General features: G+C 44.5%; 1 protein-coding gene and 1 non-coding gene across 5 annotated transcripts; both read right to left on the bottom strand.

Moving 5' to 3' along the window:
* Nucleotides 1–12630: 12630 nt before the first annotated feature.
* On the bottom strand, nt 12631–12756 carry LOC144238967 (U6atac minor spliceosomal RNA). Its single transcript, XR_013337272.1, has one exon. It is a non-coding gene; the product is annotated as a U6atac minor spliceosomal RNA (small nuclear RNA).
* Nucleotides 12757–25473: 12717 nt separating this feature from the next.
* WT1 (WT1 transcription factor) lies at nt 25474–66225 on the bottom strand. Of its 4 annotated transcripts, none has more exons than XM_077772811.1 (8): nt 66168–66225; nt 55735–55812; nt 54648–54698; nt 36267–36363; nt 33472–33622; nt 30000–30089; nt 29306–29398; nt 25474–26854 (listed from the first exon to the last, which is right to left on the bottom strand). In XM_077772811.1, exons 2-8 carry the CDS (start codon nt 55794–55796, stop codon nt 26733–26735), a joined length of 666 nt encoding a protein of 221 aa, XP_077628937.1. In that variant the 5' UTR covers nt 55797–55812; nt 66168–66225; the 3' UTR covers nt 25474–26732. The 4 variants fall into 4 exon arrangements, with proteins under 4 accessions (XP_077628937.1, XP_077628938.1, XP_077628940.1 ...); XM_077772812.1 differs by having other exon boundaries at nt 29315–29398; XM_077772814.1 differs by lacking the exon at nt 30000–30089.
* Nucleotides 66226–72089: the final 5864 nt, after the last annotated feature.

Below are 72089 nucleotides of genomic sequence, written 5' to 3'. Positions count from 1 at the left end.
GAAGCAGGGCTGGAGGTTGCTAGGAGCATTTTTAACGATCATTAACCTGTGTTGTGGTTGGAGAAAGGAAAGAATTAGAAACTGATTTGCAATTTAGACTTTCAATCTTTTTATTATTCCTCTGCTAAAATGGCTACCTGACTATCTGTTGCCTGCTTTCCACTCTCCGTTACGTTTGGACGGGACATCATGCAGCCTTACAGCACAGGGCCCCCATTAATAGTACGGTTGTTACTGCACAGATCTGTCCAGGTCAGATTTTATTGTTTTTGGCTCAAGGCTGCTGCAAAATTTACAGAGCAAAGAGAGGTACAGTGTGGTCTACTGAGCAAGTTACTGAGTTAGAGTGAGTTTCTACGCTTGAAGATACTTCGCGTTTAAACGCAATTTCATAAAAGTCACCGTTAGACTAATATATCACAAAGGCAAGTCAGCAGTGATATATGTTTTAACTGTGAGTTTTGGAGTCCCAGTAGGAAAGAAAGCAGGAAAGAAAGCCTTGAACATAGGATTGGGGTGACTTTTCTTATACACTTTGGGGGTGATGGAACCCTCTGAGACCTGTAGAACACTCTAAACACTGGAAAATGCACACATGTACATTCACATAAAATTTCAGGGTCCGTGAACTCTGGAAGTCCATTCATTGACCTCCCAAGGGATCCATGGACCCTAGCTTCCTGCTCTAAAATTTATATTTATGGAAAGATATCCGGGATATCTTTTAGTAAAAAAAAAAAAAATTACAGACAGTATATATAGTATGATTCCATTTTCCTTTTCAATGTTATATGTAAATGAACATTTGATACCTTAGGGGAGTGGGATCAAGTGAAAGCTTCACTTGTTACCTTTTATTTTACATACTCCACCTTAAATTACGTAGCAAACGTGTTACTTTTGTAATTATAATCTTCTTATAATCAAGCCTTCAAAAAATAGAAATCATGACTATGAGTCAGAGAGTGCACTTACCATTTCTGGGAAACTGATCTTGACTGAGAATGAATACTTCCAGGAGGCTCTAGTGTGGACCAGAATATAAGCGGCCAAACACAAGGTCACGTGGAAGCTCTATTTCAGGGCACTTTAGATGTAGGGTTGCTGGATTTAAAAGCTCAGCTGGGTAGCCATGGAATAATCTAGAAACATCTTTCTGAAAGAATTTGTCTCCAATGAGAAAAGAGCAAATTGGTCTAGAATGGTCTTATCAGATCATTTTAAGTCACCTTGGAGACATCTACCACATAAAGCATTTGGATCAAAGATCTCTGTTCTTAGAAATTGGTGCCAGTCTTCTACTGAGTCTTCATCAGAAAGGAGCAGAGCTGAAACAAGCAAGAGGAATGATAAACCCAACTCCCAGAATTCCATACTGGGGCACAGTTCACAGGGAAGTCTTATGTTTGAGAGTATTCAATCATGCACACATGTATCCTAACAAGGAGGTATAGAAGTTCGGTCTATCATGTTTTAAATCATGACTCCCTTCCCTTCTGTTCTCTCTGGTAAGGTGGTGAGTAAAACATATAAAATTACAAAGTAAAGCACTTTGCATTCAGGAACCATTGACTGCTCTAAAGGTAGATTTTTGCAAAACCAGAGTTTAGCACATCGCACAGTATATTAAAGAGGGATCAGCCATGCAAGGAAGAAAGAGACCAAGTCCTCCTCTGAATTAAGTCCTGGTCTGTGTTTACTGCTTTCCTCCCACTGTGAAACCACAAGTTGTTGAGAACAGGCTTGGACCAGCTTCTGCTCCGTTTCTCCTGGCCTTGAGGAATGGAGGCCAGTTACATTCACTGGAGTCACTCCATCTGCTGTGCACTTGGCCAGTCCTCTTGAGCTTGTGCTGGACAGGGTTAACCACCACACTTCAGAATGGCTCAGCTATGAGACAGGAGAAGCAGTGATTAAGTTAGCTATTATTAACATGATTTATGTGATATAGGCAGAGACTAACCCTGCAAAGACTTATTTGGCATCTACGGGTGAGGGGGACTCTGCTGTCCTGCCTCCAAGGAGTAAAAGCATGTATGGGGTCGGGATCCTTCTGACCCCATTCCCAGTCCCTTCTTGGGACCAAGGCCATCAGAGTGTACTGGGACAGCCCATGACATCAATACCCCACATGACTCCATTATTGGCAACTGTCACTGCCATCATCTCATACTGACAGAGTGCTCTCCAACTGTGCAGCATAGCCACATGAATTAGTTATCTATTTTGATCTTCATGATATATCAGTGAGCCGCGGATAAATGTCCCCACTTGATAGATTAGAAAACTGAGGCTTGTGGCAGATAAGGAATTTTCCCCAAGGCCTGCTCATCTCATTAGCAGAAGAGAAGGTACTTGAAACCAGGTCTTCTGCCCCCACGTCCAATGTTCTTTCCCCTTCCACTAGCTGAGATTAGACAAATAACCACAAAGCTCTGTCCAGTATTGAACCAGTGAGCGTCCCTAGGCATGGCCGGTGTTTTTCTTGGACATAGCAAAGGAAGCAATCCTTTGCCCTCCAAAACAAAGATAATAATAGCTAGCTACACGTTCTTACCTCTCACTCTATGTCAGACGTTTCATAAGTATTATCTCCTGATCCTCACAGCTACTCTACATAGGAGGTACCATTATTCATTTTATTAATGAAGAAACTGAGGTCATGGACATCAGACATTGTCACAGACGAAAAGTAGCAATGCCAAGATTTCATCCAAGCTGCAGCTTGGCGGAGGTCCTGATTCTTAGCCACCATTCTTGTCTCCTTCTCCCAGTGGGCTTGCTCCTCCATGCATTTATCAGGCAACCCACCCCAGGTCCTGACACCCTCAGAACCTTTGCTTGGTAGCAGGTTAGCTGATTGAATCAAGCCGAATACTTCCACCTTGTCTATTAACACCCCTTCAGCAATGGTGCATTAGGGGCCTAAGAGCCCTTAAACCAGCAACACAAAATCCCCTCTTTCTGCAAAATTGCTCTTTCAGATGGCAGTCGAACTCCGTGAGGACACAGAGACAGATTCCTCAAACAGAGTCTCACTCGGCAGCATAATTAATAAATGTCCTGAAGAGGGTCAGGGGGAAAGATTTGCTGCCGTTTTGCTGGGCATCTGGGGAGCGAAACGCAAGCAATTCAAATACATTTTTTATTTCTACTTATTGCCTTTGTCAAGAGCCTCCCTATTCCATAGGCCAGATGCATCAGGGTTGTTGTTTTTTTAAATAGTTTCATGGTAAAGTGAAATAAGACTCCCCTTTCCACCTTCACTGAATAAAAAGGAAAAACTACATACAAAGAAAGGGAAAAGGCAAAAACCGAAGCCTCAGTTGTTGACACAAGCTGTGGAAGAAAACTTTCTTTTTCTCCAATTAACGCTTATTCTCATGTCTCAGCCTTTTTTCCCCCTAAAGCAACTAAGTGCAATGTTAGTAATACAATTTGGTGGAGAGTAATAAACTCGCAACAGATTGTCCCTGAAAAAATGTGCTGATAGTGAAGGCAGGGTTTAAGATCTTGGAGGTTTGTGCCAGAAAGGGAATGCAAGCCCCGTTGCCTGTGACCTGGAAGTCTCAGCCCGTCAAGTCCTGGAGTTCAGCTTCGGGTTTTGCTGTTCTCCTTGGAGACTCCAATTGATAGCTGGTGTCTCTGCGGATACAACTTGAACTAATTCCCAGGATAATGACCCGGCCTCCCATGATTTACTAACCTCACCGCTTTGCAGCCGCCGGACCAAGACTGGTTAATCCTTTAATGGTCCCTGCAGTGTGTCCGAGGCTGCTCTGAAAATTCCACAGCCCTCCCTGGAACACTGAGGGGCATTGAATGCCCTCTCCCCTTCCCTCCCCCTCTCCCCGCCCCCACCCCTTAGCTTATCAGGTGGCTAATTCCCACAAATTATTGTGTGATTCAGACAAAAAAAAAAATGAAATCTCTCTCAAATCATAAATTTGCCACTTTCTGGACAGCTGCTAAGTCAAGAAAATCTTGACCAAGTGGGGCTTAGTCACTGTTCTGAACAATTAAGACCTGTAAATGCATTTGGGCTTCTCTCAAGTGATGTTTATTGATGGGAAGGAAGAAAACAGTTTATGTAGTGATTTAACATGATATCTACTCTTAAGTGGAGTGTAATCCCTCATCGACGGTAATGTGACTCACAACACACTGTCCCAGGCAAAATGGCTCTGTGGCGCACACAGCACCCCATTTCCTGTCGTCATCCCCAGGATCAGTATTTGCTTTAAGATGGACAACACCCAAGCTTCCTAAATCCAGTATTGCTCAGAGCCAAGAGTAATTACAACGGTTACAGGAGATATAGACCACACGGGGTCCCGCAAGCACTGAGTCTCAGAGAGGATATCGAGCCACTTTTCCTTTAAATTGTATATCCAGAATCTGCCTACTTCTCACCCCCTCTACCACTACCAGCCTGTCCAAGCCACCACCATGCCTCAGGTGGATTATTTCAAGAACCGTCTCACTGGTCTTTGTCCCCACCCACTTCAGTCTATTCCCACAGAGCAGCCTGAAGGATCCTCCTATTTATTTCTTTATTGGGGTAAAATTCATATAACATAAAATCAAGTATTTCAAAGCATACACTTGAGTGACTTTTAGTCCATTTAGAGTGTCACGTAACCATCACCTCTATCTAGTTCCAAAACATTTTCATCATCCCAAAGGAAACTGGTACCCATTAAACCATCACTGCCCACTCTCTGCCTTCCCTCACCCCTGGCAACCATGGATCTGCTTTCTGTCTCTATGGATTTTCCCATGCTGGACATGTCATTTAAATGGAATCATACTGGGGCACCTGGGTGGCTCAGTCAGTTAAGAATCCAACTCTTGATGTCAGCTCACGTCATGATCTCACAGTTCATGAGATCAAACCCCATGTCAGGCTCCACACTGACAGTATAGAGCCTGCTTGGGATTCTCTCTGTCTCCCTCTCTCTCTCTCTCTCTGCCCTTCCTCACCTTGCTCTCTCTCTATCAAAATAAATAAATAAACTTTAAATAAAATAGAATAAAATAAAATAAATGGAATCATACCATATGAGACCATTTATGTCTAGTTTCTTTCACTTACCATGTTTTTGTGTCTCATTCATGTTATAGCAGGTATCAATATTTCATTCTTTTTTATGGCTGAATAATATTCCATCGTGTGGATATACCACATTTAGTTTATCCAGTTATCAGTTGATGGACACTTAGCTCATTCCAATTTTTTACTATTATGAACAGTGCTGCTATGAACATTTTCATACAAGTTTTTGTTTAAATATCTGTTAAATACTTGAGGTAATATACTTAGGATTGGAATTGCTAGATCACGATCCTTTTCATCTTCAAGTCAGATCATGTTACTTTTCTGCTCAAAATCCTCCAATAGTTTGCTGCCCCAGAATAAAAACAAAAGTCTTTAGAATTCCCTACGAGGTTGATCTTTCATGGTCTGGTTCCTATAAGCTCTCTGAATTCACCTATTACTCGCCATTGACTCCAACGCACCAGCCTCCTACTGTTCTCTGGTGTACCATGATGGAACACTCCCTCTTCTCTTCTCCCTGACTTCCTTCGGGTCTCTGCCCAAATAATCTCAAATAATGAAGCTATTTCAAATGGAGCTCCTACCCCCTTTATCCCACTTTGTTGTTCTTCACCTGACTAATAAATAAGTATTCATTTGGTTTTGTTGTTACTGTTTTCGCCTATTTCCCCCCAAATGAATATAAGCTCCATGGGAGCAGAATTTTTATCTTATTCATTGACATTCCAGTACCTAGAATAGAATTTGCACTGGCTAATAACAACAGGCACTTACATAGTGCCTGAGCTACCAGAGGGATGATTTTATATGAAGATATCATCTCCATTATCTCCAGTTACAGCAAGGGACATTAGTTCAATCTCTATGCACAGATCAGGTTTAAAAAAAGTTCAACACAAAGTAAATTAGGTATCATACCCAAACAGAAGCATTTACACATATTCACTCAAATAATCTTGACAAGAAGCCCATGTGTTAACCTAATCCATGGGCTTCTTGTAAAGTGGTTAAGTGAGTTGCCCAGGGTTCACAGCTAGCAAGTGACAGAGCAAGGAATTTAAACCCAGCAGGCGCTTGCCCTTAATCAATCACCATACTGTATTATCTTACTATCTGAATTCATTGAATGAATGAAGGACACACATAAGTATGAGCTTTAGAGATCCAAATTTTCATTTCAAAAATGAAGATGGACTTAAAGCCCTTGTTGTGGTATGGGCTATTAAAACATATTTTCTTCCACGGCTAAGAAAGAGTTCTGAGTTGTGGTAGGACAGTTACTAAAGTAACAGAATTGGCTTTTGCAGGTATGGGTACATGTGGTGGGTTTGAACACACATTCAAGAGCATGTGAACTCCTATAACTTTATTTTCCTAGAATGGAACTTAATTCCTATGTCAAACTCCCATGTCACTGGAGTCTAATCTTGGCTAACGTTAAAGGGTCTAATGTACATTTAAGAAGACTTACTGCCAAAGCCTGGAATATTGTCTTTTTACTGTTCTAGTAATCTATGCACACAGGTGTTCCCTGAGACACCTCCCCTGTCAGCCTGTCCCCGTGAGGCCTGGAGGGCACTAGGCCATCTACGGCACCCTACACAAGGTACATCACTCAGCCACCTCCCCCTAGGGTCTTGCCATCTCCTTTCCCAAGACCTTCCTGTGCCTAAAGGAATGTTTTACTGGTCTTCACAAGGAATCCTTTCTTTTAAATTGTGATTTTTTTTTCAGAGTCATTCCCGCCACGATTTTTTTTCATATTGTGGCAAATACAAATACAAAAATACGTAAACACTCACTCAAAGGAGGTACCAGCTGGCCACTTCTTCCTATTATGCCTATTCCCTGAGGAAAGAAACCCAAGGACCAGCTGCTAGAGTAGGGAAAGAGAAAGGAGATGCTAGGAGAAAAATAAAGAGGATAACATTTCCAAAGCGGCTTCACTGGCCAGCATATTACTGAGCACACAAAATGGGCCAGTCACTGTTCTGGGTACTAGGGATACAGAGATGAACAAAATCTACATAGAAGATATGTTAAGTCTCTATTGCTGACATAACAAGTTACCACAAACTTAGAGGCTTAAAGCAACAAAAACGTATTATGTTACAGTTCTGAACATCAGCAGTGCAAAGTGATTCTCACCAGTCTAAAATCAAGGTATATTGTCAGGGCTGCGTTCCGATAGAAGCTCTGGGGAAAAACCTGTTTCCATGCCTTTCCTAGCTTCTAGAGGCCACCCACATTCCCTAGATCATGGCCCTCATCACTCTGAGCTCTACTTCCTTTATTATATCTCCTTCTCTGATTCTAACTCTCCTCTCTCTTTTCCTTATGAGGGCCTCTATTACATTTAAGGTCCACCTCAATAATCCAAGATAATGTCCCCATTTTAAAAGCCTTAATTTAATCACTACAGCAAAGCATCTTTTACTTTGTAAGGTAACGTGCACAGGTGCTAAGGAGTGGGACATCTCCCGAGGAACCATTATTCTGCCCGAAATAAGGGCTTAGAGTCTGGAGTTGCTGTGGCAGGAGCAGTAATAGGAGAAAGGTGGGGTTGTATGAGAGGTCTCAGGAATGGTAGATTCGGAGTCCAGGAAATGCTTCTCTGTTTGGTCTCAGACCTGGAGGATGAGTAAGAGTTAGAGATTTAGAGAAAATGGGACGAAGAGCTACAGAGGAAGGGATTCAGACAAAATTAAAAAAGAGGCTCAAAGATCATAGAGAACGAAGTCGATCTTTGGAGCTGTGAGTTGTTGAGCAAGGCTGCAAGGTAGGAGTCAGGTGTTCAAAGGCCCAGGAACCCCGTGGGAATTTTGGCTTTATTCTAAGGGCAATGGGCAGTGAGGTGAGATGACTTATTTTAGAGAAGTCCCTTGTGGCTACTGTGCCAGTATAGATGGGCGAGAGCAAGACTGGTGGTAGAGAGAACAGTCAAGAGGTTGTTTCAATAATCAAGAAACAGATGATGGGCCTGGAGAAAAGTGGAGGCAGTAGAGAGAGATTTAGATTTAGGATTGCCAGGGTTCCGTGATTGATTGGATGTTGGATGATGGCATAAGGAAGAAGGGGGGAGTCCAGAACGACTCCCAGGTTTCTGGCTGGAGCCGCTGAGGGGCAGAAGGAAGAGCCTTGGGGAAGAAGATGATGGGTTCCATTTTGAACATGTCGACTTATTGGTACCTGTGGGAGATCCCAGTGGAGATGCATGGGAAGTAGTTGGCTACAGCTATGTCACTGGGTTTTTCTGAAGATTAAATGAAATGAAATGTCCATGGAAAGCATTTGGCCCAGCAGTGTGCACTTAGTAAATGTGAGGTATTAATAGTTTTATATTCAGGTCTGGGCTATGCTTCAATAAACCATGCGTTGAGAACCACTGGGATGAGGGGATGGAGACAAAAAGAAGGCAAATAAATGAGGGGAGAGCGAGGAAAAGGGTGATTCCGTAGCTGCATACATGTCAGGACCAGCTCTCATCTGAGTCCATAGATTAACAGAGAAAAGGTGGGAAGCTTGTCTGCTGAAATGAGGGCATCAATTAGCATTAACCAAATACAGAGGAAACAAAACTACTCTGAGTACACAATATTCCCGGGGTCAGTCAGGAGGGAAACAGGTTGATTACTAAGTTTAACTCCAGGCTGGTTTTTTGTTTGTGTTTTAAAGATTTTATTTTTTAAAGTAATCTCTATACCAAACCTGCGACTCAAACTCATGACCCCAAATTCAAGAGTCTCATGCTCTTCTGACTGAGCCAGCCAGGCGCCCCCAGGCTGGTTTGTTTTTAATGGGAAGCTGGGTAGGTGTGAGGAGTGGGGCAGTCTTTCCTCAGCAGTGTCAACAACAGCAGCAATGGGTGGATTCCTCTCTTGGCTCTAATTTCAACCAATTATTGCCATCAAAGAGAGTTCTCTGTCTACACATCTGGGCACACAGTAAAAAGACGAAGGCAATTTCTCCTGGTAGTTTAATATTAATACTTGTCCCTCAGAGAGAGGAATTATTTTTTTCTGGGCAAGGTTACCATTTGGTACGAGGAAAAAAGTTACGATTTATGAGGCACCAGAGGCGATGTATTTCCTTTAAATATTATCATTATGAATGTAGCAGTTTCATAAGAGAAAAATGGAATTCAAGAAACATTAACCTCTAAATAGTTACAGCATTTCAGATTCTGGTCTGTCTTCATTGTCAATAGGATAACTTTGGAAGTAGTGAGCGCGAGGTCAGGCAATGCAATGAGAAATATCCAGAATCCAGTTGGTTGTTGTTTTAATATTTTTTATGTGTTGTTGGACTTCAAGACTGGAAAAGTATTCAAAGAATGAAGGATCCTACCAAGTTTAAAGTTCTTTAAAACTAGATCAGACACATTTAAATATCTCAAGAATCAAAGAAATGCAAGATCCAGTCAAGTGAAGTAGCAGGCTGGGAGGTGTGCATACGTCTTGAGTAGAGGATGTTTAGGAAAATTGACCTATATCCTAGGGAGACTGAGATACAGGATTGCAAATAAGGCTCAGTGGGTCTGATCAGTCTGGTGGACAGTTCTATAGTCAGCATTTAGACTTTATCAACCCTGCCAGAGGCTTATTTATTTTAGAGACAGAGACAGCACAAGTGGGGAAGGGTCAGAGAGAGAGGAAGAGAGAATCCCAGCCAGGCTCCACACTGCCAGTGCAGAGCCTGAAGCGGAGCTCCAATTCACAAAACCATGAGATCATGACCTGAGCCGAAATCAAAAGTCAGACATTCAACCGACTGAGCCACCCAGGTGCCCCAGTAAAAGCTTCTTTAATTCCGAAACCTGGGGGATTTTTTTATATATAAGTGGAGAAATGGTAAGAGAATCAAACAAAATATTAATGTTTTTGTGTTATCAGTACATGTTTGGTACTTTACATATAACATTTAAGAGACCTTGATCTATTAGAGTTGATGGTTTTGCAATTTTGTTTTAAATTGCAATGTGAATAGATCTTGCCAGTGTTTCTAATTCCTGTTAAAAAGAGATTGTAGTGAGAGACATCTTTGTCCACTTTCATTTTCAGGAAGAATTCTTCTATATAGAAGGTTCTTCTATATTAAAGATGCTTCCATTTTTGCATTTAATTTCTTAAAAAGTTTTTGTCATGGAAATTTTCAACATGCACAGAGGTAGAGAGAAAAGTATACTAAACCATCAGATACTCAACACCCAACCTCAACAATTTTTAATATTTCTCCATTCTTGTTTTATTTTCTGACCCTACTACAAACATTCTTTTCCCTTCCTCCTCCTCAAGGATGGTGAGGCAGACTCAAGTATATTTTTTAATTGAGGTAAAATCAATGAGATGTATATATTTTTAAATGAATAATTTGATAACTTTTAATAAATGTATATGACCAAGTAATCAAAACCCCAATCAAGATATAGAACAATTTCCACCCCTCTAGAAAATTCCCTTATTCCCTTTTCCAGTTAATCCTCTCTTTCCATAGGCAACCACTATTCTGGTTTCTAATACTATCCAGTTATTTTGCCTTCTCTTGAACTTGATATAAAAGGAATCATTCAATATGCTCTCTTTTGTGTCTGGCTTCTTTCATTCAAACTGCTTTTGAGATTCATCCAGATTGCTGCATTGATCGGACATTCATTCCTTTTTATTGCTGAATAGTATTCCTTTGTGTGAATTTGCCACAATTTATTTATTCCTCTTCTTGGTGATGGACGTTGAGTTGTTTCCAATTAAAACACTGTGATTGTAGGTGATATAAACATTCTGGTATAGTTCTTATTGGTGATGTATGTTTTCATCTCTTTTGAGTAGATATTAAAAGGTGGAATTGTTGGGTAATAGGGTAGGTGTATATGTGACTTTATAAGGAACTGCCAAAAGGTTTTCCAAAATGACTTTACCATTTTAAACTCTTAATAGCAACATATGAGAATTCCAGATGGTCCACATCTTTGACAGTATTTGGTGTTGTTAGTCTTTTTCATTGTTGTCATTCTAGAAAATGTGAAATTGCATCTCAATTGTTGAGATTAATGTGTGTGTGTGTGTGTGAAGAAACTCTGCCTATCAAATTTTTAAGTTTGATCAAGGAAAATGATAGACTTTTTATTAAGGCACGTGTAGGTATTACAATAAGTATTATTTTTCCTGTTGAACAGGAAACTATTAATAGTTTCTACAAATTACATCTTCCATTCCGAGAATAAATCTCATATTACCATAGTGGACAGTTCTTTTAAAATGTGTTGTTTTATTCTAAACTGATACTATTTGCTACACAGCTTTTGCACTATTTCCCATGTAAAATTAGTTTAAATTATTTGGGAGTAAGGGGAGCAGAGTCAATGTGAGCTGAATGACCTCACACAATCTATTTCACCTTTCTGTGCCTCACCTGGAGAATGTAGTCAGGAGAGACTGGGCCTCTAAGGTCTTTTTTAATTTACCTATTTGCAACACTTGGGGATCCAATGAAGTTGCTTTCATGCAGGGAAATGTGGGAATGAATCATTAGGAAACCATGTGAGAGGCTGAGTGGTGGTATAATTGGCACAAACAGGTGGCGTTGTTGGGGGGCACCTCGGCATCACTAAATCCTGGTGGACAGGGGACAGGGGCGATCCTATTCCAGAGCAGCCCAGGCTGCAGCTCCCCAGAAAGCATCTCTAAAGATGTTGCTTGCTAATGATCATCATTCAGAGCTTCTAGCCTGTAGGATTGCTTTCATCTGGGAGCTTTTACAGGCTATTCAGGCTGTTCTTCTGAGCTGGTTTCTCATTAAATAATGGTGTTTATTACCACATAAATTAAAGACTTTAGTACACATTCTGGAAAATGTGGATTGGTACCCCCCCAGCAGGCATCAAAAGAACAGATTCTATTCACTAAAATTTACCAGGCATTGTGATAAGGACCCTGCATGTTGTCTTTCATTTAATCCCTCAAAAAACTTTTTTTTAGTGGTTTTATTTTTTTGTTTTTATTTTTTTACAAATAGTTTTTGTCAAGTTGGTTTCCATATAACACCCAGTGCTCATCCCCACAAGTGCCCTCCTCCATGCCCATCTCCCCCCTCCCCCCACACCCATCAGTCCTCAGTTTGTTCTCGGCATTCAAGAGTCTCTCATTGGGGCGCCTGGGTGGCTTAGTCGGTTAAGCGTCCGACTTTTGCTTAGGTCATGATCTCGCAGTTCCTGGGTTCGAGCCCCACATTGGGCTCCGTGCTGACAGCTAGCTCAGAGCCTGGAGCCTGTTTCAGAGTCTGTCACTCCCTCTCTCTCTGACCCTCCCCTGCTCACGCTGTCTCTCTCTCTCTCTCTCTCTCCTAGAAATAAATAAAACATTTTAAAAAAATTAAAAAACAAAAAGAGTCTCTCGTGGTTTGTCTCTCTCCCCCTCCCTCACTATTTCCCCCCTTCTTCTCCCCTGCGGTCCTCCGTTAAGTTCCTCCTAATCCTCCTATATGTGCAAACATATGGTATCTGTCCTTCTCTGCCTGACTTATTTCACTCAGCATAACACCCTCAAGGTCCATCCACGTTGCTACACATGGCCAGATAAAAACATTGGTTAGATGCCACGAAGTAGGTGGCAATGCCTTAACCATATGCGTGTTGTCAGGCCCGAGGGCCTCTTCCATCTTTGTCAAGGGGAGTGCTAACCTTCTCTCCTTCCATACAACACCCTCAAAAAACTTTCTGAACTCATGTGCCAGTTAATCAATTTACTGCCTCTCAGCTCTGAACTCACCCTTCAGTACATGCTTTACAATGATTGACTGGACTCTGAGCATTTCTTCTTCACACTGAACACTATGTTCAGCTCTGTCAGTCGAGGGCAATGGAGAAACATTAGAGGGGGAAGGAGTTTCTCTTCCTGGCTTTGGTGTGCTGCTTGCTCCTGCTGCGCCACGCCGTCCTCCCGTGTGTGCGGTCATCCGGTGGTGCTCCACTCTACCCAGGGTGCCCAGTCCCTCAGCAACCTCACAGCCTTGCCAGAGCTCCGTGGCCACCTGACTGTGGCTTTCCTGATGCAAACACTTCAGGCTTCCCCTCAGGCTCCCTAACTCCCTGTGCACCTGCCCACCAGCCTTGGCTTGTCTGCACCCTAGAGAACTGTTCCTCATGGCATCAACCCCACAATCCTAGGCCAAGTGTCACCTGCCAAGAATCAGACTCCCAACACCCTACAACCCTTTGTCCACCCACATGGGCTCCCCTGTACCTGGGATGCTTCCTCCTGCCTGGCCACCGGGTACCAGTTCTGGGCCAAACAACCCAGCAAACTTCTCTGCCATCTGGTAGGTTACCACCGAGTCTGAAGGCCTGCCTCAGGGAAGCCCTCCCCACCCCAAGTTTGTCCTTCCCTGGGTACCTCCCCTCAGCTCTGGTGTACCTTTTAGAATTCTCTTCACATCTTTCTAGTTGTTGACCTACCCATGCTTAATACTTCTTTAGGTAAAACCACCCCTGCTCAGATCACTGTGTGGTTTCTGGCTCTTGGCTGGACCCAGACACATACGGGCAAGTACTATTAGTATTTCCTTTTTAGAGATAAGAGAATGCACTGGGCAGAGGTGGAATGACTTCCTTAGGATCATATGAGGAGTAGGGCAGAGCTGGACACAAACCCACACCCATTGGTTCCAAAGCTTTAGATTTTCATCACTCTGCTACACTAACTAGGAGTTGGCGTGAAGACATCACATAGGACAGAGAAATGGGCTTGCCTCTCCTCACCCCTCCTTTCCCATGCTCTTATGTCCTGGGTGTTTCAGATGAAAACAAGGGCAAAAATGCAAAAAGAGGCCAGCTCCTAGAGGAAGGTTTTCAACAGTAAAAAATGTCAATAGTCCTCTCAAGCTAATGGCCAACACAAACATGCAGGAAAAGAAAAAAAGAAAAGAATCTGCTTAAAAATCACTTTCACATATTTTACATATGGTCAATATTCTGCTCCAAATACATTTATTATGAGGCTGATATTTGCTTTTTGCCAATTCCCCCAGCTTTGTTTTATCTGCTAAAATGCCTTATATTCTTAAAGAGAAAGCTAAAATCCCAGGTTTGGTCTTGCCGATATTTGCATTTGGCTCAAAGTAGCCAGATTTCCGGATGATGTATGTCCCATCAGCTCTCAGGGACTCTGGTTCCCACTGGGGTTGTGCTCAGAGGCAACATGTAACAGCTTCCATATTCCTGGAAATGAGGCTCCCGCCTCCTCTTAGAGTTTCTCCCTTGGAGATCAGAGCAATGTGAGTCCTAATTAGTCTCAAAATAACAAACCCCAATATTAATGATCTTCCTTGAGGGTTGTTCTGGTCTTCCAGCTTTGGTAGGAAAACAAGTCCAGTGCGAGGATTAACCACTTCCTGCTGATGAGATGTGGCGGACTCTGAACAATTGATTAGGATCCTAGATTGGAGTTCTAGCTTTGCTACTCATTATGTGGCCCTTTGTCTCTCTGTAAATAAGAGGAGTCGATTCAAGGCTTCCTTCCAGTTCTCGGTCCTTTGACGCTTAGACTTCTTTCAATCTACTTAGTCAGAGCGAGCAAAACGTGGCAGCTCCCGTCATTGAATGCCCAGAGTGTACCTGGCAAATTGCTAAACACCTTCAGCGTATTATCTCATTTGATTCTCCCTATAAACCTATGAGGTGAGCACTATGGTTATCCATACTTACAGATTCAGAGAGATTTGAGTGTGGAAGCAATAAAGCCACAGCCACAAATGAGTCACTGAGTTTTTCCTCACCTAATGAATACACTCCAAATAGGGTCCAGCAGAAGAAATGTAGGTAGGTCCATCACTGATTTTTTATTTTAAGTCAGGATCAGACTCCACTAAAGAAATGAGGATAAGGCAGCAGGTGGGAGTAGTCAGGGAATAGTGAGAGCTAAAGCAGAGGGGGAAAGACCTAAAACAGCAAAGCCAGGCCCTTTGCACACATGGTCGGTCAAGTCCTCACAGCAACCATGTGAGATGAGCTTGTTGCTCCCATGACACAGATGAAGAAAATGAGGTTCTGAGAAGTGAAGCAACGTGTATACACTTACCACCACTAGCCATCAGCAAAGTCATGGTCTGAACATGTCTTGTTTGACTCCTTCCATCAGACTACATTGGAGCAATTGTTTGTGGCCGGAGATTTCAGGGCCTGAGCAACCAGATACAGATTTATCAAGGCCAATGCTTGATAATAGACAGTGAAATAACTGGTCGATTTAGTGAAAAGGAAGAAAAAACAATGTTTTTTTAAAGAAGTCAGTCCTTTCTCAAAATATAAGAGACTTTTAAATATGGAGAACAAATAGAGGATTGCTGGAGGGGTTGTGGGAGGGGGCGTGGGCTAAATGGGTAAGGGGCATTAAGGATTCTACTCCTGAAATCATTGTTGCACTATATGCTAACTAGCTTGGATGTAAAGAGTAAATAATTTTTTTTTTAAATGAGAGAAAAAAGTCAGTCCTTCCTTGAGATGCCTGGTGACTCAGTCAAGTGTCTGACTTTGGCTCAGGTCATGATCTCATGGTTCCTGAGTTCAAGCCCCGCATCAGGCTCTGTGCTGACAGCTCAGAACCTAGAGCCTGCTTCAGATTCTGTGTCTCCCTCTCTCTCTGCCCCTCCCCTGCTTACATGCTCATGTGCGCGCGTGGGTGCACTCTCTCTCTCTCAAATAAGTAAACATTAAAAAAAATTTTTTTTAAGTCAGTCTTTTCTTGACAATGGCGCCCAGCTGAGATCTGCATCTGGGGCCCAGCCCCCTGCAGGGGCCCTTTCTGGACAAAAGGGAGGGAATCAGGCCATGTGACTGACCCCAGTGGGGCTGACTTTAGGTTGGGCCCCAATGAGGCTTTAGAACAGGCATGTGGGAGGAAGTAGAAGGATATGGTGTGAGGCAGGCACCTGGCCTGTGCAAACCAAGCCATCTTCAAAACAGAAAGAATCAGATTGTTGTCATACTTGTATTTTGACCCCATCTTTAAGACCAGATGCTTAGGAAGAACCACAGCTGGGCCTTCCTGGAAAAGGGGAATAACTGACCTTGAGAATGAAGACACCTTGTGCAGACTCTCCTGGGATGTAACCATGCACCAGAGGAGCCTACAGTGAGTGCTATGCTGGTAAACTGGCTCTCCAGGAGACAAACGAACAAAAGCAGTCCTGTTTTGTAGCACTTGCCAATTTCAATGGTATAAATACCCCCAATCCAAGCTACTAATGTTTTAACAACAGGCTTGCAAAATTCTAAATATTTAATAACTGGCTCACAAGCAAGTGGAAGCCAGCTTTAGGCACCACTGGTAACACCATCCTGAGAAAGCAGGAGTCTTTTTGAACAATGGCTCAGGTCCCTCCTTCCCCACTATGGCTTTAGGTACAGTAAGATATTCGCTATCCTTTTCATTCTTGCAATTCCCTCTGCCTGGAATGTTCTTCCCTCCTCTTCCTGCTCAGAAACTCCTATGCATCCTTCAAGACCAGGCTGAAAAACATTCTGACTGTTAAACTTTCCCAAGCCCCTTTAAGCAAAGCTCATTCTTGATCTCTTGACCAAGCTTGTACATCTGTTTAAGTTTCTGCCTGCCTCACAGGACTGTGAGGCCCCTGGGGAGAAGGCCATGCTTACTTCATCTCTGAACTAGGGGTCAGACACACAGAAGGCTCACAATATGTGTTTGCTACATGAATCCTATCTCCGATTTCAAACTCAGCAGTGAATAACATCACTCCTTAACCTAGATTGAATGCCTGTGTTTCCAGAAGGCCCATGAAAGCAGTTCTAACGGTAGTCATTGGGCAACTGTGACTGGTAGGATGCATCCTACCTTCTCCAGCTCTGGGCAGGAACTGACCACTGCAGAGGACAGAGCTCCTCTGGCCAATCCCAGTTCTGAAGGGATGTTCTGGGAAGACCCAGAGTGCTACAGTTGGCCTTAAAAATTTCGGTAATTAAAAAAAAAGGTGGGGACTTTAAGGCTGGAAGTTGATCCTTCCCTTAAGTTCCCCTCAAACTTATGAGGCTTCTATAAAGATCTACTGTAAGCAGGGAGAGTGTCTTCCAGGGAGGTCCCCTCAGGACTGCCATGAAAACCCAAGCATCAGAGGGAAGGACTGTCTCAGACTATCTCAAACTGGGAACTTCCACCTTGCAAGAAGAAAGTAGAAGGAAAGAATGAAAAGGGAGAGAGCGAAAGAGAAAGGAAGAAGAACAGTGGCAATAAAGGGTGACTGGGTGGCTCAGTCAGTTAAGTGTCCAACTCTTGATTTCAGCTCAGGTCATGATCTCACGGTGCGTAGGTTCAAGTCCCGTGTCAGGATCTGCACTGATAGCAAGGAGCCTGCTTGGGATTCTCTCCACCCACCCCGTCCCTCCCTTGCTCACGCACTCTTTCTCTCTTTCAAATTAAATAAATAAGCTTTTAAAAAACCCACAACAGCGACAGGAGAGAGTAGCATCATTCTTTACATGAACAGGTGATAAAAGTGGATAACAGCAATGATAAAATTAGGAAACTAAAAACACTGCTCTGAAGATTTATAGACCGGCTAACACAGGGCTAACTGGGCAATAATTCGGGCTGATAAAAAGCACAGGGCAGTAGCCACATAAACATCTCGTCCACTTCAGTGCTTCTGTGTACCTTATGATGACTCTGGTTTGTTGACACCACATGGTCCCCATGACCCCGGGCACCAGGAGTGGTGGCTAACTCAGGAAAGAGGTTGTGCTGGGTTGACGCTGATGAGGAGGTTTTTCGGAAAGACAAGCTACCCTTGACTGGATGCAGATGGCCCAGTGAAAAATGAAATCTGCCAGCAGAGGCTGCCTTTATCAGCCAGAGAGGTTCCGCAGGGACGAGACTTCCCCATCCCTGGCTCGCCTGAGCGAGCCTCCGGTTTCAGCACCATATCACAGACTGTCCTAATGAGTTCTTCTGACGGGTGGGAGCCTACACATATCTGCTTCCAGGAGTGCAACCTGGCAGTCTGGGGCATGGTACCGAACTCGCCTGGTGTTTGCATTCCGTCTCCTGGAGTCGGCAAGGAATGCTTGCAGGCAGGAAAAGGGCTGAGACCTACCAGGACTGAATGCCCTCCGGATACCGGGCCATCTTGTCATTATCCTGGTCGCCTCATTAACTTTCAGCTTGGAGACGGTGCCCAGGAAAGGCCAGGAGGTTCCCGGGGGCATGCTCACCCAGATACCCTGAGACCCAGTGGGTACCCACAGTGTCAAAGACAAAACAACAAGTGCAAGTTGCTGTTTATTAACTTCCCACTATGTGCCAAGCACCGCACCAGACGCCTTGCCCTTTTAACCTGTACCCCTGTCCTATGAGATCAGTGTTATAGTCCCACCTTGCTGATAAGCAAAGTGGGAGTTAAGCCAACCTGCCCAGAGTCGCGGGGCTGGCAAGTGGCAGATCTGGGGAATGAAACCGAATTTCATCTATTCATAGAGCCTGTAATCCTAAAAGGACAAGTGTAGAGGAAAGTAGGCAAAATAAAATGATGTTTCTGGCAATTGGGCAGTAGATGGTCAGATAAACAAGTGAAGGTTTCAGTTTCAGCCAGGTTTGGTGGCGTCACGGAGATGACCATAATTTGAGAGATGAATCTGTCATTATGGATTAACCACACACATGCCGTAAATTCATCTCAGAACCCAGTACCTGAAGTTTTTAATCACTGCTGCTTTGGATCAATGGAGCCACTATTCTGCTCATTTGGGGCACCTAACCATGCCATGCAGCCAGCAACTTAGCTTAGGAGGCAAGGTGTCTCCTAACTGGCCTGCAAACTGAGACCCACGGAGTTCCCAGTTCCCTGATACCAGCCTCCCCTCCCACCCACCCCATCCCCCCCGCCACCACACTCCCAGGGAAACAGCTGCACTTGTGCCAAGCCTTCTGCATACTTTTCCCCTCTCCGTTGGGAAGTTGGACCAGCAGGAGGCGCTCTGATGGGGTCAGAGAGGACCTTTACAAGAGGGATGCCGCAGGACACCAGATGAGGGTGCGTCCCGGCCAGTCCCACCTGACAGCNGGGGGGGGGGGGGGAAGTGACCCTGTATCCCCAGACCCTTCAACCTACTGATGTGGGCAAGTCAAACAAGGAAGATGGAGACAATTGTGTGACAAGAAGAGTTTGGCCAGCTTCGCCCAGTGCAGCCCACCTCCTTCTGTGCCATGGGGCGGGACCATGGCTCACCTGCAGGGGGCAGTGGGGAGATGCCCAGAGCCTGTTTGAGGCACAGCCAGAGACTTGGCTGCCCTTGACTGAGGGTACGTGAGCTAAGCATCCCCTCCCATCTTCAGAACAAGCTCTGGAGGTGAACGATTTTGTTATGAATGGATGCTCTGAGGTTCAGATGGTGTATGATGTCCCACGGGTGTGATAGCAGGGCCTATGCTCTTAGCGGCTATGTCACACGGCTGGGGCGTTCCTGCCTCCTGGAGGACACGTTCACCCCATGGCCCACTTCGACAGCCCTCATCCTTTGCTCTGGGCTTTTCTAGGCTGCTCTCATCAGAGGTGAACGAAGGGACCGGCCAGTGGTCAGAGCAGAAAACAGAACCACCGTGTCTTGCTGCTTGTGTCGGAGGTTGCTAGAACACTTGTAGAATGGGGGAATCTTTCCAAATTCACATTTCTTCGGCTGCTGCCCCTGGGGCCTGGGGGTCCCTGTCTAAAAGTGGTGGAAGCTGGTCTCCAGAGGGCAGCATCAGAACACACTCTGTGTTACCCACCCACTGAAATCAAAGGCATCTTTATCAAGAAGTCTCCGAGAAGAGGTAAATTCTGCCTCACGCGGCCCACTGCTGGGATGCAGGCAGATGCTGACCCATCGGCCCACCTGGTTATCTCCCCCCACAGGATAGAGCTCCGTAAGCTCTGACCCGGGATCACCATGCCTGCCTCCTCTGCTACGGTGGGGGCTAGAAGGAAAGCTGTGCCCAAAGTGAGTGATAAAGGCCACTGGCATGGGTCATTCTATTTTTAGAATTTCTATTTCAGAAAAATTGGGACAGAAGACATCTGTGACAGTCTCCCCTGCCCTCTTCACCTGGATAGTAAGGACCCAACAACACCTTAGAAAAACGGAGGCGGCCCAATGCTGAGACCAGGGGACAATCCTCTCTGTGGGACACACCCCAAGATCCCACCTCCCCCACAACCACTAGACACGACAGCTTCCTCCTCAGCCTGTTCCCTCTGACATACGGCTCCTTGGGAAAGCAGGATGCTGCTTTTTAAAAGTACTCATTGACCTTGAACTTTTAAATGTGTTTCTCAATTTTCCCCTTTTATCACTGTCCGGCTAACATTATGCTATGTCATTTCTTAAGTTCCGGTATTTAATATAAAATACTGAATGAAAACATATTTTACAAAACAGCTCTACAATTGGATATGTGGGGAGATTTGCCAATCATTCCTATCCCTTCTCTGGGCACTTGACAAGCAGTCCCAGTATCCAAACAAACCAGCAGGCAAGGTATTGCTGTTGTTCCTCTGGTTTGTGGGGCCAATAGGCCCTGAGACGGGAGAATAAATATGGTACAATGCAGGGGTTAAGAGTCCGAATTAGGGGTGCCTGTGTGGCTCAGTCCGTTAAGCGCCCAACTTCGGCTCAGGTCATGATCTCATGGTTTGTGAGTTCAAGCCCCATGTTGGGCTCTGTGCCGACAGCTCAGAACCTGGAGCCTGCTTCGGATTCTGTGTCTTCCTCTCTGTCTGCCCCTTCCCCTCTCATTCCCTCTCTCTCTCTCTCTCTCTCTCAAATGAATAAACATTTTTAAAAAAGAATCAGAATTAGGGGCACCTGGGTGGCACAGTCGGTTAAGCGTCTGACTCTTGATTTCAGCTCAGGTCATGATCCTGTGGTTTGTGAGTTTGAGCCCCACATCAGACTCTGTGCTGACAGTGCATAGCCTGTTTGGGATTCTGTCTCCTCTCTCTGCTCTTTCTCTCTCTCTTTCCGTTTCTAAACATTAAAAAAACATTTTTTTAAAAAAAGAGAGAATTGGGTTAGAATCTCAACTCTACCATATATAAGGTGTATGCCCCTTGTAACATAACTTCCTAGAACCTTAGTTTCCCCATCTGCAAAATGGCAACATTCCCAATAAGAGCAGGCCTGGCACTAGTCCACACACAACGGTCTGATAAATGGCACGTGTTGTTGTCACTCGCATGTTAGTGCAGGAGTACCTCTATGTGGGAGAGCTCTGGGTGTGTGTTAACAGTGCTGGTGTAGGTTCATATGGGGGTCAGGCCCTGTCACACAGAAGCCCCTTCTTCCTGTCAGACCTCCCTGACATCCGCACTTCATTCCTCATCTGTCTCATCTTTCTTCCCAGAGTTTTCTCCTCCCTCCTTCCATCCCTCCTTCCTCTTTCTCCCGGAGTCCAGCTGCCTCCTCAGTGGCCCTCGGTATCCCTGCCGTGTCAGGCAATCCTTCTTACCCAGTGTCAACGTCACCAGCGCACCTGGGACGCTGCGAAGGGAAACGCCGCTCGTTTCAACCAACCCATGCTCTGCGTTTATCTCAGCCCCATCTCCCCCGGACCAGCCTTCAATCTCCCCTGCTCCATAAAAATACCGTGTTATCTCTTAAACTCGCATTTGCTAATTTCGTCTGCCTTAGCTGCTTCCATCAGCAATCTCTCTGTCTGAGACTTCCACTCATACCTGGCTGATTTTCAGTCTCAGCCAAAAGGCACTGATTCTCCAGAGTCTTGGGTCTTCAGGCGTTTGTTCTCATCTGTCTCTGAAAAACCAACCTTTTTTTAGGATTTGACTACACTGGCTGGGCTGNCCTCCTTTTGCTGTCTGGCTCTCTCATTCCTTCTCAAGGCCAGTTAGAAAACTAACAGAATTAGGGGTTTGCTTGAAAAATGGAGAAAAGCCCAGAAGCCTCCACTAAAGCAGCTATTTCTCAGTGCAAGAAATCAGACCAGGTGTGCTTTTCATCATCATGATCATTTAAATGTATTTGTTAAACTTTATACAGACTTTAATCACCTAATACATAAGACAGTTTCTAGAAGCAAAGACCTAAATGAAAAGGACCAACACCTTTATATTTTCTTAGGGATTAGTCTTCTTTGCTGTAGAAGCTTACTTTTCTTTATGCAATTACTTGTGAGAAATTCTTTTTTTTAATGTGTGTTTATTTCTTTTGGGGAGGGGGTGTGAGCAGGAAAGGGGTAGAGAGCGAGAGAGACAGAGGATTTGAAGCAGGCTCCATGCTGCCGGCACAGAACCCGACGCGGGGCTCAAACTCACAAACCTGTGAGACCGTGATCTGAACTGAAGCTGGACGCCTAACTGACTGAGCCAGCCAGGCGCCTTTACCTGTGAGAAATTCTTACAAGCCACCCTGCCTGCTGCGAGGCTTTGAAGAAAAACGCCCCCAGTTGAGAGCCACTGTTCTCCTCAAACACACACCTCTCCCTGCCACACCTATTGGTCCAAGACCAGAAGTGCAAAAGTCCTGCAGGGAAGGTAGAGTTCTAGAAGCCACTGCCTTTGCTTGTTGATTCCCACGGTGCTCAAGAAGTGGTTCCTGGTAAGGATAAGCCATGGGGAATTCCTGCCTGCCAGCAAGGCTGTTGGTTCACAGGGAGTAAGTCCTCTCCAAAGCCACCGGATTCCAGTTTACAGATGTCAGGGAGGTCGAGGCCTGCTGCTGAGATGTGGACTGAGCAAAGTGCAAGGGCTGGATGTACACGTGTGACCACATGGCACGCTTCCCCTCATTGAGGGTGGCCTCAATGTTTGTGGTAAGTCACTGGCAGAAGATGGGGAGACTGTGTTGGAAAACAAGCCTCCTTGTAGATGGATTCACCGGGATGGATACACATGCAGTGCTTCTGGCCACATTCAAGATGAATGTCCCCACCCTCAGCCCCATGGGTCACTGCAGCACAGCCCTGGGCTGTCGTCCCTGCCTGCTCTTTCAGGGGTAGAAAGGTTCAGTGTGGTCCCACGACCGGCAGCTGCAAATCTCACCCGTCACCTTTCAGCAAGTATTTATTGAGCCCACTCTTTAGGTCCTTGCTACATAAAGGGTTGTCCACAGCCCAACTGGGAGCTTGGGAGAAATGAAGACTCGCAGGCTCTGCCCCAGACCTTCCAAATCTGTGTATGCCCCTTAGCAATTCCTCAGGTAACATGTATGGTCAGTTATGGTTGAGAAGAGCTTTATGTAAGTGACACAGAAAGGGGAGATTTGTTTCTCTCCAGAAGCTCACACTCGGGTTGGGAAGATAGGATTTATGGATACCAAACAATGGAGCAGAGTGCAAGTCGGCATCATCAAGCATGATTTGGTAGATATAAAACATCTACCTCAGCCACTTGCTTTCACTGAGCCTCCACTTCCTCATCTGTTAAGTGGCATTAATACTTGCCTGTCTACTTTACAGATTGTCTAGATGGGAACGCACTACACCCATGTGAGGTACTATTTAATGTTCTGTACTTAGAGTGCAACACAAGTTTGGAGGTGAGAGCGCTGAGGGTGCCTGGAATACTCTGAGAAGATCCAGCAAAGAAAGAGCCTTTTAATGACATTGAACCATATACTGAACTAGACACTACAGTAAAGCACGATGGAAAAATGCACATTTTGACAAGTGCATCCACCAGAGCCCCTCACCGGAGCTACAGAGAGCTCCCATTGACCAACTTTCACCAGCTTTCACCCTGACAGTCGACTGATGGTCAGCTCCATGGGTCTCAGAAGCACACAGTCGGGGCCACCCAGTGCTTTGCAAGACACAAAACTAGATGTCTCTATGAGGATGCTGGCAAGCGCCCTATTGCTGCAAACCTTAACCCTGGTTGGGAGCATATGAAAATGGGAGCACCATTTTGCAGAGTTACAAAGTTGGTGGACACTGAGAGAGGATGCTCGGTGGGGGAGTGGGGGGGGGCAAACAGAAATTAGCAGGTGAATTCCTGGATAATAGTTTCCCTAGGTAATGCTTATTAAGACTTTGTTATATCCCAGATGTTTTCTTTTTTTCTTTTTTCTAAAATATTTATTTATTTACTTATTTATTTTGAGAGTGTACAAGTGCACAAGCAGGCTAGGGGCAGAGAGACAGGGAGAGAGAGAGAATCTCAAGCAGGCTCCACACTGTCGGTAAGGAGACCCAGTCGGGGCTCAGTCTCACAAACCATGAAATCATGATCTGAGCCAAAATCAAGAGTCGGATGCCAACCAAATGAGCCACCCAGGTGCCCTCTTTTCTATTTTTTTAAATTTAATCTTCACAACAATCCTATCCGGCAGGGGAATCTTATGCCCCTACTTTACAGATGAGGAAACTAGGGATTCTGGATTTGAACCCAGGTTGGTCAGCTTTCCAAAGCCCAAGACCTTAACTGCAAGCTAAACCACTAGGGCAGTGTGAGAATCTCTGGTCTTCCTCCTGCAGTTGAAACAATGTGGCTTTGCTTTTGTTGTGAAACCTGGCTCGCTCTGACTTGCTGACGTTTGCCATGCTTGTCCTGAGCTTCTCCAGAGAAATGCTGTCTTCTGGCAGGAAAAGATAAAAACGGCTGATACAAATGAGTCACCATACTCGCTATAATTAACAGTGATGCAAGAGCCAGATGCAAACGAAGAGGGGCCTCAGGACCTGACTTTCAGGCGGCCCAAACTTTGAGCTGCTGAAAAGTCTTCATGGCTGAGCTGCTGTCTGCTCAAGACACATTTTAAATGAAGAAATGAAACCTGGATGCATGCAAACTCCAAGCTAATGGAGCTGAGAGGGGTAGCGCCAAATTATTTTCCTTATTTACAACGGAAAAACCATACACTAGAACCAGAAAGGGAGTTTGTAGATCATGTATGATGTATAATGTGCTTTTACACTCGGCTGCTCTGGAAAGTCTAAGTAGTTTTCAACCTGCGGAGCTAATTTATAGCAACTACAGCTGGAAACTCAATTGTGCTAGGTGTTCAGCTATAGCCTCCTGATTGTGGTATACACCAGAAAGTTCTGGAAAGTGAACTTTCCAGAAAAGGCCAGTTATCATTAGCATCCCTATGCTCTTTTGCTGACCTGGAATAAAAAGTGATAAAATGATAGCCTAACTAAAATAAACCCTCAAGCATGCTTCTGACCATGCCATCCACAAACCCATCTGACTACAGCTTGAGCATGACCACTTTATAGTGCCGGCTGCTTCCAGAAATGATAATTGCCTCCTGAGGTTTGACAGAGAGAAACAGAATAGTCGGGACCTGGATAAACTACACTAGTGACTGTGACTGTAGATGTCGGTAGCATCTTCTCACCTGTTTAAGACAGCCTCAACTATCCTTAAGATTTGAACACAATACAGCCAATACAATCTTGCCACTATCCTTTTGAATAGCCTTTAATTAATTGAGAGTGAAGTGAAAAATGCAGGTTACATTTTTAGTGTTATCATTGATATGCTGTAAGATCAACACCAAAACAGTGATGCATCTAACATTTATACATTTCCTAATTTTAGTTGTCAAAGAGCAAATCATGATCAGATATTTTTATTTACACAATAATTTCAAGCAACAGTAAATAATAAACACCCTCCTTTGAACACACACACACACACACACATACACACAAGCATGCACACATACACACACGCCACCACCTTTAAACAATGGATTTCCTCACACCAGTAAGTCTCATTTTTTCACATACACTGGTAGACTCAAAGTTATCAGTGGAGATCCTGGACCAGCCCTATTTTCTTTTAGAGTCACTTTAATTTTTACAACTTGAAGCCACATAACCAGCGTGGTCTGTACACTCGAAGGACACCCCAAATGATAAAAATGAATTCCACTTTCTTTGTGTGAGGAGATAAGTACACCTCTGAAGATGCATAGGATTACCTCTCAAAACAGTCAGAAATAAACAAAACCAAAATCTCAGATCTTCAAGCACAGTTTCTTAACAGCATGTGCTAATGTTAACATTGTATTAACTGAATGAAAAAATTCTTTCAGACTTCTCTACAGAGGTACTGGTTAGTTCAGATTCTTTTTTCAGCTGCTTGAAACGCACGGAGTTTTAAAGTTGCATGGTTAGTGCTACAGCCTGCCTTCCAGGTTAGCGGCCTGCCTAACCTCCGGAATGTCGGACGGAACTCACCCCCCGTGCCTTGCTCTCTGATTTATTTCTTGCTGTTAGTAAATGGAAACCATGACAAAGTTTACATTAGCAGACACATACACATGCCCTGGCCTATAAATATTCTACGATGGAAAATGGTACAATGACTCCATTCCTAGTGAAAAGGAGCGTAAAAGGAGAAGAGGGCGGGGGGACGTTATCAACAATGGCTCTTCTTACAGTGGAAAATCCAGACCAAACGGCAGAGATGGGCTTTTAGCTAACTGGACATTGTTAGCCGCTTCGCCAGGGCCTTCGAGTCGACTAAAAGCAGGCGGAGCAGAGCGCACCTCCTCCGGGCGAACCTGATAGGATCCAGTGGTACAGGCATCTTGTCTTGGAAGCTGGATGAAGATCGCCTGCCGCTTCCGTCTTAGGGAGGTGAGTGAGGAGGAACTTTAAAGTCAGAGCGGGAAGTAGTTCACACACAGTCCTGCCTGGGACACAGAACCGTCCCCAGGTCGGACCCCTCAAAGCGCCAGCTGCAGTTTGGTCATGTTTCTCTGGTGCATGTTGTGATGGCGGACTAGTTCATCTGACCGGGCAAACTTTTTCTGACAGCTAGGCCACCGACAGCTGAAGGGCTTTTCACCTGTTGACACAATTGCCAGTCAGAGACACTTGCAGCGGAGAGACTGGGCACAAGTTCAACTATCAAAGGCCCAAGTTAAATTATCCCAAGATACCCACTCTAGATCCCCTCTAGTTCTTTCCCTAGGCTAACAAACTGGGCTCACTTCATAGGCAGCCTTAAAGCGGCAGCACCTCTGGGCTCTTAAGGAGTAAAAAACTAAAAATTATAAAATATTATTAAGTCAGAGGACGGGGGAAATGGCAGGGAAGGAATGAGTCTCGTTAACAAAAGTTTCTGGGCAATTCACATGTAATCGAGGGGGTTTGTTTCAGCCTCTGCTGTTAGACCATTTCAGGAACTGTGTAACTGTTTTCCCCCTCCACTGTATCCCCAGGGAATTGAGCTTAACTGGGCTTCAGGGGCTCAGGATCATTACTCTGGATATTACGGATCCATTGCCATCCATGAACAGAGCTATGACTAACTTTAATATCTCTGTCTGTGTAGATATTCTGGATGGGCTGGGTATTTTAAAATAAATCACTGACACCAGTTTTCAGGATATTTGCATCTTTTACCTTAAAGCGTTACTCAGAGTAAAATCCCTATTCTAGTTGAGTCATAGTTTTAAGATTCTTAACAAGGTTGCCAAAAGACTGAGACTTCTCCATCTAAAGAGCTCTCAGAAGTTCGTCCCAAGCCTCTTTCTGGATAGGGAAGATAATTAGGGCCTTAATATATGCCCAGCCTTGTGTTGGGCATCATCTATATACATTATTTCGTGTATTCCTGGCAACATGTAAGGGCAGCATCAGCATCAGATGTGGACACCTGGTGAGGGCAGACCCAAGCAGGACTTAAATCCAGGTCTGTCTTTTCCAAAGCCCGTGCACTTTGCAGTATCCCGCCTCCCAGGCCTGGCCATAATGGAAAGAGAGCTGTGGCTTTATCCTAAGTAAAAGTGCCACAGGAGCCAAGGAGATCCACTAGGGAGATCTGTAACACTAGGGAGATCTTTCCAGGATGTCACTGGTCCCAGTTTACCTCTCCTATGAGAACCACTGTTTGGGACAAGCACCAAGAAATGTCCCAGGGGAGGCACTGCACCAGGGTCAGGACTGGGGGCTGGTCAAATATCGGGAAAACAGTCTGCCAGTGACACAGGTCATTTTGCGCATCTGCAGATATGCACAGGGTTCGGTGGATGGAGGCGGGGAGAAGGGCAGAAGGGGTGGGTACAAGGGATGATGAGTTTCTCACCAAATGATGAGCCCAGGACTAGGGAAAAGCAGCAATACCAAAGGCACCTGCGTAGGGCAAATGACATGCCCATCACAACTCCGGGGCACTGGTGCCTTGACTCTGTAAATGCAGCCTGTTTGGGCTGAGAATCTGGGACTGCGTGAGGGCTCATGAGCTCACATTTTCCTTCACCTCCCACTCACTGTTCCTGTGCTCTTCCTGATCTAGCTCCTGCCCCTCCCCCCAACCTCCAGCCACGCTGTCAAAGGTTATCTCCTGATACACACATCCCAACCCTTTCTCTTGTTGGTCAGTCACTCTCCTCAGTCTCTCAAGGGCATTCTGCTTTGCTGACTTTGGCTCCCTTCCTCATTCTTATACTCTCTGGGCTGCGAGATGAACCCATGCTCTTTCTCCAACAAAGAGAGATACGGTGGGGCTGGGAGCAGGCCGAACTGGGTTTGCTACTTACTAGCTTTGGGACTATAAACAAGTCATTTCATGACTATGCGCCTCAGTCTCCTTATCTGGAAAATGGGAATAAAACATGCCTACCCTCCTCTTCTTACAAGGACATTGCAAAAATACTAACCCTAAGCCTTGGCCTTCCTTCCAAAGTTAGAAAATACATAACAAATATGGAGCTGTTTTCATTATGAATCACACCAGTCTTGTGGAAAAGCAAAAACTTTCAGCAGCCAGGGAATAGATGTCAATTCCCCCTCTATACTAGTATAAAGGAAATACTAGCCATACACTGATACGAGTCTGGATAAAACCATGAGTGCTCTTGGGACATTAAATTTTTAGCACAGCAAGGATTCACTATGAAAATAGTGTCATGAGATGTGAGCTCTTCAAAGAATAAATATCTGGCTTGGGAGAATTTCTGCTGTTTTTCTATAAAGTTGATTATCCTATCAAACTGAGCGATACAGTGTGATTTAACAGAAAATGGAGACCTACTTCACCTCTTCTTTTTGTTCTGGACACTCAGTAGTAAGTTCTTTTCACATCGCCCTCTTGCTCGTTGTTCCCACCCTATCTGTTCTGAAACAATGTTATTATTTAAAAACAGCCCTGCACTGTTCTACCTCAACTGAGTCTAAACCTGCTCAGAACTTCTAGGCTAGACTTTTCCAGTCACTCTTTCATCACAAACAACTTCATTCAACAGTATTTTTTAAAAAAATAATGAAAAATAAATGTGAAGAAAAGTTTACGCACTTGTTTTACCTGTATGAGTCCTGGTGTGGGTCTTCAGGTGGTCAGACCGGGAGAACTTTCGCTGACAAGTTTTACACTGGAATGGTTTCACACCTAAACGGACAGAGAAGGTCTAGCCGCAGCCCTAACAACGTGGGGGCATAATGAGGCCCACGAGACCTCCTCCTGGCGGCCTGGGGAGCCGGGCATTTCCAGCCACCTGTGATGTCTGTCTCACCCTCAGATTCCCCCAGCGACCCAGGCCTAGCACGAAACCACCTGATTCTGCCACAGTAATCCTTGAAGACCTGCTTCTGTTTTGGGAACAACTAGTCCTCAACCACAAACATCCAGCTTCTCACCAACTTCCCAGCTGTGTCCGAGACTGAAACAGTGAATCACAGGCTACAAACTGGGACTGTGCTCTCCACCGCCCTGTTCTTTACTGCTGCTCGGCGTGTCATCAGCAGATGGCTGGTGGGATCCCACTGTTCTGCGGTTTGCAAGAGAAATGTGGGATGCTTCCTTTTCTTTCTTTCTTTTCTTTTTTTTTTTTAAGAAAAGGAAAATCCCCAGATATTGGGTGGGGAGGAATTATTGGAAAAACTAAACAAATGGCTAACCCTCTCACATCCATATTCAACAACAAAGAGAATCACAAGAGCAGCTGCAACCCAGAACATAACTGCCAGCAAGCAGAAGTGAGCCTACAAACCTGTGTGTCTCCTTTGGTGTCTTTTGAGCTGGTCTGAACGAGAAAACCTTCGCTCACAGTCCTTGAAGTCACACTGGTATGGTTTCTCACCTTGGGGAAGACACACATTCCATTTGAAAATGACGCTGGAGATGGGGTTGTCATTAAAGGCAACTTCTCCTAAGGGGACTGAAGGGATCCAAATGCCTAAGGCACTGGGTGGACCTTGTTGGGGTAGTACGGCCAACGGCAATGTGAGGCTAAAGGCCCGCCTGCACACAAGCTGAGTGTAGAATGGGGAACTGGGCGATTGAGGATGGTCCCTAACCTGCGAGCTATAAACCCGTGAGTTATAGTGGACAGGAGCTCAGGTTCTGAAGTCTGACACTAGGGTCACATCCAGCCCTGACACTTAAAAGTTCTGGGTGAGGTGCTATTTTCTTATTGAGAAATGGGACCGATAATATGACAGCGTCGAAGGATTTATGAACATAGTAAACAAGACCATCACATAAAGGGCTTAGCACAGAGCACTACTCAAAAATAAATAAATAAATAATAAATAAATAAATAAATAATACTGGTAGAGAATCTTTAGATCAATAATAAACCAAAGAAGTCTTAACGCCTAAACTGAGTTGGAGGCAGAATTCTGGAATGGATACACCTTGGAGCTGGCCTCATGACGTAAGTGTTTTATGTGTTATGGCCTAAAGGTTTGGTGCTCTCCACTACTGACTTCTCATTCCTGAATCAAGCACAAACAGCCCCATGGTTGTGAGACACTCAAATCAAACCAGGAGCCAAAGTATTTAGAAAGTTTCTGGTATCCCTTTATCCGAGAGAACTCAGTAGTGGGATTACACAACTTTCTGCCTCAGAATGGAGAAGCCCCACCCATGTCCTCGCTAGGGAAAGTTCAGCCAAATACTGGGAACGAAGCCCCATGAGTGCACTGCACGACCTTGGGCCTTCCCACCTTCTTATGAGAATTCTGAGTCATCAATGTTCTGGGATGGGGAGCAAGCTACCCCAGGACCAGTGAGCCTTCCTGGTGCAGGGCAGTCCTTAGTTGCCTTTCAGGCCTCATAACTTCCTCTGTTCCCCCTGATTAGTCTGCATTCCTGCTGTACCAGAGCTCACCATTCCCCAAATATGCCTTGCACTTTGCTGACCCCAACCACATGTCCCTATCTCCACATTCCTACCCATCAAAAAGCCTGCTGTACGTCCCTCACCAATGCCCCTTGCTTCCTCTGCAACGCCTTCTTGGAAATTTTATGTTCAGACTGAAAGCCCTTTCTTCCCTCAGTACAGAATTTATCATAGAACATCTAACGTGAGAGGCTGTGTCCAGGGCTACCTTCCCCCGTGGGCTGGAAAATCCCAAGGGCAGGAGCTTTCCCTTAACTTTGTATTTACATCTGGCCCAGTGCCTTATACTTCAACGACCCTACTCAGTCCAATTTATTTTTCCTGCCTTTCTGCTTCTGCTCCTTCTTGACTTCCTCTACCAGACCTTACCCACTCTTTGATGATTAGCTTAAGCCCTTCCTCCTTCTGGGATGACTTTAGCTCAAATCAGCAACTCTCCTCAAGTTCCTCTAGCCTCTGATCTAGTACATTATCCTATGCTCTCTTCATCTCTTTTCATTTGTGTGTATCCTAGCTCCAAAACAGACTATAAACTTTTGAGAAGGAGATTTGTGACTTGGAGTTAAAAGGCATGACTTTGGGCCCTGCGTCCACTACATTCTACCTACCTGATAACTGTTCAGCGTGTGAAGATTAAATGAAATAATGCATGTGGAGGATCTGGCACATAAAAGTATTTAATACAGAAGTACTTAATATTATTACATGTAGCTAAGATTGCATTCTTTCAAGAAAAAGGGCTGCAGGACTGTTAAATACCAGTCTTGTCTTCTGCAACGAAGAGCTTCTTAGAGCCTCAGGTGGGTCTGGGAGTCTTGGCCATCTTGTCCACTGCTTTCCCTTCACACAGACATCTCCCCTTTACCGTTTGCTAAGTGCCTCTTCCCCATTAAAGGTTTTGACCACCATATTGCTTTCAATGCATTCTCTTGTATCTCTCCAGTCACAATTTTACTCTATCGTTTTCCTTATAACATAAACAGATACTTTTCAAATGATCGTATTTGGGGACACATGTAAAAATTTAATAGACCCCTAGTTCTCTCACCTTTAGCCTCAAAGCATGTGGTCTACTGAGTGTAAACTCACTCTCTTCTTCAGCTTCCTCAAAGCAAAATAAGCAGTAATAACAAAACAGTAAGGGTAGTTGTAGCCATGAAGCTGTCCTTCCAGTTATGAGGGGAAAATGGCACCAATTCCCCTGCAGGAAAGCTTGTGTTTCACACGGTTTCCCTACAGCAGAGACCCAACCACACTCCTGTCCAGTGCCCACAAGACCAACAGCAAACATTTGTGAAATGGCTGTTCACATCCAAGATGCCAAGAACCAGACGAGGCCATTCTCTTTCCTAGAAGGAGGCAAATCTTTTGACCTGTGGGAAAATCCAGTTTTCCTGGACACATCATTAAAAATCATCTTTTTTCTTTAAGATCGAAAACAAAAATTAAACCTACAAATCCATTTTCCTATTCCTATCTGGTTGGTGATTACTAACTCTAACCAGTTAAAAGTTTTTCTTTGGACCATCTCTCCTTAAGTCTTATGATGACCTTGTCCATCATTCTCTCAAAATTATCTGAATACTGAACTCCCAGAATAGGTCCTCTCTCTTTAGAGAACCTAATAGTATTCTAATCCTTACACTATTGTTTATTCAGACCTATTCACATAGGGTACTATACTAGGTGCTTTATATCTAATGCCTTTAATCCAATTTGATTTTAAAAGTTAATCTAGCCTTGGGGTACCTGGTTGGCTCAGTTGGCTAAGTAGCTGACTGACTCAGGTCATGATCTTGCTGCTCATGAGTTCAAGCCCCTGACCGGGCTCTGTGCTGACAGCTCAGTGCCTGCAGCCTGCTTCAGATTCTCTGTCTCCCTCTCTCTCTGCCTCTCCCACTCATGCTGTCTCTCTCTTTCTCTCAAAAATAAACATTAAAAAATAATTTTAGGTTAATCTAGTCTTAACAATTATATAAGGTAGGCACTGTCATCTCCATCTTCCACAAGGCAAAATGAGGTCCAAAGAGAGGTTAAGTAACTTGCTCAAGGTCTCACCATTTGGTCATGTAGCCTGAATTCAAACACAAGTAAGTCTCTTTAGTTATGTGGAATTCTCTTTCCCTCAGCCCTTCCTGAAGACAGTTCACTGATGTTTGTTATTAAAGGATGGACACTCAGGATGCAAANACCTTGGCCAGACCTTTCAAAGCACTGCCTACTGTCAATCCAAGAAATGTCCTGTGTCCGTAGAGGTGTGACAGCCAGGAGCAGGAGCTCCTGAACCACCCTTGCCCCAACGGCACTGGAAACAAGGCTGGACTGTGCACACACTTACCAGTGTGCTTCCGGCTGTGCATCTGTAAGTGTGACAGCTTAAAATATCTCTTATTGCAGCCCGGGTAAGCACACATGAAGGGGCGTTTCTCACTGGTCTCCGATGCTGACCGGACAAGAGTCGGGGCAACTCCGGGCACACGTCGCACATCCTGCAAGCAGAGTGTAAAAGAAATGGAGGCTTTAAGCCACATGTGAACATTCATGTCAGTCCTGAGGGAAAGGGAGCTTTAGAATATACCCAGGGAAGGGATGGCAGATATTGAGACTTGAGACCATTCCCAGGCATGCCCCAGGTGCCCACAGCAGACATCACTAATGGGTGACAGATCAGGACATTCTACAATGCAGTGCTTCAACGTCATCACTATTGATCAACCAGAATTGGTACTTCATTGAAATCTGTTTGGGAATGCTGATCCAGAGGATCTGGAAAAGAAATGCTGGAGACTGAGAGAGCTCCTAATCCATCCCATCCCTCAGCTTCTCCGCTTGAAGCAGTGAAGTCTGGAAGTCCAAACTCCCAGGTTCTATTCTATTTCCTCCCATCTGGACACATGGCCACATGACCTCGGGCCCCATCTGCAATGGGTAAGGAAGTCCTTATTGGAGAAAAATATGGGATACTAAATGACCCAAACTGACCAGACTTTCCATGTGGAAGTAAATAACAAGAAAGGAGCCCCTGAGATTTGAGGGTTCTCTCTGTGAAGGGACTAAAACCACCAGAGGCCAATGGTATAGCCAATGTAAACGTTTAATAACACCACCAGAAGACACTGTCTGCCTTCTGTGCACTTTACATGTTCTTCATTGTTTATGCCCTTGATCTTGTGGGAGTGGGTAGGTGTATGGTCAGTCCTCCATGACAAGGTGCGAAAGGTACCAGTGAGGCAAATTCTCCTTTCTGCTCTCAGGATCAATGACTCATAGACAGGAGCAGTGGGAGCACCCCAGTGGCCACTGACTCCTCCCCACTCTCTTACAGATGTGCAAAAGTCAGGACCAAAGAGCACATCTATGTTTTAACACCTGGAACTGCCTCTGAGCTTAACCCATTCCCTTCCCTGTGCATTTTCCACACTATGCTTATGTTCTAGATTCTATTTCACACTGCCTTACACTGTGAGATCTTCTTTTCTGAAGGAAAAGTACTTAGTGACATACAACTTTGCTTTGATAGAATGCTTCCCATCCTTGCAATAGATTTCTGTATTTCTGTACCCCTTGGAAGGTTTGGGCTGGGGAACATACTGTTCTATCACCCTGATGCTTCTGGAAACATCAATCAGATCATCTCAGAGCACCCTGCCCCACACATCATGTAGGGGCCTGGCTCACACACAACTTATTTCTAGGGTACTGACTATGCTGGTGAGACTATCACCACAGTTATTCATGTTACAGCCAGAATCACAAGTGAAAGTCACACATGCAAACCCTTGGTCACTGCATATGGTTCTGACTTCCCAAAAGCAGCTTTGTTGAGGTGGCCTTCCATTGACTTCCCCAAATTCTCCAAAATGTTTACCTTTTTACTTTACTTTCCTCACTGTCTTTGGAGACCCCTCTTCCCCAAACTGTTCACAGCCTTCTGTCTCCCTAAGAAGCAATGCAACATGGTGGTTCAAAACAGGAGGTCTGGAGTCAGACAAGACTTGTGTTATAAGTAGATATGTGATTGTGGATGAGCCACTCATCTCTGGCCTTCAGTCTCCTCATCCATAAAGTGGAGATATTAATACCTACCTCATAGAGATTCAGTGAGGATTAAATGGAAAAATAAAGTTCAAGTATAGAATGGATGAACCTTAAATGGCTATTGTTAAGTGACAGAAGTCAGTCTGAACTGTATGATTCCAACTAGATGACATTTGGGGAAAAGGCAAAACTATAGTGACAATGAAAAGATCAGTGGCTGTCCGGGGGAAGAGAGAAAGGGGAGGGGGATGGATGAATGGGTAGAACATAGACGTTTTTATTTTTAGGCAGTGAAATTATTCTGTGCGATAATGTAACGGTAGACCCATGGCATTATGCATTTCACAAATCCTATAGAACCACACAGCACAAAAAGACAACCCTAAATGTACACTATGGACTTTCATTAACAATAACACACCAATACTGGCTCATTAATTGTAACAAGTGTACCACACCAATGCAAGCTATTAACAATAGGAGAGACTGTTGGGGAAGGGTGAGGAAGAAGGAGGATATGGGAACTCTCTGTACTTTCTGCACAATTTTTCCTTAAAACTAAAACTGCTCCAAAAGTTAAGTCTGTTAAGACAAAAAGCCCATTACAGAATTCAGCACAATGCCTGGCATATAGAAAGTGTGCAGCACCAACAGAGTGGATGCTGTTACTATCGTTACAGTTATTAGGACACTCGGCAAGACAGAGCCTATCTTTGGGCACTTTACAATGCAGACCATGTCAAGGGTCTGACTTGGGTAGTCAGGAGTCCAGGTCATTAGTTACAAGAGCTGCAAGCCCATCTGGAGGAGATGAATTAAGCAGTGCAGGGGCAAAGGACGGGATTCTGCCAGAAGCTTCTTGGTCTGAGTTAGAGAGATGACTGCATTCACAATGACCTGTGGACAGGAGGCTGCCCTCTCTGCCCAGCGGGAGAGGAGAGGACCTTATTGTCAGAGCAGCCTATAACTAAGAATAGACTTACCAGGGCCAAATGACCATCATCAGCAAGGAAGTGAAAGGCTGTTGAGAAGGAAAAGAGACCGACGACCCTTCCAGCCAGCCCCCTCCCCCCCCTCCCCCACCCGAGTTCTCACCTGAATGCCCCTAAAGACGCCATGGGTGTGTATTCTGTACTGGGCTCCGCAGAGGATGGGCGTGGTGTGGTTATCACTCTCATACCCTGTGCCGTGGCTGCAAACACAAAGAGGGAAGAACAAGGCTCAGGTTGGCCCGCAGGCGCCCTTTGGAAATGCACATCTGCAGCAGAAGGAATGTTTTTTAAAAGCTCACAGGACAACAGCCATTGGTTTTTGCGTCCTTCTACTGCCTTCCACCGGGGCTACTCTGAAAGCAGGGCTCTGTGAAGGGCGAGGGGGGCCCTTCAACCCTTGCGTCACCACCACGTGGCCCTCCCTTGTGCTCAGGGAGGCTGTCTGCACCTACGCCTCTCAGACATGCTGGGAAAAGTCACAATGGCTTTCATCCCCGGCAAGTTGTTTACCATCTAGCCAGCAGAACAGACGGCTGCGAATATCTCCAGAATGAGCAGATACCTCAAGCTTCACATTAAGTGCAATGGATTTTTGTCAGCAACGTGTGACTCAGTTTTTATCAGATAGCCCCAAGTGATGACACAGAAGAAATGTCACATTCTCAGAAGTGGGGATTACACATCAGTGACCCTGCTCCACTTAATGGACGGATCAGTTTTCCACATCAACTTAACTCTTTGCAGCCAACCCGTGCCGTAAGCGGACACCACATAATCTCTCCCAGCAGTAGATTGCCTGGTCCTAGTCGGTGCCCAGGCTAATCCTAGACTGCTAGCAAGGGCTGTGAGATGTGGAACACTGAAAAAGTACAACTGGGAGAAGTGAGTGCTCTGAAAGTGTTCTCTCCTTTAGGTCAGGTATCTTCTCTGCAGTTACTTTACTTCCAAACGAGGAGAGTAAGGATTCTTATCTACATGGGTAGGGCATTATAATCACATCTAGAATCACCACAGGGAGCTTTTATGAAATACCTCAGTAAAGTGGAAAAGGTCTGTCAGTTCCTCAAAAGATTAGACATAAAGTTACAATCTGACCAAGAAATTCCACTTCTAGGTATATTCTCAGGAGAAATGAAAACATGTATCTACACATAAACATGTACACGTTGTATATTGGCAGCAGTATTTATATAGCCAAACAATGCAATCAACCCAAATGTCCATTAGCTGAGGAACTGATGAATGAATCATAGTATATTCCTAAACTGGAATATTATTTGGCAATAAGAAGATACAAAATCCTGATACATGATAATGTGGACAAACCCTGAAGACATGCTAAGTGAAAGGAGACAGTAACAAAGGACACACCTGTTGCATGCGTCCATTTAAACAAAATGTCTGGAATAGAATAGGTAAATTTATAGAGAAGAAAGTGAGTGGCTGCCTAAGACTGGGGAAGCCGGGGGGAAATGGGAGAGTGATTGTCGAAAATGTCCTAGAATTGTGGGAGCGGTCGTACAACTCTGTGAATATACTAAAGACCATTGATCTCTTTACTCCAAACGAGGAGACTGTATGGTATGTGGAATTTATAAAGCTGCTTTACTTAGCTTGGGAGAATAATGGGATCCACACACAGTTTTTCCCCCTGCAAGCCTCCAGGTGTAATTAACTCTCAGGGCTGAGAGCCTCCACCCTCTGCCTCTGTTACCCTAGAAATGCCAGGGGTCCCGGTGTGGGAGGCAGGCAGCTTGGCTGATCGGCCCACTCCATCTGAGGGTGTGGCGAAAACCTGGGGCTGGTTTAACTCCCACTTCCCCAGGGGAGAAAACTCCTGGAAGGAAAGGGCGTCTGCCAGGATGATAGACATGGTCCACACATCCCGCAGCCACAGCAGCTGTGGAATTTCATGTTTAATTCTGGCTCCAAGCTTTTTAGAAAGAATTGCCTGTCTCCCTTGCATAGATAGTGACAGCAGTTTCGGGAACTAGGCGGAAGTTTTGCTCCCCTTGACTTACTCTGTTTCTGCATCCTTCAGGTGATTTTTGACACATCCGGGGAGAAATGTCCCAAAGAGCTAAACCAGAATTGCACACACAAAACTTGGAAAGAAATGCTGAACACAGATAGCATCTGCCTTTCTGAGCCTTACAATGCACTTGCCAAAGAAGAGGCCATGTCTGCCTTCCTCACAGTTACACTGTAAAGGCAGTGGGGATGTTAGAGTTGATGACAGTGGTGATGTGGTAGCAGAAAGGGGACAGGACAAGAATGACGTGGCCAGAACATTTTGCCTTGAAGGCGATGAAGACATGCTCCCTCTGCTTGGTTTAGTCAACGGTATGGAGCCAAATTGTGACTTACACATTTTCTAGGGCGGAGGGCTCTCTAGGGACACAATAGGAATTTGTATTATTTTTAAGTTCTGCTATCAAAGGGGAAGAATTAGAAATCTGTTGTGTTAGCAGCTAATCTCTGGATGTTACTTGGGTTCCTGGAGGGCGTGAGAGATAGACTTTCCTCAAAATACAAAAGTCAAAGGTAATGAGGATCCTCAGAGCCAGATGTAAGCCAACGCACCAAAGAAGCAACCAGAGAGGCACCTGGGTGGCTCAGTGGGTAAAGCATCTGACTCTTATTTTCAGCTCAGGTCATGATCTCACATTCCTGAATTCCAGCCCTGCCTGCACTGGGCTCCATGCTGACAGCACAGAGCCTGCTTGGGATTTTCTCTCTCTGCCCCTCCCCAACTTTTGTACTCCCTCTCTCTCTCAAAAATAAATAAACTTTAAGGGAGAAAAACGGCAACCAGAAATAAGACTCTACCTGCCAAATAAACCCCTGGATTCTTCTATCAAGTCCATGAATAAAAACTACAGCTGGGCCCTAGCCTACTGGCTTTGGTATCTCCAGAAGACAAACACATCAATGCAATTCCACACTATGGAAACCCTAAAAAGCTCTGCCCAGTGTGATCCGCACAGAATACTGAGTATAACTCACAGGTATTTACTATGGTGACAACTCTCTCTAGATAAGTCAAGGAAAGCAGGTCAGTGGTCTTGGGACCATACACTAACACAGGTAGAAAAGTCATCTACTCCAGCCCTCCTTTCAAAGCTTCTGTAGCTCATCTTCAACAGTTGGACAATATGACTGGTGGTTTTAAGTTTCTAAGGCAGCCCATTCCGTTTGGGGAGGGCTTTAATTGCGAGGAAAGGCCCTTCTAAGCCAAGCTGAAATCGGCCGCCTCCTGTCTGTCTTCTGGAGAACCACAGCGTCAGTGTTTTACAGCAGTCCCTGTGTGTCTCCTCTGCTCTGTGATAAATTCGGCCTTGAAAACAGGCCAACTCGCTCCTCTCTGTATCCTCTCAGCTTGGTGACTGAAGTTAAGGCACAGAGTCCATAAATGTTCCATGAGATGGATGGAATCTAACTCCTCTTCCACATGACAGTCCTTCAAGTACTTGAAGTATCTGAAGACAGCTTTCCAGGGTACAGAGCTGGGGTCCTCTCAATGATTATAACATAAACTGCTGTCTAATTCCTTTACTGTCTGTATCATCTCTTGATTCCCTTCCTTTTGTTACGTCTCTCTCAAAGTGTGGGCTTAAAAATGGATCCCAGTGCCCCCAGAAGGGTGGGGAAGGAAGACTATCCATAAACACAAAAAGTTTTAAGAATTAGGAAAATAACATAAATGCGTAAGACCAGAGAGTACATGCCTCATCCAAAGAGATTCCATTGTAATTTTTTCAAAATCAGTATACCAGTCAATCACAACACAATGCGTTAGGCCCACAGGCTATCAGGACTCAATGAACACATCTAAAGGGAAATCACTTCTAGCACTCAAGTCACGGTGGTCTCCCTCCCTCAAACAGAATCCTCATCATCCACAACAGCAAGACCTGCAAGGAAGGCCCCTATCTCCAACCTTGAGCTTGAGGACATGATTTTTTTTTTTAATGCAGTTGGAGACTACACAGTTATCCTTCAAATTCCATTTTATTTCTTTTAGCAAGTCATCTCCAACAGTTGAAGTCTTTTAACTTATCTGGCTAACTAAACATTGGCTTTCCGTCCCATTTCATATTATCTCTACCTTTGAAAATTACTTTTTCTTTGTTTCTACTTAAAAAAAAAAGATGATCTTTCGTGTTGTGGAGAGCTATTATATTTACAATACATATAGCATACAATAGTTGTTCTCTGGTATTCAGGAAATGATAGGATTCTAGAAGGTCCGTCCATGCGGCAACCTGAGAGAAGCCATCACAGAGAATCTGGTTATTTGGATGGGCAAACGTCATTGGTGGGAGTTAATCTGAGACAGAATTGGAACAGTCACCACTGTTAAGACCCAACCAGTAGCTTAGATGGTCAGGTAAAGCCAAGCTTTTCCCTAAGAGAATTAGCCTTAAACAGTTGCAGTGACTAAGCCATAGATGAACTAAGATAGAAGTGAGGGTAGGATTCTTAAAGGTCTAGAGCCAGAAAGCCTTCCAAGAAGAGCAAGGAGCTACTTGCCTAGTGAGGAGGTATCTGAGGCCAAAGATGCACCTTCCAAATAAAGCATTCGCAAAGCCCTGGACAGTTGTAGGGTAAAAATTTATCATGACTCGGTGACAAGGGTGTTATCATTCATGGAGCAGCTCTAGAGTGGAGAGTGAATCCCACCAAATAAAGCAATCAAGAGACCCAACCTCTCTTAGGGTAGAAATGTACACAGTGGCTAGACCCACCCTCCAACCCAGATAGTGAGGAAGAAAGAAAGGACTCTGTTCTATCAGCCAAGGACTGGCAATCATATGAGCCCAGTGTTATCAGATCTTTCCATTCTCCAGAAAAGTCAGAAACCAAAATATTTATGTGAGATCATTTCAGTTTTTAATTCTGGCAAATAATTGAGATTTTACAGAATCACAGTTGGTCAGACAAAAGATCTTTGGCTTCAGGGACACCGGAGGTTTGCAACCTCATTTTTAAAGGTTGTGCAGTAAGTTTAAGCTGCAAACTAGAAAATTCCATCTTGATTTTGTTGTCTCCTTCCATGTGGCAACCAAGTAGAGGTAGGGATTTACCAGATTCTTGGAAAACTGAGTATTAGAACCTTCTGAACCCTTCAAAATGTGAAAAGATGCTACATTTATACAACAAGCTTGGCCAGTGCCACGACGACAAAATCCAGAAGCACTTGTCATCTACAGGTATCAGGGGTTTACCTCTAAACTTCATTGGCCCACTTGCAAATAGCTTTAAGTATTGAAGCTGTAGACAGAAAACTGTAAATTCTGGTGTATCAGTTTCCTATAGCTGCTGTAACAAATCATCACAAATCTGGGATCTTGAAACACAGATTTAATCCCTTACAATTGTGCAGATCAGAAGTCTAAAATCATCCTCGGTGTCCTAAAGTCAGGGTGTGGGCAGGGCTATTTTCTTCTAGAGGCTGAGGGGGAAAAAAACCTCTTTCCTTGTCTTTCCTGGTTTCTAGAAATTATCTGCATCCCTTGGCCTCTTCCTCGCATCACTCTGACCTCTTGCTTCCTTTGTCATATCTCCAACAACTCCTCTGTAGTCAAATCTCCCTTCTGTCTTCTTCTTATAAGGGCACTTACTCCATTTGGAGCTGATTCAGATAATTCAGGATAATCTCCCCCATCTCAAGATCCATAACTGTCACACCTGCACAGTCCTTCATGCTACAAAGGGCATCATTCACAGGTTCCAGGAATTAGGACTTAGATATCTTTGGCGGGGGTGGGGGGTGGGGGGTGTGTGTGTGTCATTATTCAACCTACCATACCAAGGGAACCAGACTTACTCAGTTTCTAACAGGTACATTTGAAAGAGCTCAATTAACCTGGATCCTTTATCTCCAAATGAATCTAGAAGACTAGTCCCAAGAAAAACAGCACCTCCCCATCAGACCATTAGGGCATCAAACGAGACTAGGTAAATAAAGCACACTTCTTGGCACATGGTATGCCCTCAGTGTTTGCTATTACTTACTCGTACGATCTGCATTTTGCAGCCAAGAAAATTGAGACTTAAGAAGACATTGAGTTATCTGCCCAAAGTCACACAGATGGCAAGTGGCAGGGATGGGGACTGAATGCAGGACAGCGGAGCTCTTCTTCCTTTAAAACTAGCTAGACAATTCTGATGGTAGAACCCCATCTTGCGTTCACGTCTATCATCGTGACACTGGACTAATTCCCAGCTCTTTCCTCCAGCGGTATGAATGAAATTAGGCACGCTGAAGGCTTAAACATGTCATGGGAGTGGGTAGAATAAGAGAAGAGGAGCAGTGAGGAAGAACAAGTTCAAGACACTCACCCTTCAATATACTCCAGCTTCTGCTCTGAGGCACGATATTTATTTTGATATAAAGAAAACACAGAGCCAACTATGACAGAAATGGCCTGCTTATATGTGACAGAGCACTCAAAACTGAGCACAATTTCTACAAAGAAAATATTTTCCACATAACTGGGTAAGTACACTAAGGAGAAACAGTTATTAGTAGAGCGTGTACCTCATGACTTTATTCTTGGTGGAGGTGTGGACTGTGCATTTTCCTAAACAGCTTTAAAATGCATAAAAACGCATCCTGAGAAAGTCTGCTTTTCCTAGACAGCTTTAAAATACATAAACACGTGTCCTTAGAAAGTTCACAAAAAGAGAAAAATGTCCTTCATAGAACACAAATTATGAGCCCTCTTCATGCTAAAAACTTGTACATTGAGGTCTGGCCCAGAAAAAAACCTTAATGTTAGAAGAGTAGCTTCTTTAGAAATGATTAATTTTGATATTCCACAGGCACAAGAAGATTAATAAAAAGGAATTGAGGTTTTACAGATGAAGAAAACCAGAGCTTCCCTGAAATCCCTTATCAACAGAAGAGGTTTAAAAAAAAGATGGGGGGGGGGAACAAAAGAAAGAAAAGAGACTTTTGAAGGTAAATAACATTTGATATAAATATTCAAAAAAGGGAAAACTCCACCTGTGACTTCTCTCTTCCACCTCTAGTCCTTGGCCAGGTAGGCAGCCCCCTATCCTCACCTCTGTCTTCTCACCTCTGCAGAGTTAATCTGGTTGAAGGAAAGCACCTGGGAAAACTCCAGACTCTTGCACATCCAGAAAATGGAATTTACCCATCAACCTCTCGTCTCTGTCCATCCTTGATACTCAGGCTTATATGTGAGACCCTCAAATGCTTGATTCTCTTTGGTGTTGAAAATAAACTTTGCTGCAAGCCTTGAAAACCGTCACCCCTGTCTTGTGCACCACTTTTGAGGAAAAAGAGCACTGGAACCATGTTCATAAAGTGCCTCTTTAAAGGTTAAACACAAGAGGTGAAGCTGAACACACCAATCTTCAGTTATTTTAAAAAAAAGATGAAGGAAGGAAGGAAGGAAGGAAGGAAGGAAGGAAGAAGGGAGGGAGGGAGGGAGGGAGGAAGGAAGGAAGGAAGGAAGAAAGAACCAAGTCTAATCAAGCCTCTAGATCTAACTACCTATTTATATGAAATCCAGGGGAAGGGATGGAGGTCCAAAGTTAAAAAACTGTAAAAGGAAGCAATCTGCTGAATCCAGATTGTGAGATATTCTACCAGCCAAGTGATGTGCTATCTCCAGCATTATCAATACCATGAGAAAAGAAATAAAAAAAAAAGGGGGGTGGGGGTGAGAGGGCTTAAGGGAGGACAACGAACAAAATAAAATCAAGCCCAAAGAAATAATAAGCATCTGCACAAATGCTCAGCGTTCACAAGGATACACCATGCACAGAGATAGTGGAACTTTAACTAGAGGACTCAGAGCCAAAAGAGCAGAAACTTTACCTAGGAAGCCTTAGTGGTCACACCAGAATGCTTACGTTTAAAAGCTTTGCTGAGTGAAAACCTAATTTCCCTGTAGCCAGAACAATTTCAGAACTCACTTTCCCATCCACTTAGAAGATGTGACTTGGGAAAATGAACACATACTGAATCCTCTTTCTGCACATAGTCAGAGGTGGTGACCATGCAACACAACCACCTCGAGCTCAACATGAACGCTGTTTTATTCTCTGCCTGAATGTGATGTGCTGAGGGCAATATTTAAATAAAATTCTGTGCAAACATCATTAGCAATGCCACCCAGCCGTTCTCTTTTCATGTGATTTCATCTTTTATAGTGGGAATACAGCAAATCAACGGGTATATAAAAGGCCAAAGCAAAGGATTATTCTGTTCCTGTGAATATAATGGGAAAGAGTAAGCAATATATATGTTTCTTTTATGAATCCAGCACAGAAAGTAGAACCTAAAAATAAAACAACTAAGTTAAAGTTGATGGAGTTAAAAAAAATAATAATGTTCACAATCTGATGAATCATGGGTATAAAATTTCCTCTGAAGTATATTTGTCTTCCTCCTCCGTTCAGGTATTTCATTTCAGTTCAGATCTCAAGAAAAAGATGCATTTTGACTTTTACCAAAAACATAATATAGTTTGTGTCACTTTTTTTTAAAAAAGATTTTTTTTGAGAGGGAGAGAGAGAGAGCATGAACAGGGGAGTGATAGAGGTGAGAGGCTGCTGACAACAGACAGCCTGATGTGAGGCTTGAACTCACAAACCATGAGATCATGACCTGAGCTGAAGTCAAATGCTTAACCAACTAAGCCACCCAGGCTCCCCTATGTGATGTCACTTTTAGCTAAAAAGTAACTACAGTAAGTCGAATGTACCTTTTAATGAACACATTTCCCATGAGCATTAGAAAGAAGGCTTCTCCCCTGCGCCATCCTTCATTTTATTTTCTATCCAGGTCTCATACGTCCCTATGGTATCCGGCTCCACATGTTATCTGGAAGGGAAGAGGGCTCACCCCACTTTTATTAACTTTGTTTTAATCCTCTTTTGAGTAGCTCTTGTTCTGCCCACTCCACATCCATCCTACCTTCCTCTGGAAACAGAGCTCTTTCCCTTTCTAGGAAACCATCCTTCTTGTCTAATAGTACCCTCAGGCTCCAGGGGCAAGGACATGCTCAGGACCAGGCCAATCAGAAACTTCCCTGGGTCTTTTGCTGGAGAAGAACCAATAGAGAGGTATTCTCCTTTTGAGGTTGTAATTGCCAAAAACCAGAGCTATTTTTGCCACAATGGAGAGAGCCTGTCTGAGAAGGCAGCCAGCACAGAAAACAGCAGAGACAAGTGACAATGAAACCATGTCCGAATGACGCCATCTGAGGCCCTGAATCCAGACATGGAGTTTTAAAATACAACATAGTAAAAGGTGCCTGGGTGGCTCAGTCAGTAAAGTGTCCTACTTAGGCTCAGGTCATGATCTCATGGTTCATGGGTTTGAGCCCCATGTCTGCACAGAGCTTGCTTGGGATATTCTCTCTCTGCCTTTCTGCCCCTCCCTGGCTCTCTCCCACTCTCCCTCTTTCTCTCTCTTCTTACTTCAAAATAAATAAATAAACTTCAAAAAATACAATACAATAAGCTGCCGAATTTAAATCTATCCTTTGATCGATGCCAGTTACAACTGGGATTCTGCCACCTGCTAGAGAAAAAGTCTTGACTCATACATAATCTAGCAGTTACCTAAAAGTAATTGGATTTATTGTTTCAGCAAAGTTCTCAAAACATGGTATCTATGAATGAGTAATGGTCCCTTCAAAGCACTATCCTTTGGAAGATGCCTACTTGTTTCAACCATGTTATCATTACTAAAACCTAGTTTGTATTCCTCTTTTGAAAGTTCCTTTATAGTCCTGGTTCCTATGTCTTCACTTCCCACCTTGTCATCAACCGCTACTTAACAGGGGACACAGGCTGAGTGGATAATAGCCTGACAGCAAGGCTTGTATAAATCAGTCCTTATGAACCATCAAGCTTTTCTCACCACTTGAAATGGTACATAAACCTCCTCCGACTGACCTTTTCCCTTTTATTTAACACTCAGAGCAGAGCTAAGACATATTTTAAATATTTAAATCCAGTTTCTCACAACTGTTTGGAGAGAACAAAAATGTGCAAAAACGCCACAATTTTACTGGGCCCTACCATTTGGAAGAGTATTTTTAGGTGGGACTTTCATTCCTACTTCAACACACACAAACACAGGAACTATATTTTCATAGACCACCTCATTTAGACCATGTAAGAAATATCTGATCTCTCCTTACATGTGTCTGGCATAGAGGAGATAGTTCATCAGAATCTCAATTTCATCTAACTCACTGGGTTTACTACTATCAGTGCTTTGGCTCTATGGCCACAAACTGCTACTAGGGTGTCCCAGATCCACACAGAGACAAACCTAACAGGAAAAGATGGAATAGGATCTTTTCAGCCTGGATTCCTAAAGGCTCTTATCCAGCTAGTTTACATGCTCTTGAATCTGAAAATTTTACTCAGCTATTCTCAATTACTTCAAAAAAAGTAATTATCCTCCCTAAAACTCTAGGATTAAACACAGTGCTCTTAAGACTAGATGTCCCCTGGGGTGCCTGGGTGGCTCAGTCGGTTAATCACCCAGCTCATGATCTCAAGGTTCATGAGTTCCAGCCTGAGTCAGGCACTGCACTGACAGTGTGGAGCCTGTTTGGGATTCTCTCCTTCTCTCTCTGCCTTTCCTCAATGTTTGTATGCTTCTCTCTCTCTCTCTCTCTTTCTCTCTCTCTCTCTCTCAAAAGTAAATAAATAAACATTAAAAAAAATTAGGGGCCTCTGGGTAGCTCAGCTGGTTAAGCATCGGACTTCGGCTCAGGTCATGATCTCACGGTTCATAGGTTTGAGCCCCCAGTCGGGCTCTGTACTGACAGCTCAGAGCCTGGAGACTGCTTCAGATTCTGTGTCTCCCTCTCTCTCTGCCCCTCCCCTACTCATGTTCTGTCTCTCTCTCTCAAAAATAAATGTCCTCTGCTTCTCCAGTTGAAATGGAGGCTTGCAGGTGTGAAGTGTGTGCATAATTATCTTTTTCACAGGCCCCACTCTCCAAACAAACATTAGTAACACAACAAAAGATTTCAAGGTGAAGAAACAAAGGAAAATCTTTGTAATATGTTCATGGAATCACACTCATTCTCAAAGAGATTTTGAAGCCAAAAGCATTACTGCTAAAAGTCTTGAAAAGGAAGAAATTCAAAATAGAGACATCGGACACAGTACAATACTTGAAAAAATGTTGAGGAATGTCACCCATATTCTTGAAGAAAGGATTAGTTCTTTTTCGAAAGTCAATCATCTCCAAAATTACTTTTGTTAAGTAGGCTCCACGCCCAGCATAGAGCCCAACACAGGGCTTAAACTCATGACCCTACGATCAAGACCCAAGCTGAGATCAAGGGTCAGATGCTCAACTGACTGAGCCACTCAGGTGCTCCCAAAATTAATTTTTAAACAATCCATTCAAAATTCTAATTAAGACTTAAAAGTAAACTTTTTATTTTAGAATTGTTTACATATACAGGAAAATTTCTCAATAATACAGATAGTTGCCATATATCTCATATCCAGGTTCCTCTCTGATTCATATCTTGCATTAATATAAGTGCATTTGTCACAATTAATGAACAATATTGATAAGACTTTGAAATAACAAGGTAAATCTAAAATTCATTGTGAAGAATAAATAAGAGATAAGAGCCAGAATTAGTTTGAAATCTAATTGGCATCTACAATGCTAGTAAACTTTTCTACCAGATATTTAAACACACTATAACATTATAGCAAAGAAAACAGTCTGATACTTGACAAAAAGAACCAGACTGATCAAAAGAAGAGAGTAGAGTCTAGAAATGGACCCACAGAATTTGACAGGATCCAAGAATTGATAAAGGTAATATCTGAGGTTAATGAGGAAAGACTGGATTATTCAAAAATAGTTTAGGGACACTGACTAGTCCTCTAGAAACAAATCAAGGTGGAATCAAAATTGCCAAATAAATAAATGCAAGATGAACTAAACGTTTAATTGTAGAAAGGTAAGGGGCACCTGGGTGGCTTATTCGGTTGAGCATCCAACTTCGGCTCAGGTCATCACCTCACAGTTCTTGAGGTCAAGCTCCACACTGGGCTTGTGCTGACAGCTCAGAGCCTGGAGACTGCTTCAAATTCTATGTCTCCCTCTTCCTCTGCCCTTCCCCTGCTCATAATCTGTCTCTCTGTCTCTCTCAAAAATAAACATTTTAAAAAATTTAATCTAGGAACATAAATTAAAAAATAAACTAAAAAATACTAATAAATAATTAAATTTTAAAAATTGAGGTGGCAAAAATCTTTTAAAGAATTTTTTAAGCTTATTTATTTTGAGAGAGAGAGAGCGCGCGCGTGCAAGCATGTGAATTGGGAGGGGCAGAGAGAGACAGAGAGAGAATCCCAAGCAAGCTCCATGCTGTCAGCACAGAGCCCGATGCAGGCTTGATCCCATGAGACGTGATATCATGACCTGAGCTGAAATAAAGAGTCAGACACTTAACTGACTGAAACACCCAGGCGCCTTGATGGGAAAAAAAAAATCTTTTTGGCATCGTATAAAAGCCAAAAACTTGAAACAGTAGAAGTAAAATTGATAATTTTTACCATAAAAACAAAAATTTCTGCCAGGAAAAGATAAAACCATTAAAAGAGTTTAAAGACAAACCAAAGAAAATACTTAGAGTGCATATGTCATACAAAGGGTTAATATTCTTATCATCAAAGAACCCTTGCAAATCAATGGTACTAGATGAACTATCCCAGCTCTTAGCTAACCAGCCATCACTTTCCCATGGAGCCTCTTCTCTCCGAGGACACTCGCTGTTCTAGCAATTCTATCCTCTCCCACCAACAACTTTTTCCCTCGTCTTGGTCATTCTCATTGGTAAATAAGCACGTCGGTACTTCTCTCTAAATATAAATAAGTAAAATAAAGCAAAATTATAAGTAAACACCCTGTCCTGACATTCTAACCTCATTGAGCTAGAACCCCATTTCTTTGTTCATTTTTGCAGCAAAACTCCACGGAAGTGTCTTTGTACAAGTGCTTCCCATTTATTTCCTTCTAGGATCTCCTACACCTGTCTATTTCCCTCTTTCCCTCTAATCATTCCATAGACAACTACCGTTACTAGTTCAGTAAATGTTTCCAGGAGTTTCTCTCTGCAGATACAAACTCACCCCAATATGTTGAAAAATTAGTTATTGTGGGGTGGTGAGAGAACAGGTACCTTTTCTCCTCTATAATGTTTTGGTATTGGCCTGAATTTTTAAATACATAAGTAAGCCTGTGTTACTTTTATGGTCAAGGAGAGGAAAGTTGTTTTCATTTTGATCAAGCACCATCTTAGCCTTAAGAACATTATATCTGTGGCTTTGCTTTTAAAATGAAGAGTTAGAAATTCTAGTTAGAAAGCTAGAAAATGGGGTGCCTGAGTGGCTCAGTCAGTTAAGCATCTGACTTCAGCTCAGGTCATGATCTTATAGTTTGTGGGTTCGAGCCCCACAGCAGGATCTATGCTGACAGCTCAGAGCCTGAAGCCTGCTTTGGATTCTGTGTCTCCCTCACTCTCTGCCCCTCCTTGCTCATGGTCTGTCTCTTTCAAAAGTAAATAAACATTTTAAAAAGTTTAATAAACATTTTGAAATTTAAAAAGAAATAAAGTTAGAATAAATGAAAATTTTCACTTTTAATAAGAAAAAAAAACCCTCCTAATATATCCAATAGCCCCTCACTTCAGAGAAGCATTTATATGGATGACTTTTTACCAGCATAGCTTCCATGTCAATGTTTTCCTAGTTGGAGGTTATGATTTTTTTCTTGGGTAAATGATAATATAACTCTCCCTCTCCAACATCCATCACACACACACACACACACACACACACACACACACACACACACACCTTTATCGACAGGCTGGACTCCGATGTTATCTTCTTGTGCTGAGTCCATCTTGGACCCTTCACAACCACTTTCCTTTTCTATCTTTCCTGCTTGACCTCTTTCTTCTCCTGATCTAAACAAAACTGTCATTTTCCCTCACTTTTACAAGATGAAAATAACTCCTTGCTTAAAAGTAAAATAGTTAGAAACATAATGTGGTGATGAGGCCTATAAAGGCCAAAATATTTTTTTAGTTTTATTTTGTTTTTGAGAGACACATGGGGGTCATGGGGGAGGGGCAGAGAGACAGGGGGACAGAGGATCCAAAGCTGATTCTGTGCTGACAGCAAAGACCCCAATGTGGGGCTTGAACTCATGAATGGTGAGATCATGACCTGAGGTGAAGTCGGATACTTAACAAACTGAGCCAACCAGGCGCCCCAGCTCAAAATAGATTTTTAAATGAAGTATTTAAATGAAATTGAGAATACTTTCAAAAATGCTCTCTTGATGATTGAAACACAGAACTTTGCAATGGCCTACAAAAGCTGAAGCCCAATCATTTGTTATAAAAAAGAAAAGGATACAAATGTATATGTATGCATAGAAAAATGTCTTAAAGTGTATGCAACATAAAATAACAGTAGTTAATACTGGGGGTGGGGTTAATTTCCTTCCTTTTATAGTTGTATTTTCTAAATGTTCTATAATTTGTACACATTACTTCAATAAATTAAAAAAAATTTAAATATATTAACTGAATACATGCCCAAAGAGAAAAGGTGGGAAAGGCAAACAGCAAAGGAGGCAATGCAGAAGAAAGAAGTGGGAAGGAAGTGAGAAGTGAGGACAAAGAAGCAAGTCTGCTCTAGATGCAGGGAACAGGAGACACAACTCAAGATCAGCCTCCATCCCCATCCTGCTGACCCAGGAGCCCCAGGTTTGTCCTGGCAGTACGGTTAACAGATCCCAGTGGAGTTCAAGTCAAGGCAAAGAACCATTTTCCCTGGCATAAAGGTAACCATTTAAAAGGAGAAATTAACCAAGTTTTGCTGGGGGTGAAGCTGGAGGAATATTTACTCAGGAATGCTGATATTCACAGAACTGCTTCTCTCCACCTTCATTCTGCATCCTAAGCTCCAGGAGCCACTTAAAAGCAGGCCATCTATTTTCAAGAAGTAAATCTCTTGGACAAGTACCTTATGTTTATGAGCTGGAATGGGAAGGTGCTGGGCTGTGTGTTGGAACTCCCAGCCAGAGAAGACAGTTATCTCTTTTGGCACAGGTTCTCAGGGATGAGACCATGTCTAGTGGGGATTTTCTCCAGATTCGACAGCCTTGGCCCTACCAAAACGCACAGCTTTGTTTTCACCATACATCCATCACTCATCGTGAGTGTTTCGTTTTTCCTTTCAACCATCCACAGGTCAGATACTGTGTGTTCCCAACAGTCTGTGAACTTCTTGGACCAGCAAAGGGACATTCATTTTTCTCAGCACTCCTTCAACATTTCTATTGTGTTCGATTTCCCACTCCCCCTGCCCAACTCCCCAGAGAGTGACTTCTTCCTTGTTTTAATAACTTGGACCACAGTCAAGGTTGATGTGTTACTCCATTTTGCAGGATATTTTCTTCAGAAGAGACAAAACAGAGACTAACAGAGTAGCTGGGGCTTCTGAGCAGCTTTAGGAAATCAGCGGCCATTAAGAACACACAGGAAAGGGTTTTAAAGAAATAAAAAGCAGGCAATGCAAAGGCCCCATAAACAGAATTATTCATAAAGGTGGACTAATGCTTTCCCTGGCAATTTTCTTTCCCAGTGACTCACTTTAAAAAATCTAATTTCATCTGTGACTGATGAGAAGGGTCAGAGTTAAGAAAGTGGGTTCATAAAGTACCTTCTCTGACTTAAATTGAAATACAATACTCTCCCATTTGAAGTCATAAAAGTAGTTCTGATCTCAATGGGCACACAGACATCAGAAAATGAATAAAGAGAGGAGGAAAGAGGAATAAATCAGGGTCAAGAGTATCCCCTTCTTCCCATTATATCATGTTTTCATCTCGTCTTGCCCATGCTCTCCCTAAAATCCCATCCCCTCCATTGTAATAACACTGCTCCCTGACATCTAATGAAAGATGTCTCCAAGGACCTGCTTAGGACATAGGAAAAAACCCTGTTTTTGTTTTTTTTTTAGTAAAATTTTCAAGGAAAAAAGACGTGAACAAATATTTAAAATGAGGGTTATTCTAAAGTCCACAATCTTTTTAATAAAAAAAAATTGATAATGCCTCATTTTTATGAGTGATATGAAAATTATCTTTTTTTCTGCAAAACAGGAGTCAGACCTCCAGTTTTTCTGTTATATATCTAGCGTGTCACCATAATTTTTCTTACCATTGATTTAAACAGTGGCAACACACTAGCTGTGGATTTAAATAAAAAACAGTTATTTATCTTTCTTCATGGAATATCTTTATTTAAATGTATTTTCCATATTAACAGTGTTTTCATACCATGACAAAAGTAAGTGAATCTGGCTTCAGAAAGAAGAATGACCCCTACCCAGATTGTGTCTCCCCCGGACAAAAGCCCAATTTTCTACTGGGATAACAGATTCAACTGGATTCAGTTCTTGGCAGTTCATGGGCTTAGAGAGAAGAGCTAAGGAGTAGCCATTTTTAAGAACCATAAGAGAGGCAAACTGTGGGTCATGACACATCAGTGGGTTGTAAAATCAATCTACATATCCCAAGAAGCATTTTTAAAAATGACCTGGAATACAGTAGAAAAACATCAGCACGCACAGGTTGGAGTAAAGGTAAGCACTGTTTATGAAAATGTATGTGTATGTGTGTGTGCATGTGTGTATATTGGATCTTGGTGCAAAATGTTTTCAAAGTGTCACTATCTAGAAAGTTTAAGACACTCTGATCAAGGGCTCAGATCCTAGACTCAGAGAGAAGTGGGTTCCAACATGGCTCTGCCACTTACTTGCTATGTGAACTTGGATTAGGTGGCTTAGTCTCTCCACCCTTTTCATCTGAAAGATGGACATACCATTTCATCCTAGGATTGTCATGAGATCAAAAGAGGAAATATACAAAAGCCCCTTACACAGGGCCCAAGAATGGTAACATCCATATATGGCACAAATCACAAATGGAAACAGACATTCATTGACTTACAATATGTTCTAAAGGGATAAATCCAGTGTGAAAGAAGATGTTAGTATGTTAGACAACTGCAACTTTTTTTTTTGCTCTCCAAAGAGTTGCTTCTCTGTAGGACTACCTATCAAAGATATCTTATCCTTTTCATTCAGCTCTCTGAATAAAAATAGTGTGCAAGAAATACATTTTGGTTTCAGAACTCCCTTCCCAAAATGCAAGTACCAGACCAATAAAAACTCTTCTAGTTTTTTTTTCTTAAACAGGATTGAACAAAACAAACATCACTTTGTGCTTCATCCTTACAATATAGCTTCTGATTCCCCAGCAAGTGACTAATACAATGTGTTTAAAGGTATCAAAATTATCTCTACTATGGAAAGACCCAGAGTCAAACATATGCCAAGATTCCTTATCTGTCATTTTTGTAACCAAGCAAACAAACAAACCCTGTACTCCAGCATGAAGAAATTTTAAAAATTGAAACATACTGCTCACTTCACAATCATGTTCTGCCTGTTCTTGGCATTTAATCTGGGGACAGCTTCTGAATTCTGAGAATGGGAGACAGAAGAAAAGGAAAGGCTCCAGAAAGAAACAGTGAGAGCAAGAAGTCAAAAAACATCAGACAAGTTGAAGGACAAAATGCTAAAAATTGTCAGCAGCCCCTTGGATGGAAGTGTGGAGAGGAAAATTACAAATCAATAGGCTTTTTTACTTTTGGGTCTAGAGAGAGAAAGGTGAGATTTGGATAAAGTAGAAAAATTGGGGGAGGACGTGGGTAGAAGGATCTACCAGTAACTCCTGGAAGACTGAAAAATAACTCTACTGATCACTGAAGGGTGATTCAAAAGCCAGGACTGAGCAAACGAAAGAAGGATGAGAAGAGGAAAATCGGTTCTGGGGTTCCAGAAGAGAAAATAAAATCAAAAGAAAGAGCTACAGAAATGTCCCAGGGTGCAGGCTATAGGGCTGGGAAGTCACAGATGTTTGAGAATGAAAAAAAAAAAAAGTTTTTGCAAGAATTCTGGCAGACTTGGGGTAAAAATTAAGTTCTCCCTGAGAGATTTAAAAGCAAATAAAGAAAAAGAAAGTCATGTATGCCTGAAAGATCTGACTGATCTAAGAGGACTATGTATAATACCACAAATGTATTTAGTAAAACATTCCAGAGGAAATGAACAGGGTTCCTGCGGCATCGTTGTAAAAGTTGTTTTCTAGGAGTATGTTGATGAGAATTGTCACCACCTCCATTTTGTCCACAATATGTCAATGATAAATAAGAGGCAGAGAGAGAGAGAGGGAGGGAGGGAGAGATTCTTCCAATCCCATTGCACCAACTGCTACCCTGATTACCCACTGTCAATCCTAATTCCTGCATCACCCAAGGCGCCAGTCAACAAGGCCTACATCATTGGCTTTGCCTTCATCGCATCGTCCACTCACTTGCTCTGCCCTTCTGTCCATTTCACTGAGCTGGAGCTCCCAGCAGCAACTCTAGAAGAGAAGAAGAGGTGGGGAATGGGGAATGGAGCATGCGTGGCTCTAGCAAGCCCCCCAGATCCCAGAATACAATGAAAAGCCACTAATACACAGAGATGCAAAGCTAGTTGTCTAGTTCAAAGTATTGAGCTTAGCCCCCAGTGCCACTGGAGCTGTGGATGGGGTGGAAGGCGGCACATGGAGGCTGGAAAGAGCCTCTGCTTTGGAATTAGATCCGGACTTGGAATCCCAGCTCTGCCACTTAATATGATGTGAACTTGGGAAGTCATTTAAGTCTCTGAGCTTGATTTACTTATTTGGAAAACAAGTGACAATACCTAAGCCTTACAATGTTGTTAGGTAGATTAAGTGAAGTGACTTAGAAGAGTACCTGGTGCATCACAAGGACTTGACTAGAATCATATCCTAATACCCATCAACTTAGACTTGCTGGAAAATGAAAAGGCAGTTCTTGTACTGTTGAAAGCAAGTCCCACCTGTTTGCTTTTTTAAATTTTCAGGTGCAAAGAATTTCCCCTGCCTATACTGTGTTCTCCCTATTATGACTATATATCAAACAGGAAGAAAACCTGTTGGTACAACCAGGTGTGAGCACATCTTATTCTACAGTGTGCAGTTCATCATCATTCAAATGCAAATTTGGATCTTGGGCATTATAAACTGCAAGTATTTCTCAGTAAGATAATGTAATAGCTAACATCCATGATATCACTGACAAAACAAACATTAAATGAGGTTGAGTTGACACAATTTTGAAGAACTCTACAACATTCAAAAAGTAAGGGCCACATTGCATTTTCTCAATATTCTCAACTCACTTATTCCAGACACACACAAAAATCTCCTCTTTATAGTCCTAAAAATGTAATATTGACCACAAGCCACCAACCGGTGGAGGGAGGAAAGTATTTTAATCCTACATAGAGCCATGACTATTCTAAAGCTGCACTTTCTTCGTGAGTTATAAGCGTCTTTAAAATGGTTCAAGCAGGTGTATTTTTTAAGGGCCATGGAACAGAGAAAACCTTACCCCTTTAAAGTGGCTCCTAAGTTCATCTGATTCCAGGTCATGCATTCAAGCTGGGAGGTCATTTGGTATAAATTGTCACTGTTAGAAAAACATCCAGAGTTAAAAACACATAATTACAAAAGATATACAGTTATTTCTTCAAAAAGCAATGGCGGTTTACCTTTTGCTTTCAGTGAAAGCCTTCATGTTTTCCAAAATGACAGAATATGTGAATCTGAAACAATTTTCATTTCACCCCACTGATTCCTGCACAGCTATTCACTTCACACACAGCAGAAAGGATGTGAGAGTAATCTGGAAGCCTTTTAAAAACCTGAATACAGCAAACACAAGTTTCTAAAGAGGTATTAAACCTTTCAGGGGAAGAGGCTAAAGGGAGTGGAACTCTTTAAAGGCAACACAGGCTGGATAACTCAACATTAAAGTTAAAAGCCTGGAGCTGAAAGTAAAAAGACAGCAGATTAATTATTCGTGAAAAGGCCATTAAGTTGTTTTAATCAAAAGGATAAGTATCATGTGGATTATGAGGGTCTAAAAAGTCAAAGAGTGATGTGTGGTGGATGGGCTAATACTCCAGGATGTGACAAGGAAAAGGAAGGGGATGACAAAGTCTAGGCACAACTGAAGGAATCACTCTCAAGAAATTTTATCACCCTAGTACAAGTGAAATGGAGTTTAAAAAAAACAACAAAAAACAACCCAGCCCCTGTTCTAGAAAGTTCTAAGAAGGTAAATAATCCCTGGTTGTTTACATTAAGACTCCAAAGGAGAAAGTACACTCTCATGTAAACCAACCAAAAGTTGTTCTCTCCTCTCCTATTTTTATCTCATTCTTAGAAAACCGGCATATAAATCAGTGAGCAGAAATCTCCTTAATTACCCAGCTGTAACAGGAATACATTTAGTTCTGAACCGACATGGTTAATTATGAAATTTGAGACCAAGAGATGAATGGGTTGTCTGGGAACCCTTGGTCTAAACACATTACAGAGGAATACCTTCATTATACCTTCACAGCAAAAAGAGAGAAGCTTTCAATGTCTACCGTGCGTTATCAGGCCCCAATGTAGACAGTCTCTGTCTTGTCATGGCATACCTTTGGGCTGCTGCATTGGGCAAAGGCAACACCAAATTTTAATTAAGAGAAGGTATTGTCAGGTCAGCCAAACTCATGGAGGGGGTAAGGGAGATCGCAGCAACTTGGAATAAATGGATACCATGCTCCCTCTAGGCATAACTTGATAAATCATGGCAGAGTCCCTCTGCCGTTCATATAATCACTCTGAAAATGATTTGGAACTCCTTCGTGGCAGGCATGCGGGATAAGGAGAAAATCAGATTCCAGGAGGGAATTTTACATATGAAATGTGAAGTGACTCCAAACTTGAAGTATGTGTCCTTTCATTAGTCAGTGTCTATCTGGACCACATCATTCATCCTTGTGTCTGACTGGCTATTATGCTACTACAATATCCTACATATCAATGAAAAAAATGATTAGTTTCTCCTGCAGCTTCTCCATTTGCAGTAGCGGCCCGTGCTGGTCTGTGCCACTACCGTTTCGCAATTCCACAAATTCTTGCTGTAAGGCTGGTGTAATTAATTCCTGAAGGACCCCAATTTTTATTAGAAGTGCCAGCCCTGCTGCATTTAACACAGAAGAGTTTCGTGAACTTTCTTTGGGCTGACAGCTCATTAATAAGCAGCCTCCTCCACAATCTCTACTGGTTTTTGTTCTCTTGCGCCTTTTCATCAAGCAATCCATTTATTAATCTCGCCATTAATCTCAGCCAACAGGCATTGTATTCCCCAGGCAGCTCTGTATTTTTGTCACTGATTTTTAAAAAATTGTTCACCAACTAAAATCACTCAGCTCCGGTTGACAATTTTCCTAGGCCCTATTGGGATGTGGGGTCTTTCTGAAATTATTTCATCCTTGCATAAGACCAAGACCGTAATTTTCAAGAGAGCTGGGAAGCAAGACGAGGAACAGAAGTTTAAGCACATGGGTTAATGGGGCCCAAATATCTAACTTTATGATTTAGGAATTTTCTCACAGATGTAAAGTATAGTCCAGTAGATTCCTGAGGGTCTCTATAAGGAAGTACCCCAAAAAGAAAATATTTTTAAGGCCATTTTCTCAGCCCCAGAAAGCAAACTTTCTCAAATATTTGGCCTATGTCTTAAATGTATGTATTGCCCTACTGTGTGCTTAATAAATATTCCATACTGCCTTAAGTGATAGCTACTAGTCAGACACAACTATATTGACCCCTAGAAATATGGCTAGTGCTACAAGCTGAAATAAGATTTTGACTATTTTGAATTAAATAGAATGTATTAAAAATTAATTTCACGGTCTTATTTTTTAATGCAGCTACTAACAAATTCCAAATTATAAATATGGTTTGCATTGGTTTTATTGGACAGTGCTGCTCTGTAAGTTTTAAGACATTGAGCCAGTCAGTTCAGCTCTCCGCACCTCAGTTTTCTCATCTGCCAAATGGAAATATTAATCTCAGTCTAACTCTACAGGGATATTGTAAAGCCCTAAAAATGGCCCTTTGAAGACTATACAGATCGTACATTTTAATTTTTTATCAACTATCAAAATTTGGACACTTCTTTTCACACATCCCCAATATGCCCCCACAACTTTGTGAGGCGAGTATAGTTATGATCCCCATTTAGCAGAGAAAGACTGAGGCTCAGAGACATGCCTGATGCTGGCCTGCCTGATGCTCCCACCCTACCTGCCCCATCTCTTTGAAGGCATCTTGGCATCATTTGGCCTCTAAGCTCATCATCTACCACTTAAATAATAATAATCATAATAAAATAATAATACAGACAAGTATGGAGGTGAAAGAGAACAAGTTACCGAAAGCATTGTGATTGTTTCTGTCTCCAGAAAAGTTGAAAGATATAAGATGCCCAACACATCCTTTTCAGGTAACTAAGACTACTATGCCAAGATTGCAGGAGGAGCCCCACTTCTTGATTTAAGGGTCCTGACAGCTCAGCTTGCAAATCCCCGAGGGGAGAAGAGAGGGGATGGGCCAGTAGGGGAGAAGGACTTTTAGACACCCCCTAAGCTACTAATAGGTTTCCTGAGTCCAGTGATAGGATCAGAGCACAATTTTTTTTTAATTTTTTTTTAATGTTTTATTTATTTCTAGGAGAGAGAGAGAGAGAGAGACAGTGTGAGCAGGGGAGGGTCAGAGGGAGAGGGAGTCACAGACTCTGAAACAGGCTCCAGGCTCTGAGCTGGCAGTCAGCACAGAGCCCGACACGGGGCTCGAACCCACGAACCGCAAGATCATGACCCAAGCGAAAGTCGGACACTTAACCGACTAAGCCACCCAGGTGCCCCGCACAATTTTAACCACATCCTGCCTTCTACTGGCTGAAGTTCCTCAGTGGTTCCATCAGTCAGCTTTGGCCGGCACCACCTTTTAACTGGAAGTCAATGACAGCAATGACAATAACTGCTCTGCTGGGGAGGAGACAGAATGTGAACCCGAGCTAAAAATACTGGCCCAAGCATGCTGCAGCTCTGATCTCTTTGGGCAATCGGTCAACACCCGGCTTTCATCATGAAAACCCACAGAAAGAGACAGCACTGGTCAAGGAATACATGGCCTCGGACAAATAAGCATCTAATTATTAAATAACCACCATAGGTGTTGACCACCTCATTCCCAAAGGAGATCAGATAAGCAGGTGGTTTGGCTCAAAGTAACCACAGTGATCACGTAGGCATTTCAGCTCGCCGTCTAACTCTGTTCGGAAGTGAACTCTGCAATTGCAGGCTGCCAAAATATATTCCAAAAGTCGTGGTATCCTTTATATTTTTGTAAGTAGATTTTTTTAAGCCCCTTGTTTCCTATGTAAGAAATGTTTGAAGTTGGAAGCAAGGGAGAGAGGAAAAAAACTTCTGTAACTGGGATTAATGCAAGTTGGAGTAAAATAAAAGGAAGTCAGTCCTAGCAAAAAGAGGAACTTAAAAGGAAATCGGTAGTAGATCATATAGAGTTTGTTTTGGCCTGGACTCCAGTATTACTGAGTTCTCGACCTCCACACAAAAAGAAAGGAGGAAAGAAAGCCCTCAGCTAGTATCTGGGCTGGGACTCCTCCACTCTTCAAATGTGTGTGTAATTCAAGCACATTTTCACTTTAAGAGTGTTTACTATATATTCAGCAGAACAAGGTAGAAAAGTTCATGTCACCACTGGAACGGAGCCATCGAACCTGGTTACGGCTGGTATTACTTCTGCCAGATGGTTGCCAGCTGGCAAAGTAGCACCTTGGTGGAAGTAAGGAGTTTCCCCCACAAGACTGAAGGAAAAAAAAAAAGAATGAATGGATGAGAAAAGAAAATTCTAACCAAGAAAAATGCAGATATAACTGCCATCTGTGATCAGAATTCACAATGTCCAGCTTTTGCTGCAATAGCCCTGCCCCGCACCAACAGAGAGGCCCCTGTGGGTTCACCTCTCCACCTGATAACTGAGGCTCAGGAAAAAAGGCTGCAGCCAGACTTCCACACAGCCCTTTTCCTGCGTTCTTCCCTCCAAGGCGCCATAGAGGCTGCCTGTTGAGAAATTTCTGCCCAGCAGGCCATGGTGAATAATTATTTTACAGTCAATCTCTTGGTATTGTTATTTCTCTCCAGCTCACCAGTTCACCAAAGAAAAACCCACTGGGGATTCAACTTCTATTAATAAACACTTGGTCAGCACAAAAGTTGCAGGAATATTTGAAACTAGATGTTTCCCCCTCCCTGGAGACAAGTCCATTTCAAGCCTTTGGTTGATAACACTGCCCACCCTTGGAAACCATTTCAGACTTTCTGCCTTCATGCCTACCTATGTGGGAAACAAGTATCAGTACTATCATAAGTGAAACTTGTACACCATGTAAATATATGTAGATACACAAGCGAAAAGAGGTATTATCAAATATAGCTTTATTTCCTTGCACACGAGCTGCCCTCTGGCTCATGTCTATGTTGAAGGCCAACCTAAATAGTACATGGTGCACTTCCCAAAGACCTGGATTCCCCAGAAACTCTATGGCTGCTACGGAAGTCTCTCTCACATGAAAAACAATCTGCTGGTAAAAGCCTACACTGTCAATTTTGTTGCTCATGAATCATCAACATTCCAGCATTTAAAAATTTTTTTTACTTATTTTAACTTTTATTTATTAGTTTTGAGAGACACAGAAAGCATGAGCAGGGGAGGGGCAGAGAGACAGACAGACAGACAGAATCCAGAGCAGTCTCCAGGCTCTGAGCAGTCAACACAGAGCCCGATGCAGGGCTCGAACTCACAAACTGTGAGATCATAACCTGAGCTAAAGTTAGACACTTTACCGACTCAGCCACCCAGGCACCCCTGAAACATCACCATCCAATTAAAAATATTTGAATCAGTAATTATTGCTTCCTAAATTGGGAGCAGTTTTACTTAGTAAGGGGCAAAAGGAAATATCCTCATTTAAATTGTTAGCAAAGTTGCTAAAGAAGGATATGCAGGGACACCTGGGTGGCTCAGTTGGTTGAGCTTCTGACTTCAGTTGGCTCAGGTCACCATCTTGAAGTTCCAGTGTTCGAGCCCCCATGGGGCTCTCTGCTGTCAGTGAGGAGCTCCCTTAAAATCTTCTGTCCCCCTTTCTCTCTGCCCCTCCCCCACTCACTCTCTTTGTCTCTCTCAAAATAAATTTTAAAAGTTACAAAGAAGAATATGCAAACCTAATAAAAGAGCAAGAAGAAAGGGAAAGGATTAGAATATCTTTAAAAAATATTGTGGAGAAGAGGATTTTTCAAACATAGGGCACAGAACTCCTTTTCAAAAGTAGCCATGAAAATCCACCCAGGAACTGGGCACAGTCAGGGATCAGGGGCTCCACTGAGGTCAGCCAGCAGGGGAGGCAGAAGGGCTTGTGGAAGAAGATTCAAAGGAAGTGAGCAGGGAAGGCCCAGCTAGCTGCCTGTTTTAGGCAGAAATCAGGGGAAACTTTCATGCTTAGTGAGAGTGGATTTCACTACCGTCTCCCCTCAGTAGAGCGTGGGGTCTGACCTCACCTGGAACCTTGCCTGTGAGCAAGCACAATCACAGTGGCATTACAAGCCATAATTCCTCCTCCATCTGGAGGGATGGGAAGAGAGGTCTTTAGGTGCCTGGACTCAACTTCACCCCCAGTAGTTCACCCCAGCAGTAAAGGCAAAGCTAGAGGTGTCTGAAGTCTGACAGGCAGACAGCTGCTTTGTGAGTGAGGGCTTCAGGAGAAAATCTGCTTCTGACAATAGTCAGCAGGGAGAAAACTGCCCCAAATCCATTAAGGGCTTTCTATTTAAAGTCATGGGCAAAACTAACAGATAATAGTATTTCTTTCATTACTGGGAAATAAAGACCTTTCTCTACTGAGGCTCAGGACAGATGCCCCCTTTGGAAAGAAAATGGCACTTACTTATTCATCAGGAGAGGTAGCAGGGTGAATGGATTCTGAAGCCTCACTACCTGAAATCAAGGACTTTACTGTGTCATCTGGGCAAATTCAACTCCCAGGGCCTCCCCTATAAAATGGGGATGATAATCTATTGCCTGCCTCAAAAAGTCATCATCTGGATTAAAGAAGTCAATACTGGTACAATGCTTAGAATGGCACCTGGATGAAGTAAGCATATACAAGCATTTGCTTTACACACTTAGCAGCAACAGTGTTGGCACAGATTGTATAGGGGGAATATTCCAGATGGAGGATGCTGATGGTCTGGAATCCCTCAGTGATTCAGAGCACAGATGAGTTTTGAAGTCAGAGAGACTGAGGATCAAGTCCTGGTCTTGATTCTGACTTGCTGTGTGACCAAAGCAAGTTACTTTGCGTCTCTGAATCTATTTCCTCTTCAGGAGGGTAGAGATTAGAGTATCTATCTCACAGAGTCTTTGGAAGAAATTAAATGAGTAAACTGAGTGACACACTTAGCATAGTGCCCAGCAACACACAGTCAGCATGCAATAAATCCTCATCATTATGTTAAAAGGATTCATAGTTCACCCAGCTATGATCACGGCCCCTATGGAGGAGCCAAAATCTGTGACCTTTAGATAGAACTCTACCCACCTTCATATGGGGAGTGGGGAGGCAAGGCACAGAAAGGATGAAGAAAACCATCTTCTATCATTTCCCATAAGTCAATTGTGAGCATTTTCTATTCACTACTGTTCACATCTACACACAAATGTGCACAGCCATAACTCCCCAGATCTGTTCCCTGAGCGAGGAAAGAGAGTCACTGTATAACAAGAATTTTAAGAATTTCCTCAAAGCAAATACATGTTGTGCACCGCTTGTTTTATATCAGCATATGTACCATTACCTTTATTTCATGCTGGGAAGGGAGATTAACGATTAGAGAGACAGAAGCTTTGGGAAGGCAGTGGGGAAAAGGCTGGGCAGGCTGCCGCAGGGGTCAAGTGGAAGGAGGCAAACAAAATACAAGCAAGCCTTTCCCAGGAGGTCCCAATTTTAGACGGAAGGGAATGGAGCCAGGGACCAATAGAGGCACCACTAAATACCTAAAACCCAAAAGTTAAGCAATTAAGTGGTTAAAACTTAGTCTAGTTTCCTATGCTTTTTCAAACACTGCATTCACATAAGCATTTAAATACCCTTCCAAACCTTTTTTTAGGAGTAAGAAAGAAGGAAGTGACATAACTGCAGTAACGTTGATGCACATGACCGATTTTAAAACATTCTTACACCTGTCTGTTCCATCATTATTACTGTACCTAATCTCTGAAAAGTGATAAAAAAAATGTTATGAATTTAGGGTGAATGGAATTTCAAAGACAGTACAAAATTCAAGAGAGCAGACTCTTTTGCTACAAATCCTTTTTTTTAGGAGATTTACTACTTAGAAGTTTTCTCTACATTGGGGTGGCTGGGTGGGTCAGTGAGTAAAGCCTTTGACTTCAGCTCAGGTCATGATCTCAGGGTTCGTGAGTTCAAGCCTTGCGCCTGGCTCTGTGCTGACACTTCAGAGCCTGGAGCCTGCTTCGGATTCTGTGTCTCCCTCTCTCTCTGCCCCTCCCTTGCTCACACTCTCTCTCTCTCAAAACTAAACATTAAAATTTTTTTTTCTCTAACAGAAGAAGATGGTATATTTGTGACATAAATATAAAAATGAAAGCAAAAAAGATCCAGGGCAGCTGGGTGGCTCAGTTGGTTGAGTGTTGGACTTTGGCTCAGGTCATGATCTCATGGTTCATGAATTCCAGCCCCACGTCAGGCTCTGTGCTGACAGCTAGGAGCCTGGGGCCTGCTTTGGATTCTGTGTCTCCCTCTCTCTCTCTGTCCGTCCCCTGCTCGTGCTCTGTCTCTCAAAAATGAATAAACATCAAAAAAAAATCCAATTACATAGAAAGAAGAAAGAGATAAGCAAATCTTTCCAAAAGATGAACCTGACAAAATTGCTTTATACAGTTGCCAATCATGAGGTGGATTAGAAAATGTTTTCCTATAAAGAGTTTTACCTATAAAATGCAACCCAAGTGACTTTTCCTACGTCCATGACAACCACAAATTCAGCACTAAGTCAGAATCCACCACAGGAGCAGAGAACTAGGAAACCAGTGACTATGAGGACTTTATCCCCACCTCCTTCTCTTTCTAAGCTGCTCAGCCCCTCTGATGGTACCTTTCCAACACCTCCCAGTCCCCAACCCCCAAGGAGGTATCCCAGTGCATCTAAATGGCACCCACTCTAGCATCAAGGTCTTTGTCTCTGCCTGGGGTAAGGTACCAACCAGGAACCAAGGAGGGAGGCGTGGGTTAAAGTCATTCCATGGGGAACCATTCCAACTGCACCCCAATGGCTACTAGAATAACAGCAATGCCACTCTGGCAATGGGCAAGACCAGCTCCTCAAGGATGACAATGACCTTGCCACCACAGTTTTGCCGGGGTGGGAGTAGGGGTGCTCACAACAGAGAATGGTTGTAGGCTCTGCACCCATTCCAGTGAGGTGACCCACCAAAGGGAAGCACAGAAACAAAGAGCTTGGGGCAGGACACTGGGCCTACCGTGCCAAAGAACCGAACTAGATTCCAGCTAGTGAGAATGAAAAGAAAGAGATGATGGTATGGTCATTCTACCTCTATCTGTGCAACCTTTGTGCATTTCTTTAGAAGCTCCCTCTCACTCAAAGAAAGAAAGGAAGACGAAAGGAGGCGAGGGGAGGAGTAAGGAAAGGAAAAGGAAAGGAAAAAAGAGTGATCTCGAATCCAAGATCCGATTAGATATGCCGGATTTTCCCATCAAACGGAAGGTTTCCGAAGTCCGTGGGTCTCAAGCATACAAAATAGAAGGGGCTCGACCCCGTACTTCCCCCGGATAGGAGAATCAGTCCAGTGCCAGGCTCAGCTTCATAAGCACACCCGGACTTTGGGATGAGCCGCCGCCGGCTCGGGAGCGAAGATTCCCTCCCCTCCTCCACCTGTGGGACTAGACGTCCCCCAGGCGCGGCCATTCCCCCCACCCAATCTCCCAGGGCAGGCGCTTTTCCTTCCTTCATTACCTCACTACCTCCTTCCCTTGACGTCAGCCCCGGGTCCTCGAGCGGAGGGGGGAGGATGGCGATGAATCTGGAGGCAGTCGGTATCAGGATCCCCGTAGCACCGGGGTGGGGGGAGGGGGAGGGGCGGAACATGAGGTAATGTGCGCCCAATCCTCCACCTCAAAGGCCTGGAGCTGCCACTTCCCTCCCCCCGCCCCACCTTCCAGCCCCGCGCGCTCGCCGGTGTGTGCACCAGTTACTAGGCAACCCTATCGGAGAAGCGGGATCCCGGCCAAGTTCACCCAAAGTTGAAGAATAAATTTGGGGGAGAGAAGGTGGAGGGTGGAGCGAGAGCCGGGAGAACGCACAAGGGACGGGGAAAAACGCTTGGAAGGAAAAGAAGCTGGTCTTCTGCCTCCCGGCAACAGGAAGGAGGGCGGGCGCGGGCTGGAGCCGTGTCCCCGGAGGGCGCTGCTGCGACCCGACCGCAGCCGCGCACACAGTCCGGGTCCCGGCCCGGAGCCCGGCGCAGGGACCACGCCCACCGAGCGCCGCCGCCGCCGGACACTGGTGCACCGCGGTGCGCAGAAGACTGCGGTCCGAGCGTACGCGCCCTCGAATTACAACCAGAGAAAGCCGGCCGGTGTGGCTAGTGGGCGTGGAGGGGGCCGAGAAGGAAGAAGAACCGAGTGGGAGCGGAGTCCATGTCTAATCTTTGGTCGCAAGGAAGCTAAAGTCCTCCCATAAGAAGCCCTTTTAAAAAATGACTTCTTGAAACCCCACTCCCCTTAGGCTCCAACAGTAACCGCCTTCACTTGTATTTAAACACACACACACACACACAGTACCACTAGGAGACGAGGAAACCTACTTCTTTCAAATCAGAGCCTGGAGCTCTGCTTGAATCTGCTTTAAGTAGCTAAAGACGTCCTTTGCCTCCAGGCCCCTGCGCGCGCGCGGCCCCGGCTGCCCGCGTCGGACGTNGGCACAGAGTACTGCTGCTCGCCTGCGGAGAGCCGATGAGAGCGGGGTGAGCGCGCCCCAGGGGCTCGGGGTGGGCGTGGGGACGCGCCGCGCGCGGCCGAGGCCAGCGGCTGGGACAGAGAGCATCCCCAGCTAGTCTCCTGGGCTAAACCGGGGGCAAGGGGTCTGGATGCCGGCGCGTGCAGAGAGAGGGCGTCCAGATCGTAAGAGCTAACCAGCTGCTCATTCCACAGCCACTTCGTAGTGCACGTCGAGATATTCGTAGGCTTGAGNCGAGGGGCGGGGGGGGGGGGAACAAAACTCAATCTTTTCTTTTAAAGTGAGTGAGATTGGGCTGATCATTTCTAGAAATCCCTTTAGCTGCCCTCTTCTCCCCTTCCCAAATTTGCTGTGGTTTGGAAATTAGGGGGACGGGTGGCAAGGGAGAAGGAGAGAAGGACCCCCCCATCATTCCCGCCTGCTTACCCAGAGAGCCCTGCTGGCCCATGGGGTCCTCGTGCTTGAAAGAGTGGTTAGGGAACTGCGCCGCGTGGTGAGAGGGCGTGTGACCGTAGCTGGGCGTCCCGTCGAAGGTGACTGTGCTGTATCCTGCGAGCGCGGCGGAGAGAAGCACAGCGTCAGGGCCGAGACTGGGTCGGCGGTTCTGAACCAGAACCGGGGTAGAGGAGCACCTGCCCCCCACCCCCGTAACCGAAACCCCAGCGGAGGGTTATGCCACCCCACCGGTCTCCCGAACCTTCGTCGGGGCGCCAGGCCCAAGCCCAAACGTGTGACCTCGGAGCCGGCTCCCCGCCTTTTCTCCAAAAAAAAAAAACAACCCCTGACCTCCCCGCCGTTTCCAAATTCATTTACGCCTTTGCATTCTTCCACCTTGCCTGCTGCTTCTGAGCCGAACCTTGGGCAAGTGGAGTATGAAACCGCCAACTGTTCGCCGGAGAAAGTTCTCCAAAAACAAACACCGCGGCTCTTGCTCAGGGGCAGCGCGGGCGAGCGAAATGAATCTGTTCGGCTGACCCCGCGCTGACTCGGAGCCGTAAATCAGGGGACCGCGCACCAACTTTCATTAATTACTCGGAGCCAGTTAAACGGCATGGGCTTTAAATGGGAAGAGTAATTACCGAGTAATGTTATCTGAGGCTGCGCGACCCTACACCACGACACCCAAGGCCCTCAGGAAAGCTGGTGAGGGTTTCAAGAAGGGGCCCTTCCAGATGCGCCCCGCGGGCCTCTGTCCTGTGCCCTCCTCCTTACCGTCTCGGACCCAACTCGCACCCAGTGCGTCCCTACTCTGACTACCACTGTGGGGGCCACGTTCCTCGCGCTCCAGGCGGGGAAGCGTGCTTGTTTTAGAGTGTGCGGGACACTGTTCCTCCCTTTCCCTACATAGCAGTGCCCGGATCCCCTGCTATAGTTGCCCTGCAGAGAAACCAAGGGCAACTGTGTTCTTCCCCAATTCCCCAAACGAAGGCTGGGTTAAAAAAAAAGTCTTGATTAGTGCCTTGATTGAAAAATGTAATCTCTTTGTGTGATTATTGTTATTAAATTGTTTTAAACATATTCCCCACCAGCTTTCGGAAAACTGTCATCTCTGGGGAAAGGGCATCCTCCAACTAAGATAAAGATCAGTCCTGGGACCCTGAACGGCCTGGTGGATTCCCTCCTTCTACATGCAGGCCCCAAGAGTCTCAGGACTGAGGTCCAAGCCAGAGGCCGAGAACCAGCACGAGGCGAATGAGATCTGCCCCGACCCTCACACAGCCTTCATGCAGGGCCACAGTGCCGCTGCCACCTCCCCACCCCCCACCCCGCGCCACTGCGCTGAGTCTCCAAACTCCACTCACTTTGGGGGAATGAGTGGGTGAAAAGGCCTCTCACCCCCCACTCTTGCCCCAGGCAGGACAGAGGCTCTGCGACAAGTATCTACAAAGACTTAAAATGATTAAGAGGAAGGAGATTGTTACCCCCATCTTTGAAACATAACCCCCCAAACAAAAACAAAACTCTGCGTCTTCTGCCCCCTCCCGGCAGTGTGGTCTGTACAGGGCGGGTACAGGTCGTAATTACCGGATTGTACTAGGCAGGCCAAGTGTCACACACTGCTTAGTGCCACAGGTCGCCAACTTAAGAAGCCACCAGCTTTTATAATTTGCATGACCGGAGAGCCCTACATCTATCGCCTGCTAAGTAGGCAAAGATAACCCCCGCCCCCGTTAGCGTCAGGGCTGGGTGAGAACCTTGGGCTTCCTTTTGGGAGCAGAGGCACAGCCCTGATTGAGGCCTGTCAACTTACAAACGAAATTTGGCTCTTAGTACCGCATTTTGCAGAGAAAAGGCCGAATTTTGAAAGTTTTTTTTTTTTTTTTAAATAGAGAGGAGAAACAGAAGCCACAAAGAAACTGCCTCTAGACAAACCCTTCTCCATTCCTGAGCTGATGAGTAGAGGCTGTGGACCCGGGCACGGTGCTGTCCTTGGAGGCGGGCTCCGCAACTGTGGGATTGCAGGCTCCAACTCCCGCACCCGCTGCGTCGCCTCCGCGCCCTGCGAGGCTCCCAAAGCCCCCTCCCTGACAGGACTCGCAGACCCGGGGACAGAGGCCAGCCTCCAACCCCCTCCCTCAAGACCCTCGGGAGAGGCCGCGGCGAAAGCGCCAGCTGAGGGGAGGGAAGGTTCCTTTAATTAGAAGCTTATCCGACGCGGGACTGATTAGATCGCGCAGTCCTGGGGCCTCGTGCTGGGCCAGGCGCTGAGAGCGCGGGGGCGGGGACCGAAGGAGGAACAGTTGCCGGTGAAAAGGGGCAGCGTGTTCAAAGTCTCCTTGTACAGGCCTGGGAGGGAGAGGCTCTAAGCGACCAAGGTAGCGGTTTTCCCACGGTTAGTCTCTGCTGGGGAATGGAGTGCAACCTTGGCCGCAAGGAGAGGCGAGACAAGCTCTGCGCGTCGTTTCTCCGCCCGCGGCATTGGAGGAACCCGGGAACCGCCTAGCCCGGGCCGGGCCTCCGGAGAGCTGAGGGGTAGAATGGACAGCAGGCTCGGTCAGGAAGGGGGTCAGAAGGCTGAAATGATGACGCCATAGCTGTGGCAAAATAAGGGAAAATCTGTCCCAAAACGGAATACTCTCTCCAAGTGACTCAAAGAGGAGGGTCCTTCTATAGAGGTCCTTCTATAGAGCTGGTCTCAACACCTAACCCTAGAGTGGCTTGGTGATGCCACCTGCACATGCCTGACTCCACTTCTGCACTGGCAAACCATGAACCTTCACATCGAGACCACTATTGGTTCAGTGCCTATCCAACAGGGCAAAGGAAATCCATGTCAACAGAGGGGCCAAAATCCTGGAAAAGGAGGTAGAAATAACATTGGTCTAGGTTCGAGTCCCAGCTCTGCCACAGAGGGACCTCTTGCACACCTACTCTAAGAGTAGAGCCTAGACTTTCTTTTTTTAGAATTTTTTAATGTTTTTATTTATTTTTGAGACAGAGTTAGAGACAGCGTGAGCAGGGGAGGAGGGTCAGAGAGAGACGGAGATACAGAATCTGAAGACAGGCTCCAGGCTCTGAGCTGTCAGCACAGAGCCCGATGAGGGGCTCGAACCCAAGAACTGTGAGATCATGACTTGGGCTGAAGTCCAAAGCTTAGCCGACTGAGCCACCCAGGCGCCCCGAGCCTAGATTTTCTCATCCAGAGACAAGGGACTTCTCTGTCAGGCTGTGAGATATTTGCAAACATGCACTCTGTCTTAATACTCAGTCACCAGTACCTTGCACAGCGTTGAGGCTCAATAAATGTTTGCTGAGTTAATGGTTACAATATTAGGAAACTACCTATACTATTTAAGAAATAATAAAAAAAAAGGGGGGGGGGACGATGGTATGATCCCTTGGAGGAGAGAGGTGAGAAAGTGCCAATTGTCCTCTCCTATGGGCCTTGGCGAGGCTGCCTTGCTTAGGAACAGGGATTCAGAGTCTTGATTTCTCTCTGCTGGAGTTTGGCTTGGGTCTGCTGATGGCCATTCTCATACTTTGGGGAAGGAACTAATACCCTTGCTTTTCCCAACACACACACCCTGCCAGGCCCTGCATTCCTGGGGGGAGCCACAGGAACCCCAGAGAACAAGAGAATAAATCTAGAATCTCAGGGTTGCCAAGGCCAGGGCTCAGCAGCTTCTGACATTCCCATCCCATGGCCCATTTACATTTTCAATGCAAGAAAAACCGAAGTCCACGGACAGGAACCGCCTTATAGGTTGTGGCACATGTCTGGGGCTGGCTCTCCACTGGGTTTTTCCCAGAGTGGGGAATAGAACTCCTTCACCTGCCAGTTCTGGTCCCCAATGCCCAAGCCTTTTATTTCTTCGCATTTGAGCCTATCTACTAGACAGGAATTCAGATATTTCCCTTAAATGTAGTGCCTGCTGGCTAGGAAGTCCATAGTCTCACCGCTCCCTACCCTCATGCTAACCTGATGGGATCCCAGGCATCAGACCAGCCTACAGAAGGGGCCCAAACAAAGTGAGAGAGCCCAGGTTCCAAAAATGCCCACAGAATCTAGATGGATTCAAATAAATGATAATAGCACGGTAGTATTTAGAGCCCCAGAAATAAACCAAATGGCTTCTCAGGCTCTCCAAAGAGGACACAGCCACACACAGACTCACTCACATCATATACCCACTGGTCCAGTCAATTTTAGGTGGTCTCCTGCCTTATGAATTTAGAATCCAAGTCAGGGGAAAGTTGGATTTCTGCTCCAGTAGCATGGAACTTCAGGTGAGGCCCAACCCCCAAGTTGCCCATCTCAGATGTCCTTTTACAGATGGGGAAACTGAGACCTGGAGATTTGCAAAAGGTAACAACAGCCTACTAATTAGAGGTGACATGATCAGTGAACACAAGCATCTGAATCTACACTGACTTGTTCCAACATCCCTTGCATGCGAAACACAAACTTCCTTTAGAAAGACCTTGAGTGTAGGGACCCTGTGAGCCTGCCTGTGGTTCCTCCTGAAAACACAGATCCCGGATTGCCTGAACGAAGAGGGGAGGGCGGTTTCGATTTCACTAGGGCTTGGGGCGAGCCAGGTGCTCTAGGTTGGGTGAAGGTGGGAACTGCCTGAAGATGCTCGTTTAGAAGGTGCGGGCGTCGGCGGGAAGCATCGAGCCCTTCCGGGCCTCGGAAGCCCTGGCACCTCTTGCAAAAGGTACACCTTCGGCATCTCCCATCCCACGCATTCCAGAAACATCGCAGTCCCAAGGCTAGCGTGAAATTTTGCTCCAGCGAAAATCTCCGCCATTGCTACTGCAAGGCATTTCCTAAAATAGTGACTCAACCCGAATTCGTTTAGTTTCTCAAACAGCACAGAAAGAAGTCCAGTTAGGATAAATTTGTAAACCAAACTACAGGGGCTGGGCACGATTGGTTCCACGCTAGCTCCTGACGGGAGTAGAGGTGCGGGCGCCAGAGAGGGACGAGAAAACTGTTGGCGGGGTCCTTCCACATACACTGATTGAAGTCGGCAAGTAAATTGTTCTTGTTCTAGCTCCCGTGCTTTGCAAATCCTTCCTCATCTGAGTCCCGAGTTTAACGACAAGGAGACAAGGAAGGAAGGCCGACGTTTGGGCCTCATTGCATTGCCTATGGGAGGACCCGGTCCCACACAGCTTGGAATGATAGGATAAACAGAGATCTCTTCCAGCCCTGGAGCCCTCGTGGGCGCCGCCTGAGCTGGACGCCGGGAGACATCCGCTTCTCTACCACCATACGGACGTGGTTCCAGGAAAGCCACTGTTGACTTGCTAGCGGGTTCCTTCG

The sequence above is a fragment of the Crocuta crocuta genome, unplaced genomic scaffold, assembly GCF_008692635.1.
Source record: "Crocuta crocuta isolate KB4526 unplaced genomic scaffold, BGI_CrCroc_1.0 scaffold382, whole genome shotgun sequence".
Taxonomy (NCBI): Eukaryota; Metazoa; Chordata; class Mammalia; order Carnivora; family Hyaenidae; genus Crocuta; species Crocuta crocuta.
The sequence above is the reverse complement of the archived record's forward strand: the minus strand, read 5'-3'. Positions and strand labels throughout refer to the sequence as shown.

Bases quoted from the DNA above. Each gene is read 5' to 3' on its own strand.
- WT1 (XM_077772811.1), bottom strand. From the start codon at position 55,796: ATGACCTCCCAGCTTGAATGCATGACCTGGAATCAGATGAACTTAGGA. The intron at 54,699-55,734 runs GTAAGGTTTTCT...CTTCTCTTCTAG, and splicing joins TTAGGAGCCACTTTAAAGGG to AGTTGCTGCTGGGAGCTCCA. The intron at 36,364-54,647 runs GTGAGTGGACGA...TTGTGTTTGCAG, and splicing joins TGGACAGAAGGGCAGAGCAA to CCACGGCACAGGGTATGAGA.